Source organism: Phoca vitulina, unplaced genomic scaffold, assembly GCF_004348235.1.
Source record: "Phoca vitulina isolate PV1807 unplaced genomic scaffold, GSC_HSeal_1.0 scaffold24, whole genome shotgun sequence".
NCBI classification, from domain to species: Eukaryota; Metazoa; Chordata; class Mammalia; order Carnivora; family Phocidae; genus Phoca; species Phoca vitulina.
The window spans coordinates 13,985,981-14,057,675 of NW_022589727.1; the positions used below are offsets into that span (position 1 = coordinate 13,985,981).

General features: G+C 37.1%; 1 pseudogene; it reads left to right on the forward strand.

Moving 5' to 3' along the window:
- Positions 1 to 41,200: 41,200 nt before the first annotated feature.
- Positions 41,201 to 41,320, forward strand: LOC116642866 (annotated as a pseudogene).
- The last annotated feature ends 30,375 nt before the right edge of the window (positions 41,321 to 71,695 follow it).

Here is a 71,695-nt window from a genome sequence, read left to right on the forward strand (position 1 = left end):
AACAGTTGGCACAGATTCAGAAGTGATACTGGATTTGAGAGAACAAGAACAATGAGGACTGGAATACTCAGAAAGAACACTCTGCTAGGAGATCTCTTTGCTCAGATAAAAAGCATGAAGCCAATGGTTTGTGACTTGGACAACTGTTCACTGGGAACCCAAATGAGTCAGTTAGCTTACTTTGCTACAACAACTAGCAGCTCATGAAAAACTTTCAGCTGTTACTGACCTTGATTAGAATTGAGGCTGGAGCCAAGGAAAGGGAAGTGGGGTTTCTACTTTCCAATTCCCTACCCCACTCATTCTCTCTAGAGGCTGGTTGTGGGCAAAGATCTGTTTAACCACTGAGTACAGGACATAAATGCACCCTTTCAGGTACATGATAGTGATAACCATAAATAAGAGCAAACACCCTATACCTGCAAGTAAATAGTGCTGCACAGATGGTACGAGGGAACCTTTCTATAGGTCTTGAGCCAGACCCCATCACTCTTTGTTTCATATAATGACCCTGTGCAGTAACTGTGGACCATCACATTGCACAGATGGAAGACAGAGTTAGAGGGCTATTGAACATGTGAATTTTCCCAGTGTGTCACAATTACAGAAACATCTGTGCTAAATATTTTCAAGCTGATCCACTATAAAAATTGGCAATGTTCAATAGCACTCAATGTCTTCCCTTTCCCTAGTGGGAAAGCAGTCTAATGATTGCATTTGGGACTACAGCATAAGGCATGTACCTATGCGGATTGCTTGCTGTTTAAAGGGGCCTCATTTGCATTATGCAGTTTGTAACTTACTTTCTTTATTCCTCCTCCTTTCTTTTTTGCTTACAAATATAAACTGAAAAGGCAATCAAACCATTTACTGCACTTGTCATTGAAATGCTTCCCAGGGCTCAGTTAATGGAATGGCCTGGGCAGGAGCAAGGAAAAAGAGAGCAATAAGGTCTCTTGACAGTAATTGCAGACTGTGTTGCTTGTTAATTCTGATTATATTGAAATGGATGATTGGCTGTGTCAGCACTTGCTCACAAACATGCGACTCCATCCTAGGAATTTACTAATCAAAGCAAAGTTCCCAGCCTTTTTTATTTATATGAATTTTACCTTCAAGAAGCTTGCACTCTTGGGCAGTGTTTATATAAAAAAAAATAAATGCTGATGTTTATAAAAATTGCCTGGGATTCTTGCAGAATGAAGATTCTAATTCAATAAGTCTGGATGGGACACAGATTCTGCGTTTCTAACCAGCTCCCAGGTGGTGCTCAGCCTGTTGGTTTAAAGATCACAACTGTGCAGGGCAAGGTTCTAGGCTCAGAGAATGCAAGATGAAATAATAGATGAAATAATTTCACTGGCTAGAAATTTCAAGTGTTCCTAGTAAATACTTTAAACAAAAAAGCAGAAGCAAAACTACTTAAGAGATCCCTATCCTGCTATACTGTCCACTTTCAATGTGTTGCAGTTTTACATTTACTCACCAAACACCATTTCACAAGCATGTATTATGCACGCACTGAATGTTAGCCTTCTTTTCTGAAACTCAAAGTCAGTTGAAGGCAGGCATGTAAGCAAATCATTGCTGTGCATTTCCGAAGGGCAATAAAAAAAGATAGCATGGGATGACTTTGGGAATCAGAACTGGCTGCTTCACTTACAGAGTATGTGACTCTGTGCTCGTTAATTAATTACTCCAAGGATAAGTTTCTCCATTAATAAAATGAACATACTAACTTTTTTCTTAGAGTCATTGTGTTGAAAATACATAGCATGGTACTTACCACATCATAGTTATGTGCTAAAAATTAGTTTGCTTCTGTATTTTTGATATATGAAAACAAAGCAAGAAGACTAGCACTAGTGTAAAGATGGCAGCTGCTATAAAACTAAATAAGATGACTTCATCTCTAAGGAGCTTACAATTTAATAGAAGAGATAAAAAGAAGAGCACAGATGACTATTAAACTGTTATGCAAGGCAGAATGTTATAAATTCTTTAAGATAAATTTTAAGAAAGTACTAGAAATAAAGTGAGTTGACTTCTGTGGAATTTGAGTTGAGACATAAAGGATAGGTAGGCTTAGAGCAGGCTATGGGAGAAGAGCATTTCACTCAGAGAGGATGGCAAACAACAACAAAAACTGGAAGATCCTTGTGGAAAATGTTGGGCTTAGCTGGAGGGTAGGTTACATTAAATAGAAGTAGTAGGAGATCAGAATCAGATCATAGAGAATATGGGATAGAGCTTGAGAGTTGGAAATTTATTCCATGGGCTGGGTAAACTGGTAAAACTCATTTAGAATGGAGTAGACTTAATACATGTTAAATTTGGCAGCACTGTGTGTAAGAGTTCGAAGGAGAGAATCTGGGAAGAGAGTTAATAATGGCACTGGTCTGTGTTGGAGATGGTAAAAGGCCAATTACAATAGATTGAAAAGGAAAACAACAGGTATAAGGGAGAGAGGTCAACTGGGCAGGATTTGGGGACTGATTGGAAAGTAAAACATTGGGTGAGACTTCAGTTTTCTAGATGGGGTGACTAGGAGTACAGTTATGTGATTTCAAAAATATAATTAAGTTAAGCGAATGGATGGATCATGGATGACAGCAATGAAAGGCCCAGTGTAGCTGTAGAACTAGAGTTTGAGAGATATTTACGTAGATGAATAAACTGAAGTTCAAACCAGATCAAAGGAAAACCTAGGACATTAACTTAGCAAACTCATGTGGGTAAGTATGGAAATAGGTCTTTTAGGTAAAGGAAAAAGCATTAGTGATGCGACAGGACTCAAGGAAAACAAACCCAGGTAGGAGAATATTAGGAAAGCATAGGGCAAGTGAAAGCAGGTGAACAGAGGTTTGAAGAGTTAGTGATGAGTAGAGGCTATGGTAGATCTGGAATTAGGACAACTATTTAGTCGAGAGGATGACCAGGGGCCAAGTTTTAAAGCTGCATTTGTATAGCATGGAGCTGTTACCTAGAAAGCATATTCAAGGTGGTTTTGATAGCTGTTAAAAGTTTCAAGGGTCTACCCCTGTGTCCCAAGCCACCCTTTGCACTGCACTCTGCTTAGGAGAGAGGACGTTATGAAACATTTTTGTTTTATTTTGAGTAGCATAATTTACCTGGATATTTACATTCCTGAACTTACCTTAGGTTTAGATTTATTTACCTTAGATATTTATGCCTCTAAATAGAAAAAAAAAATACCATAGAGAAAATACACTATGTTTAGTTATCTCTCCTTGGTCAATTCTCTCTCTTTCTCTTGTCATTAGGATAGCATACTATTTGTAGAGAAGAAAACTGCACAATAGCAAACTATGAAATTCTATCCTCGCACTGTGACTGAATCCTGATTTTAATATAAAAACAAATTTTTAGAATAGTTATGTTGTGCTACATTGAATAATCTCATACCAATTACTCAAGAAAGATCTGCATAGAAGAACAGTAGTCAGTTAAAAAGCAGCTCCTATGCATGTCATATACAAGCTAGCTACTTTCAAACCTAATCTCATTTAATATTGCAACAGCTGAGAGAAGTAAGTGTTCTCATCCCCATTTTACAGTGGAGAAAGCAAAGTATCACAAAGCTCGAGTAGCATAGTTATTAAGTTAAAGAGCCAGGACAAAAATAAAATCTGTCTAATGCCACAGCCCAAATCTTTTCACCATACTGTAATGTGGGGGAAGACAGATCTCCTTTCCCCATTTTAGATTCTTTGACTGGGCCTCTGTAAATTGGACTGATGAAAGACAGATTAACAAGAGAAAAGCATATGCATGTATTTATCTTCATAAGGAAATAAAGATCTGAAGAAATGATTAAACCTGAGTGTTTTTAATAGTCGATTTTCTGAAGAGTAGAAAGTTGTGGGAAAATGTAATCGGTATAAGCTAAAGGTAGTAAACTGGGGGAAACTTAGCAAAGGCTTTTGTTTTTCAAATTCCTCTAGGTTTTTCTCTGCTTCAGAGATAAAGATGCTCCTTTCCTCTGGGTTTAGGTGGGACACCTCACACATGAGGGTCTTTTGGCCTATTCCAGGGGAGAAAGAAGTAGTCAAAGAGTCTATTTTGCCCCTACCATTTTCCTTCAGCTCTAGAATACTCAATATGCTAAGATGCCATATTATGGGGTAGCGTATCCCCCAAACCATAAGTGGCATAGACCTTTCATTTTACAGCAACCAATATAGAATTCTGTGCCCATCAATAGATGGCTCTGGAAGGGGGCAATTTCAGTTACTGAAACAGGTCTGTATCATACATAGACCAGAATGCAAATGGACAGTGTAGCATCATAATTTTGATGCAAATTCAAAACACTTCTATTTGAAAATAAAGATGATAATGAGAAGCACCTAATGCAGAGCAATTTAATGTCAAATTTTCAGCTAGATCCCTAGAGGCATAAGAACTACAAGGTAGGCAAAAATATCCCTGTTCTAGAATAATTACAACCATTAAAATGAAATATTACACCCACAATTAGAAAGAACCTCACAAAGGTTTACCTCCTTTTTCTGTTAAAGGCTTTCCAATAAGGAGAGAATACTTTAAGCCAATGGACCATATTAGAACAATGCTAATTTCATTCATTTTACTTTGGGTTTAAAATATCCATACTCGCTATGTGATTTTATATATATATTAAGAAGTAGATACACAGGTTATATGCCAATAATAACTCAATAAAGCTATAAAGTAAATAAATTAAAAAATAAGTAGAATGTGTTTAAATATAGCATTCTCAGTTTTGGTCTAATCTTGAGAAATTGTATATAAAATCATTTTTAAACTATGAACTCCTATCAGATAATTTAGGATGACTATTTTAGTGTTCTCCCTGTCATGTCCCCATTATTATTACCCCTGCAAATGGCAGAAGTTGAAAATGAGTATAAAGAAATGATTCCATAAACATCAGGAATTAATGAAAGTGAAAAGATGAGCAGTTGAAATCAGAAAGAAAAGTTTAGAATTTAAGATCTTGAAGGAAAATTATAGTTTTGTACTTTTTTTGTAGTGGTGGTGTCAAAGAAAACCAAACCTGGATGGGAGTTAAAACAATAAAAACATTTTATTCAGGAACTATTGAAATAAGGGAAAAGAGACCTCTGTATAGAACTGGACTCAATTCCAAGTATAGAAAATTAGAGTGGGGATTTATAACCCAGGAGCAGGCTGGGGGCTTGGTGGATGGAAAGTTACTAGGAGACATCAACAGGAGGGAAAATTCTTGCTAACCCTACCTAACAGGATTCTCCCTGTAGGCAGGCCAGGGTGATCAGAAGTCACCTGGGGGATGACAGGGGAGGTGAGGAATTTTATTAGATATCAAGGATGATCAGGTATCAAGGGTGAGAGATTATCTTTAACTGACTTAGAGGGATTTTTGCTAAAACTGGGTGATGCAAATATCGACACAGAAGTCCAAGGTCTAAGCCTAGTGAAGAAAAGGGCTCAGAGAAGCCTGAATAAAGCCAGGTCAAGGACAGAGTCTGTGTCCAAGTAGAGAATATTGAAATTGAGCAGCCCAAGGAAACCTGCCACTTGCTAATAGAAAAAGTCAACAAGGTGGATAATGTAAACAGATGACAAGGAACAGGTTAGAAAAGAACAGTGAACACAAACTCAGTTGGATGGATAGACTTACTTTGTTTAAGCGGTAAATAAAAGATAGCATTAAGGGGGTGCCTGGGTGGCTCAGTAGGCTAAGTGTCCAACTCCTGATCTCAGCTCAGTTCTTGATCTCAAGGTTGTGAATTCAGGCCCCACGTTGGGCTCTGCACTGGGCATGGAGCCTACTTAAATTAAAATAAATAAATAAATTTTAAAAAAAGAGTACTAAGAATTGAATTTGAGAGTATAACTGATTAACAAAAGAGCAGGTATGTAATATTCTCAAAACCATCTTATTGGAAAGCAATAAGAACCATGGTAAAATTCAGATGTTAGACTCTGACAGATCTGCCATCTAATCACTGGCACACCATTTACTTAGTGAATTTGAATGCCACAAACATTGAGCCTCTATCTTCTCATTTAGAAATTTCTAGGAGAAATGTACCTAGCATAGTACCTGTAGCATAGTGCCTGTCACAGTGAGCTCAGTAAAGGCCAGTTTGTTTCCTCTCCTACCACCCCAACATGTTTTTTGCTTATTGTAAGTTTATTCTCATGCATATTTTTATTTTTTCCAGTTTATTCCACCACTTTGTTTTGTGGGTAATTATACATTAATACATTCCATATTACAAAAATATATAACATTTAGCTTACCTTTAGATTTTCTGGAACTAATTTGAGAAGTGAATTACAATTTTAAAAATTATGCCAAGTGCATTTTCCATTTCATTTCCTATCTGTCAAGTACATTGCTAGGATATAGGATGGACTTTATCACCTCAAATCTCACATACCCATACCTCCCTATATTTTTCCACCATAAGCCTCCAAAGAATTTTATGCCCTCTTTAGCAAATATTCACGTGAATATTATTTTTTAAAAAAACATATATTTCCTAAAATTCCACTATGTAAGAAGAACTGTGATTGACATGGCTCAAAAATCAAATCTAAATAAGAATGAGCCTTTGCCACCAGGTACATCTTTGAATTGCTTAACTGTGTAAGGGAGAAAGAGAAGTCTTATTTTCTCCACCTGCGTAAGAATTCTTATCAAGAGCAGCTCAATCAACGGATGCGGAAAAAACAACTTCCTTTATACCTCTTCTAACTTGATTATATGCTGTTTTCCCAGAGTAGCCTGCTTTGGAATTCTACTTTGAAAGTCCAAGTATTCTTACTCCTATCTAGAATTAAAGATAATTCTGATTTGAGAAAACAGTTACTTTTTTATACTCCCTGAGGGTCAGGCAAAAATATTATATCGAAGAGATTGGACTCTGCCACACACGTTAGTAATTCCAAATGTTAAGTATCTTAAGGAGGGTCTGAGTTCTAGATTTAGGCCAAATCTGGGCTATCAAAGGTCATACCTTAGAGAGATAGCTAATGTCCTATTCTCTTCCTCAGGAGAAATTGGAAAGCAGGTGCCCTCCTGAATTCAAAAGGTGATTAATAATCGACATACTGCTTCAAGTGTGGTGTAGCAGTTTTAGTTTTATTGACAAGTCAATTTCTCAATCCACTTAACATTCCTTGCTCTTCTCTGAACTTTTGCCTAATTGTCAACCTCTTTGAGGGCATTGAGGGAATGGAATGGAATATAATATCTTTAATGAAAATCTCACTAGGACTAAACGAAAGGGGCCTTTAACCTCCTTACCTAATAGTTCACTGTTTCTCTTGGAAGCCATAGCCTAGTCCAAGTGAATGACTGTTTCATCTAATATATCATCATTCCAAAAAGAGTATTTGTGATATTGTGATTTATAATAAGAAATATATATTTGGTCTTTGACCTCGTTTTTGAGCTAAGAGCTCCTAAAACTCTTGGAATTTTCTAAGTGATGAGAGTGATAAATGTGTCCTTTGTAATACTGTATGGGAGGAAAAATAATTTTCCCTCTACTCTTCTAGGTTCTTGACTGAGAACCCCCCTGTAATAAAAGACAGATTAACAGAAGAAAAACAAACAGAAGTTTAATAACACGTATACCTTCTGTACACATGAGAGATACCCAGGAAAACTGTGTAACTCCCTGAAATGGCCCAAGCCATCAGCTTAAATATCTCTAGCTAAAAACAAAAGATGTTGGGGTAAGGAGGCAGTTATGGGAAGTTATGAGGCAAAGCATAGTAAACAAGGGTATTGTTTTTATGCAGATTTAAGTCCATGCCTTCTCTATTGATAAATTTCTAGAGTCATTTTCGTCTTTCTGGTACAGAGAGGGAGACACTCTTACAAATGAAAATTCTTGTTATAAATATAAGTGTCTCTTACAAAAGAGTAACTTCTACTCAATTTTCAGAGCTTCTCCTGTGTCTGCAATCTTAAAAATAATCAGCCTAAAATAATCCCTATGCCAAAAAGACATATTTTGGGGTGATATATTAAACTCCCCTTCATTATCTTAATGAGATGACTTTTGGACCACACCTAAGAATGGGGACTGGTTGCCAGAAAGACCAATCATTTGATTAGAGGGTTGGAGCTTTCAGTCGCCACTCCTCTAACCTCTGGGGACGTCAAAGGGGCTGGAAGATGAATCACTTGCAAATGGCCAATGATTTAATCAATCATGTCTTAAGTAATAAAGCCTCCATAAAAACCTAAATGGAGAGAATTCAAGAGCTTCCAGGTTGGTGAACACCTGGAGATTTGTGGGAAGTGCGAACTCAGGGAGAACTGAAGCTTTGCCCCCTTTCCCCATACTGTGACCTATGTATCTGTTCATCTGGCTGTTGACTCATATCCTTTAAAATCCTTTGTAAAAAAAAAAATCAAATAAAAAAATATAATCTTTTGTAATAAGCTGGTAAACTAGTGAGTAAACTGGTTTCCTGAGTTCTGTGTGTCACCCAAATTAATTGAACCTATGAAGGTGACCATGATAACCTCTGATTTATAGTCCATTAGTGAGAAGTACAAGTGACCACGTGGAGTGGCATCTGAAGTGGAGGGCAGTATTGTAGCAGAGTCCTTACCCTGTGGAATCTGATGCTATCTCTACGGAGGGAGTGTTAAAATTGAATTGAATTGTAGGACACCCAACTGGTGACAGAGTATTGCTTGCTGGTGTGTGGAAATCTTCCCCCACAACATTGGACTTGGGGTCAGAATCTTAGAGGTGAATTAGTTAAATTCTTGGATGTATATGAATTTATGAGGTTAAGAGACATAGTTATGCGTAAATTCTAGATCAATGTGCCTAAATATCCATAATCTTTATGCATACACAAATGTCCAGGAAAGGAAAAGAAAGATAATTAATTTATTTCCAAACCAGTTCACCAATCCCCAGTGAACAGTCCTCTTCCAATACCTGTCTCTAAGTTTTTCCTCTTCTACCAATTCTAACAACTGCCAACTTGTCAAACGATGCAGCTTTTGCTTCCCCATGGCAACAGATCCCTGCCCTGAGTGACAAGATTTCCATATTGACAACTGGAAAATGTCCCAAAAAAACTCCAAAAAGCACCTGGAGTTTAATTTCACATCTTAACATCCAGAAGGAGTCTTTTTTATTATTTCTCACATGTTAAAGTGAGGTTATTTATATACCTCACAACTGATGGTATGATGACAGCCAAGCTAAGCAGAGAGTATTTGAAAGATTCAATAAACTTAGCTTCCCTGGAAATGGTATACTAATGTCTTTCAAAAGATTTGAATGATCTGCCTAAAATAAAAATAGCAAGGAATTTCAAGACATCTTTTCATTTAAAATAATGATACCATAACAGCATCTAGTCACCCTTACAACGAAAAAGGTGAGGTTGGAATAATTTGCCATAAAAGATCTCAAGTTTTCCATGTCAAAGTGTAAGTAAATGCAAGAGAACAAGTGAAAAATATGTATTTCTGCTGCAGAATAGGTATCTTTTAACAAAAGATGGAGAACCATATTTCTTTCTCCCTAATGGCAACTTTTTATCACTAAAAATAGTGTGCTGAGAACTGACAAAGTGGAGTGTTTTTGAATAAGCCTGAATTATAGATAGTGACCTGAATAGGAGCAATGAACATGATTCAGAACCATGGAGCAGTTGGCAGTCCCTGCCAGGAACGTAGTAATCCTTCAGTTGCCTAACTGGTGTGTGTGCGTGCACGCATGTGTGTAAGTGCAAAATTTCATTTGAGGGATATGATTTCTCTTGCTTTAGCATACAATTTAGAGTCAAATTTTCTATCTAGTGAGTGACAAAAATTTCTCTTTAGACTCTGCATTAGATTTTTCTAAAAATAGAAATAACAACACTGCAATAGATTTTCATAAAACTAGAAATTACTCTTCTTTTTTCTTATAATTCCCGTGTATGACATATCTTCTTTCTCTTCCATTTTGTTTTTTTTAAATTTTTTATTGTTATGTTAATCACCATACATTACATCATTAGTTTTTGTCTTCCATTTTGTTTTGAAAAAGAAATTTATACAAGCTTTTACCACATAATGACTCGTACCTGCGTTTCTTATTTACAGTGGCAAAGGCTTTATGACCGTGATTGTGTTTTGTTCTCAGCTTGACAGAGCAAAGGTTAAACTAAATGCTTTCGGATTATTTGACACTGGCTGAAGGGCTCACTGAAAAGGTCAGCAAAATATATGGCCTTTCACCTCTTCCCAAAATTAATGTTTGCACCCTCCCTCCCTTTCTGTTGTCTAAACTGGGAATGCCCATCACGGACATTTGCTGGCCTGAACAGTCGATGAACTGTGGAGCTACCTCACTCCCTGCTCTCAGTGCTCAGAGGCAAGACAGATGCTAGAGATCCCCAAACAAAGAGTGAAGGGCAGTGCATCAAAGGTGCATATCATATGTAGTCCTTCTTGTTGTGCCAAAGAGAAATCAAGATTTCAGTGGTCTTTTTTTTCTCAGTTATTGTGAAACATTAGTGGGTTGTGATTTTTCTTTTAATCAATTTTAAAAATTTTAATAGAATTTTCTCATGGTGGCAGATGGTCAATTTCATCTTACGCTCTCTTATTAATGACAGGGAATGATGGTCTTGCCATGGTCTATAGTTGGTCTTTAGATGTTTCCCCTTTCTATGTTATATGCCATAATTGAATTTAATCACTCATATATCACAGCCATAGTAAAAGAAAACTTTCTTTCCCTTGTCAATTTCTTATGGAAGTTAGTTTTTTTTTTTTTCTTCAGGGATTCAAGACTGCTGTTTGTTCCTTGAAACAAAACTATCCACTGGATACTCTGTAACTTTACCCCAGGGATTTTCAACCCAAGGTGATTTTGCCCCCTTAAGGGACATTTGGCAATATCAGGAGACATGTTTGATTGTTACAAGTGGGGGGGGGGGATTGCTACTGCCATCTACCTTGTCTGATGTCAGGGATGCTATTAAATATCTTTCAATGCACAGGAGATCTCTACACTGCAAGGAAGTATCCAGCCTTAAATGTCAATAGTGATGAAGTTTAAGAAATCTTGCTTTAGGGGTGCTTGGGTGGCTCATTCGGCTAAGGCTAAGCATCTGCCTTTGGCTCAGGTCATGATCCCAGGGTCCTGGGATTGAGCCTTGCATCAGGCTCCCTGCTCACAGGGAGCCTGCTTCTCCCTCTCCTCCCTGCTCATGCTCTCGCTCTCTCAAATAACTAAAAGCTTAAAAAAAAAAAAAAAGAAATCTTGCTTTAGACTAACCGATCTATGGTACCTGGAAAAACTCTTGCATATTCCTTCTTGTGTCCTTCTTCATGATGTCATTCCAGCCCTAAAACTGGGGAGTATTACAGTGTCATCCCCAATCCCCCTCCCTCCTCTGAATCCTGCTCACCTCTCCAAGCACAACACACACAACATCCCCTGCTGAAAATGGATAAGGCTCTTAGTCTGCCTAGAGTGCTCCACTGAACTACATTTTTAACTAGATATAAATTCAGCAGAAGCCAATTATATGGTTTTTCTTTTCTTTTTTTGTGGAGATCCTTGCAAATAGTAATTGTTTAATCATTAACCTGGATTGAGGAAAACTGAACTTCTATGCTGTAAAAAGAGGAGTTTCTTTTCTTTTTTTTTTTTTAAGAATTTATTTATTTATTTGACAGAGAGAGACACAGTGAGAGAGGGAACACAAGCAGGGGGAGTGGGAGAGGGAGAAGCAGGCTTCCCGCCGAGCAGGGAGCCGGATGCGGGGCTCGATCCCAGGACCCTGGGATCATGACCTGAGCCGAAGGCAGGCACTTAACTACTGAGCCACCCAGGTGCCCCAAGGAGTTTATTTTCTTAACAGCTGAATAATTCTGCATTTAATGGTCTTATTGGGAGGATGGGTATTAAAAGAGAAACAGCTTTACCAAAAAAGAAGGGAGGAAGATATATTTTCTTTTTTTTTTTTTTAAAGATTTTATTTGTTTATTTGACAGAGAGAGACAGCGAGAGAGGGAACACAAGCAGGGGGAGTGGGAGAGGGAGAAGCAGGCTTCCTGCCGAGCAGGGAGCCCAATGCTGGGCTCGATCCCAAGACCCTAGGATCATGACCTGAGCCCAAGGCAGATGCTTAACGACTGAGCCACCCAGGCGCCCCAATATTTTCTTTATCCAATTCCATGCCTCTTGAATAAAATTTTAGCATATTCCTTACTAGTTTACAGAGTTTCTTCATTGGCATAAAGGCAGATATGCTTCAATTTCTTTGCTGATGAGATTGTTCGTGAAATCCAAGAATGTTAGCAACAAAATGCCTAAAAGATCTAGTCCAGTTCCATTAGTTGAAGATACTGAAGCCCAGAATAATTATTATAGCAGATTTAAACAATGTTTTTTATGTGCCAATAATTGTTCTACGAAGTAATTATCATTATAATATCTCTTTAATAGATCAAGAAACAGACCTGGAGAGGTTAAATAACTTGTCAGAGATCATACTGTTCATCAGCCATAGTCTGCACTTCCAGGTTAGGCCATGGAGCTCTGGTGGTTATGCTTTGAACCTGCATACTCCACTGCTACTCCCTTCATTTTTTTCCCATGATCAAATGGCAATCTGGAAGGAGAACAAGAATAAAAATTCAGATTTTCTCTCTCTAGACCTAGTGTTCATACCACTCTCTAATATTGTCTCTATTTTCACAAAAACAGAAAAGTCTTATAAGATCAAATTTTTATTTGCATAATAAAACACATGTATGTTTATTGGATTAACCCCTAATACAGTTGATCACCAAAGTACCTTATAAAGGACAGCTAATAACTGCAAAATAAATTAAACAATTTTTTTCTAATTCTGTTTTTTAAATGTCCTGTATCTTAAGAATTATTTATTTGGCATATACAAAGTTCAGGAAGACAAACACATATTTAGAATGTGAAATTTCTAGATTAAAATTGAAAAATATAGCCATTGTTTATGAATGTGAAGTAGGTCAATGTCTTACAGACAATATATTCAGAATACTGACTAGAAATGTTTTTATTTGTACTTATTGAATAATACAATTCAAAAACTCTTTGATTTGTAAAATTTCACTATTGGCAAACTCTTTGGAATCCTTTTCTTAGGCATTTCTTTAAGTTGTTTCTTAGACTACTCAATCCTACAGCATTCTTGTGAAAAAAACATATTTCTAAAATCAAAAAAATTAGCAAATCCTTGTGGACATGAGAATAATATGAAGTTTTGAGGGTCCTACCGTATGACTTGGCCTAACCCACCATTTACCAACTTAACTCGGCTAAATTTTTTTCTCTTACATAGGGAATTATTAATGTACCTACTACACATGCTTTCAGTTAACACAATTTTGAAAATACTAATGTAGTGTAAAACATGAATAGAAGAGGCAGATCAGGGAATAAGAGGCAAGTCATGTAAGAACAATGTGGGAGACTGATTCAGTTTATCCTTCCACTTAATAAAGGAAGCCCCACTGCACAGCATCTGACAGGAAGCCTTCACTTCAATGTTATGAGGGACAGCCAAATTACTAGTACATGAGGTAACCCATCACATGACAAACCCCTTAGACCATCATTGGACAACCTCCATAATCTGACCAAATCCAAATTTATCCATTCACATCATTCAGGTCCTTGTTCTCCTAACCCTTGCTTATGCCAGATGTGAGATACCCTTTATCTATGAAACCATATCTATCAGATTTACTAGATCTCTGTCTTAGTGATCTATCACATATTTTGGTATTAGATTGGATTTTCCAAATTATTCCACTCTAATTATTTTATATACTAATTCTCTTTCCTCCCAAGTCTCACATATAATTCCCCTGCAAGTTTATAAACAATGTTGGAACAGGGTTAAAGAAATATGTCTATCACTCCAGCTCAATGTTAAGCACAAAACAAATAATTAACATACACTGTCGAAGCAAATTATGTAGATATACTTTGAAATAGACTATGTTATTTTAATAAGGAGAACTTTAGGTGTATTTCTTTCTAATAATATCACAAGATTTTCTTAATTCCTTGTTTAAAAAGAATCTTATAAACAGGAATGTAGAAAATTGTAGTTATCACAGAAATTTAACTGGAAGGAGCCAAGGTAACTTAAAATAGCAAATACATTTCCCCAATCATCTTTAAACTACCAAAAGGAAATTAAGACAGGAGATTGATTTACATTTATTCTTGCTTGTTTGCTTACGAAAATGTCGTAAAATTATTTTCATATACTATCTGCTCTCCCTGTCACCACTTAGTCCCATATCAATGTATCATATTCCTTTCTAATTATTCTTATTTTGGTTAAGATTTGGATAGAATTTGGCTGAAATTCTTTTATTCAATTTCATTTTGGTATGTTGATTTTCACCTTTTTATTTAAGTGACAAGGCAGCCAAGACTTTTGAGTAATTGGATCAGTTTTGAAAGGACAGGAAAATTCTTCTGGTCCTAGCTGCCCCAAATCTTTTACAAACTTTAGAAAATAAAGGTTTACGTAGAACAAACATTTCTGGGAAAAAGTTGCAGGAAAAAGTGTCTGTTGCTTATACCTCAGAGATGCATTTAATGCATTGGTTTAATAAAAGGACCAGAACAAAGTCTTATCTGGGTTTGAACCTCTGCCACTATGTCGGGTAAATTATTTAATTTCTCTGATCCTCAAGAAGGCTACACTCGTAGGGGCTATTAAAATTAGATTCTTTTCCCCCCAGGGTGGCTAGTCCCTCAGGAAACAGGGTTCTGAAAAAATAGGGCAAGAAAGGAAAATTTATATTATTTTTAGTAAACACTTGCATAATCATATGTCAGGCAATGCCCTAATCACTTTACAAATGTCACCTCAGGTGATCTTTACAGAAATCCTGTGACCTATGTACGTTATAATCCACATTTTGCAGGTGAGGAAATGAGCACAGATAGGTCAATGGTAGGGCCTGGGATCCAGCTTAGGCAGCCTTACTTCAGAGGACTTTTGCTTTCCCATAGCCAAAGAAATTTTAAAAACATTGGTTTAAACAGTTAAATATGTTTCTCTAGAACAAGAAGATGCAAAGTTTTTAATATGCTAATATGCACTGGTGAATCTCCAAGAAATGTGTATGGTAATCAGGGTTTCCTAGACAGTTTGACTGCAGAATTGGGAAAAAAAAAAATTCTTTCAAGAAATCTCTCGTAGGAATTGTATTCCTTGGGAAAATCTCTGGGGGAAAGGAAAGGAAAATAGTTTAAATCATATAGATTTGGCTTCCATAAAAGGGCTTCATTAACAGATTAGAAAAGAAAATATCTATGAATGACTTAATTTTAAAGATGCTCAATACCAGCTTTGCAAATTATCCTGAGAGAAATGAAAAGTTTTAAGGTGAATAAATCAGATTTAAAAAAAAAGTTTTAAAATACGAATAGGAGAAGCATTTCTTTTGGCTTTGATGAATGCAACTTTAAACATCTGTCTACTTGAACTTATTTAAGATTCCAGGGCACATTTTCCAATTCTGAGCACTGTTATCCACTCCAAATAAATGTTCCCCTCCCACCTAACTCCCTTTAGAATGTCAACTGAAAGAGATATTTCCACTTTCTGTTGTAAACCATTATGGTTATTGCTCCTATTAGGCAATTGATCCATTAACTTTCAAAAGTGATGCATTCCGATACTGGATAAAATATTTGCTTTTATATAATCTCATTAAGAGATCTCTGGAGACTTCTGAATGATATAATCTGCATGAGTACTGATTTAGTAATTGCAAGTGTTATGAAGGCTTAGCTGGGAAAATAATAGACAACACACCATTATAATCGCAAGCATATTCATAATCCTTTAGTATTTACAAAGTGCCTTCTCAAATTTGATCCTCGATCTTTGTGAAATAAGAGAAGTATCAATGTCTTCATTTGTCAATGAGAAATTTAAGTTCCAGAAAATAAGGAAATTATCAAAATTCACACAAACAGAAGTTAGTAAAAACAGGATTTGTTTTTTCTTCTAAATCTCCTACACTTAATGCTGTCTCACGATTTATGTAAAAAATTTGAATTATGATTTAGAATGATATCCTTTTCATTTTAAGAGAGGGCTATTTCTAAATATATACATAACACAAAATATCAAGACAAAAATGAATAAGGAAGTTTCACATATCCTATTTCTTTGTTTGTTTTTAAATACATAGATTGGAATGAGTAGATGATTTTCTAATTTGCTGTTCAAATTGAGCTTTGGGTTCAAGCACTTCTGACAGGGTCCGTACCTTTCTTTGAGTAAAATACATGTTTCTCCCTTGGATCCATGCATCTGAATCCTAATATAGTGCAGAAAGGAAAAAAGGAATAAAAGATGGAAGGAAGGAAGGAAGGAAGGAAGGAAGGAAGGAAGGAAGGAAGGAAGGAAGGAAGGAAGGAAGGAAGGAAGGAAGGAAAATGTAGCAATGCAGAGACCTATTCTTGTCCTAAAATAGGAAATGCATTAACTGTGTCCCACTTTCTTCCTCCCAGCCTGCCACCCCATCCTTCAACCCCCACTCATGCACTATGTAAACCTTCCTCATGTGAGTTTTGTTCCTGTCTATGCGAGAATCAGTTTTACTATGCTACTGTTGTGCTCATTCCCTTGGCATATGTCACATTTAGTGCAAAAGAAATCATTTCTGTGCCAAAGATATTTGTAGCTATTAGTAAAATGGACTGCACATCAAGGAATTTATAGGAAAGGGCACTTAATTAAGGATTTGAGACTATACAATCCATAGTTCTTGAACATGCTCTTGGCAGGTGCTTGATTTGGTTGCCATGGTAGGCCATATGATAGTTCCTCATTAAGTAAATGTATTTTTCACAAGCTACTTAGTTACTTTTTAGTAAAGAGAATGGCAAGGAGTGCCTTCAATTTTTATTTTCTAGATCAACCATCCTATGTCTCTTATCACGAGTGTCAACATAAAATAAAAATATCTAATGATGTCCAATATGACAGGTAGTGTGAACTACTCAAGTGATAATAAATTAATGGAATCCAAAATAGAAACTAGTGTGAGAAGTAGTAGGTAGGGATCTTGTTTCCATTTTAAATGTTGATTTCTTGAGGTTACATTGCTTCATATATAAAACATGATCTTTCTCTCCTTATACTGAGGTTAGTCTTTTTTTTTAAAGAATTTATTTATTTTAGAGAGAGATAGAGAACACGAGCAGGGGGAAGGGCAGAGGGAGAGAGAGAATCTCAAGCAGACTCCAACCTGAACACAGAGCCTGATGTAGGGCTCAACTTTACGACCCTGAGATCATGATCCTGATATCATGACCTTGAGATTGCGAGCTGAGCAGAAATCAAGAGTCAAACGCTTAACTGACTGAGCCCCACAGGTGCCCCTATACTGAGATTACTCTTTTTTTCTTAAGATTTTATTTATTTCAGAGAGGGTGAGAGTGAGAGCGATCACAGAGGGAGAGGGAGAGGGAGAAGCAGACTCTCCACTGAGCAGAGGGACCAGTGTGGATGGGGCTGGATCCCAGGACCCCAAGATCATGACCCCAGCTAAAAGCAGATGCTCAACTGACTGAGCCACTCAGGCGCCCCCTGAGATTATTCTTTTACTAAAACATTTGGGTGGCTCAGAGGGCAAGCCCTCGCACCTAACTACCTGAGTGTATACCTTGGTGTCCTCACTTGTATAAATCATAAACTTGAGGCAAGTTACTTAAGTTTTATTAGCTTAAGTTTTCCTATTTCTTAAATTGTGATAATGGAGTAATGCCTGCTTTTTAATAACGTGTGAAAAGGCAAATGAGCAATGCATGCAAGAAGCCATGGTGATTAGTATATAATGATTAATAAAAGTTAGTTTTTATTAATGTATGTCCAGCTAAGTTTAATACATTAATATAAGTACTACACAGGTGGACTTATGAAACAGTAATTATTAATATAACTTAATTATCAGTGAATCTTGGTTTCCCATTTCCTTCAAGCACATCTTCCTACAGTGTAAATAGTTTTCATTAAGAAAAGAAACAGTGCTAGCCTAAACTGGGAAATATTTCTAAAATATAGCACATTATTCATCAGACCATTACTTACAGACAGTAAAGAGAAGAGATATTATGTTTAGGAAAATATAACTCTTTTTAACATCTCAAAATATATACTGATCAAAGAAGCTAAAAAAAATAAAGCAATTATTGAAAAGCGTAATAAATTATCTGATTGGGAAGTAGAGAAAGGTTTAGTGATATAAATATAGGAGCACTACACCCAGGGTGGGGTGCCTGAGCTAGGGGAAAATTTAGGGAAAACTTTATAAAGAAAGTAAAATTTAAGTTGTGACCTACTGGAGATATAGGAAAGAACTAGATAAAGAGAGCATGGTGGAGGATGAAATTTATGGGTAGAGGCAAGGTTGATATTTCAGGAAAAAAGTAACATATGTGGATACTTAGAGGTAAGAGTACATGGAATTTTTTGAGAACTCAATGAATTTCAATCTTACTAGAGTATAGAGATGGATGCGGGGCAGTATGAGAGGTGAAGTGAAAAAAGAACTGACTACAAAAGAAGTACCCTTGTTTAAGAGTTTGGACACTATCCTGATGTCAATGATCTAATTTGCATTTTACAAAGAAGCAACACTGAAGATGGATGAATAGACAGGAATGAGTTACAAAACAAAGTTAGCAAGATCAGTTAGGAGGTGGGAGCAATAACCCAGAAAAGAGATGATGATGGGATGAAGGAGTAATGGGTAGATGATGGTAGGATGAGAGAAATAGATTTGATTGCTATTTAGAAGGATGGAAGTCACCCAGGATAGGGAAAGGCCTAGTGAAAAGAGGAAGATTACCAGTGACATGCTATTTTGCTTTTTAAAATGAACGCAGAGAGAGTAATGAAAGTGTCAGTGGTTGAACACAGAGAGAAATGAGAGTATCATGAGACTCAAATACATGTGGAATTTTACACATGTGTTGAGGATCATGGTATGAATGAGAGAGTATGAACAAAGAGGACACCAAATATATCTTTCCAATTCTGGGGAAAGGAAGGGATAAAACAATGGGTCTGCTTCATATGGGTAGGTTTAAAATTAGTTCTCATGAGCTCATGATTTGCTCTGAGCACCCAGTCTCCCATACTACCGAAGCAAAATGGATAGACTCATTCTTTTTTTTTTTTTTTTTAAAGATTTTATTTATTTATTCATGAGAGACAGAGAGAGAGAGAAGCAGAGGCAGAGGGAGAAGCAGGCTCCCCGCAGAGCAGGGAGCCCGATGCGGGACTCGATCCCAGGACCCTGGGATCATGACCTGAGCCGAAGGCAGACGCTTAACCGACTGAGCCACCCAGGTGTCCCTGGATAGACTCATTCTTACAAACTTTCTCACTCCTCATTATTTAAGGCTGGAGACACAGGAAGTGAAAGTACTGAATGCAAGTTTGTTGCAAATGGGACTCCATAGGGCCTGGTGAGACAGGAGAGAAGATCAACTCCTTGCCTTGCTGTTTGCTAGCTGTCAATTTTGGACATTCTTGGACATTGCATTTAACATTGACCTCAATAAGACTTCATGGCATTTAACATCGACCTCAATACAACCCAAGATTCATTCCCTCTCAAGATCCCCAGCATCTCATTCTGGTTATATTTTTGCCTCATCTTAGGTCCCATTGTACTATCCCTCCAAATTCCATTCTTCTTGTGCCTCTGAGTAACTGAAGTTCTTATTTCATGCAACAGTCTTCTAACTTATTTCCTTGTCTTTGTGAGTTCAGGGTAGATTATGTATGTAAGAAAGACTTCACAGAGTTTTATGTTTATTTTAAATTTAATTTTCTGAAGTTACAAATTCAAAACCTTTATCAAGTACTTAAGTTCAATTAGCAAATTCTAGTCAACTTATAAATTTAGAAGAAGAGTCATCTTTAAAGGGACTTTGAATATGACTTCAAACATTTTAAACAGAATTTATAAATAAAATGTATTTTAGATTTTTTGAAGCATTTTGATTTTCTGAGAAAAAACTTTATCAAGTATTAGGGACTTTTATAAATCCAAGCAGTTAACTTATACATACGGTACAATTTAAGTTTGTATAAATGTTTATAATGTATGGTACATTAACTTAGCAGGATTTTAACTTACATCACCATTCTGAATCAATTACTCAATAGAATTTTACTTTATTTTTTTAAGATTTTGTTTATTTATTTGACAGAGAGACACAGCGACAGAGGGAACACAAACAAGGGCAGAGGGAGAGGGAGAAGCAGGCCTCCCACCGAGCAGGGAGCCCGACGTGGGGCTCGATCCCAGGACGTTGGGATCATGACCCGAGCCAAAGCAGATGCTTAACGACTGAAGCCACCTAGGTGCCCCCAATAGAATTTTAAATTAGATTTACAGGGCTGTCACTCAAACATGCCAAATTCTATTCAATTTCACATACACAAAAAATGATGTGTAGATTTCATCCCAAGATAAAAATATCTTAATTTAATTTTCTTTAAATATCTTTGTACTTTATTCTGATTACCCCCAGAGTTGAACAATGCATACACACTAAGAAATATATGCATATGGCATAAGTGACGTATGGTCAGAAATTTTTGCTGGTCATGATATCTGGACTTCAGATATTTGGTTCAATTCTCACTGTTTGAAACTAAATCAAATATCATCCCAGATACTTTTGAGTATTATCATTTTACTGAGTGAATTCTTGTTGGTAACCCTGATCAGATGGACAACTCTATTTGGAGTTGTTATATTAATAGTTACATAATACTATGAGGGATATGATCCTGTGATCACATAGCACTGACTCTTTGTTACCAACATATAATCATCTGACTCTTCTTCCTACTCATGGAATTCTGTAGCTCCCACCATGGGTGACAACTGAGATTGGATTTTATAATTATTTATCTCTTGATATATACACAATTCTTTTAAACAAATACTAAAGATATTCATCTTAATAAAATAGTAAAATAAAGTATCTCTATGACCATGCTAAAGATTATGGAACTCAATGGAATCCTGATTTTGTTCAATCCTTTATATTTTCAGAACCATACAACTATTATGGATATTAGCATTTAACTCACCCACTCCTATAGCCAAAGCTATGGTTAATAAGTCTGTAACTTATAGATCTTTTAGTCCAGAACTCATTTCTAAGATCTTGGTCCTATATGGAACTACATAGTCGATATTTCCACTTGGATGCTTTTCAGTACCTCAAATAAAATTTTTCCAAAATTGAACTCATTACCCTTGTCTATATCTTGCCACTTCCAGGGTTCCCAATTCAATAAATGTCACTTCACTATTCACAAATTGCTCAAGACAGAAATCTAATAGTAATGCATGACATATCCTTCTTTCTCTAATTATGCATAATCAATCACTTGTCAATGCTGTCTCCTTAGTGTATCTTAAATCTCCAATTTTCTCCCTCTTCCTACCTAATCTGATTTCTCAGTCTCAACTATTTCTACCTGCAGCTAATACCTCTCACAGTATAAAATACTTTTTTTAAAAGGTGAATCTGATCACTATAGCCCCTGAGCTGGATTGCAAAAATCTTTCCCTACCATTGAAAGTTGAAATCCATTTTTTCATCCTTTGAATTTGAGTTGGTTATATGACTTACTCTGGCCAATGGGACATTAGCAAACACACCAACAGCAGAATCTTGAAAAGTTCTTATACATTGGAGCCTGCTTCTCATAGCTTTTGTAACACTTTCATCTCCATGTGAGAAAGTTCAGTTTAGTCTGCTGGAAGGTGAGGGGACATTTGAATAAAGACAAGCCATCCCAGGACAGACCCTGTACACCAACTAGCCTCCAGCTCTTATAGCAACCAACCGAAGATGCATGAGTAAGACCAGCTGAGAGCAGAGCAGGGGAGGGGGATAAAAACTGCCCTACTGAGACCAGTTCAAATTGCCAACCCATAGAGTTGTGAACAAATTAAATGATTGCTGTTTTAACCCACTAAGCTGTGGGATGGTTTTTTTCTCATTAAAAGCTTAATGATACAAGTTCCTTGATTAAAACTTATAAGTGTTTCCCATTTACCCTTTAAAATACATTGCAGACTCAAGGAAGAAGAGGAAAGAGAGTGCAGAAATGAAAAAAGTACTCAAAGAAATAATGGCTGAAAAATCCCCAAATTTGGCAACAGACATGATCCTAAAGAAACCTAAAGATTCAAGAGCTGAACAAAACCCAAATAGGATAAAACCCAAAGAATTCTATATCAAGGAATATCATAGTCAAACTTCTGAAACTAAAGATAAAGAAAAAAATCTTGATAGCCGTGAAAAAGAAATAACATATGACCTATAGAGGGAACATTTTTGAATGAGAGAGGACTTCTCATCAGGAAACATAGATGTCAAAGGGAAGTGACCTGACACATTTCAAGTCCTGAAAGAGAATTATCAATCCATAATACTATATCCAGGGAAAATATTCTCAAGGAATGAAAAGAACAATCAAAACATTCTCAGATGAAGATAAATTAAAAGACTCTTTCACCAGCAGACCTATCCTAAAAGAATGGATAAAGTAAGCTCTCTTAAACACAAAAGGAACATAAGTGAAGGAATTTTGGAACATCAAAGGAAAGAAAAAACAACTTGGTAAGCAAAATATGGGTAAATACAAAAGATTCTTCTCTCTAGTTTTCTAAATTATATTCAAAGAGTGATACAAAAATACAATGCTTATTGATATGGTTCTAAAAGTATATAGAGGAAATATTTAATACAATTACAAATTTGGGAGGGTAAGGAGACATAGATGGAGATGAGGTTTCTATACTTTATCTGACAGGTAGAATCACGACATCCTTGGACTTGTGTATCTATAATGTAATAGGTAGAGCAACCACTAAGAAAGCAATACAAAGAGATACATTCAAAAACATTTTAGATAAATCAAAATGGTATTCTAAAATATGTTCATGTAAACCACAGAAAGCAGAAAAGTTAAAACAAAGAAACCAAAAGCAGAGAGAAAGCAACAAAATTAAATTGCAGATTTCGGTCCTAAGACAACAATCACTACATGAAATGTAAATGCCTAATTTCACCAAAAAGAAGACAAGGATCAGCAGAGTAGATTAAAAATCATGACCCAGCTATATGCTATCTAACAGAAACTCACTTCAAATATAAGGATAGAAGCAGGTTGAAAATAAAAGGGGAAAAAAGACATATTAAAACGTTAATGAAAAGAAAGCAAGAGGAGCTATATAATTTTCAGATAAGTTAGATTTCAGAACAAAGAAAATTATCTGAGACAGAAAGGGACATTATATAATGGTAGAAGAGTTGATTCAATAAGATATAGCAATCCTATATGCCTATATGTGTATGCACCAAAAAACAAAGCAGCAAAATATGAGAACTAAAGAAGAAATAAACAAATCCACAAGTATAGTTGGAGACTTTAACACACCTTTTTAAACAAGTGATAGAACAATTAGAAAATTACCAAGGGTATAGACGAGACTCAATAACACTGTCAACCAACAGGATCTAACTGACACTTATAGACCACTCCTGTCAACAATGGAATACATATTCTTTTCAAGAACTCAGAAAACATACCAAGATATACTATATACTGTGCCATAAAACAAACCTCATCAAATTTAAAAGATTTGAAATCATACAGTGTGTTCTCTGACCAAAATGGAATCAAACTAGAACTCAATAACAAAAAGATAACAATAATCCCCAAACATTTGGAGACTAAACAAAACCCTTATAAGTAATCCATGGGTCAAAGAGAAGATCTCAAGGGACATAAAAAGTGCATTTAGCTGAATGAAGATGAAAATACATGTCAAAATTTATTGATGCAGCTAAAGCAGTGTGGAGAGGGACATCAATAGCACTAAAATGCATAGTTAGAAAAAAGGGGAAGTTTCAAATCAATAATCCAAGTCCCCACTTCAAGAACCTGAAAAAAAAAAAAAAAGCAAAATAAATTCAAAGCATGCAGAAAGGAAATAAAAGCAGATACACATGAAATTGAAAATTGAAGGAAAATAGTGAATATCAGTAAGATTAAACTATTTCTTTGGAAAGAGCATTAAAATTGACAAACTTCTAGGAGGATTGACAAGGAATAAAAGAATGAAGACACAAACTGCCAACATTAGAAATGATACAGGAGAGCTAGAAGTACAGGCCCTGTAGATATCAAAATAATAATAATAATAATAAAGTAACACTGGAAGCAACTCTGGACACATAAATTAGAAAACTTAGATGAAATTCTTTGCAAAGCACAAAACAACCATAACTCACCAAATGTTGAATATTTTATTTGATTGGCCTATAACTATAAAGGAAATTTAATTCATAATTTAAAAATCTCTAGGTCAGTGTGGTTTCACTTGAGAATTCTACAAAATATTGAGAGAATTAACACTAATTTTACACAGTCTCTTTCAGAAAATAGAAGAGGAAGGAACACTCCCCAATTCATTGTATGAAGCTACTATTACTCTGATACCACGATTAGTAAAAGACGGTACAAAAAGAAGAAGAAGAAGAAGAAGACTACAGACTAATAGCATTCATGAATACAGATGCAAAGATCCTTACTAAAATATTAGCATACATGATTCAGTGATATATGAAAAAGATTATATTCCATAACCAAGCAGAGTTTATGACAGGGATGCAAGCCTTTTTCAATATTTAAAAATTAATTACTGTAATCCTCCATATTGAAAAGCTAAAGAAGGAAGATCACATCATATTAATCAGTGCAGAAAAAGCATTTGACAAAATCCAATGCCTATTCCAAATAAAATCTCTCAGAAAAAAATAGGAATAAAGGGTAACATCCTAAACTCAATAAAGGGCATCTATAAAATATCTATAGATGAGTGTACACTGGGGCACCTGGGTGGCTCAGTCAGTTAAGCATCTGCCTTCAGCTCAGGTTATGATCTCAGGGTTCTGGGATCGAGCCCTACATCTGGCTCCCTGCTCAGCAGGGAACCTGTTTCTCCTTCTCCCTCTGCCACTCCCCATGATTGTGCTCTCTCTCTCATAAATAAAATCTTTTTTAAAAAAAAGATGACAGTACAGTTAAAGGTAAAAGATGGATGCTTTCCCTTTAAAATCAGGAACAGTGGGAGAATGTCAGGAACAGTGGGAGAATGTCACATTAACCACTCCTATTCAACATAGTGCTGGAACAACAGGGCAAGAAAGGTATTTCTATCAGTAATGAATAATAAACACAAAATGAAAAAGCTGCTTTGCCATTTAAAATCATTGGGGGAAAAAAGGAAAGAAAGGAATTCTTAGGTATAAATCTAATAAACATGTATAGGATTTGAAAACTACACAATGCTAATGAATGAAACCAAAGATAACCCATATAAATGGAGAGACGCAACATGTTCATTGTTTGGAAAATTCTACATAGTACAGATGCCAATTGTCCCTAAATTTATACACAGGTTTAATGCAATCCAATCAAAATCCTAGCAAAGGTGTTATAAACAGATTATTTTTAAATTTATATGAAAAAGCAAATGTAAAGCTAACATTTTTTGAAAGGGAAGAGTAAAGGAACAGTCTATTTCATTTCAAGATTTACTGTATGGCTATAGCAATCAAGACAGTGTGTTATTGGTATAGGGATAGACACACAGTCAATGGAACACGATTCAGAACATAGAAAGCAACTCACTTAAGTATTGCTAACTGATTTTTGCAAGGATATAAAATTAATTCAATGGAGGAGAGATTTTTCAACAAATGGTACTGGAATAATTGGACCTCTATAGCCAGAAAAAAATAAACCTTGACTAAGTCTCTTATGTCATATAAAAATTTACTCAGTGTGGATCATGAACTCAAATGGAAAATATAAAATTATAAAACTTTCAGAAAACATCACTGAAAAAAATCTTCAGCATCTAGGGCTACACAAAGAGTTCTTAGACTTGTCACAAAAAAACATGATCCATAAAAGGAAAAGTTAATGTTAGACTTAAGTCAAAATTTATTTTGTTTTGCTCTGTCAAAGACACTTTTAAGAGAATAAAAAGCCAAGATATGGACTGGGAGAAAAAATTGCAAACCACATGTATCTAGAATGCACAAAAACCTCTCAAGACACACATTAAAATAATCTAATTAGAAAACATACAAAATACATGAAAGGATATTTCATATATAAAGAACATACAAACAGCAAAGAAGCATATGAAAAAATGTTCAACATCATTAGCCACTTTGAAGATGCAAATTACACCTTTTCAGCCTTTGAATTGATTTGCGAAGTCATTAATTTCATTGTTTTATTCCTCTACTCAAAAATGTATCTTTGTCTACAGATAATGGTCAGACTCTGAGCCTTCCCGCACCATAAAAAACTTCTTTCAGCAGCCCAAGAGACAACCCTGTTCCTCCTATGGGTTTCTATATAGTGTGTTCTTCTTACTATGCTCCCGAAAGAAGTTTTGATTTAAATGTTTTTTGCACAAAGTGTTTTTTTTTCCTTTCTGAAATGATCATAAACCTTCAGTCTATTTATGCAAATCCTCCAATCCTTTAAGGCAGAACAAATCCCACCTCATCCACAAGACCAGTTTCCATTGACCTATTCCTCAGAGAATTCTGTTCCATCATAGTGTAAGTTGTCATTAAGTGGTTGCTATCTCTGCTCTCCTGGTTTGCCAGGTGTCTCTCTCTTCATGATGACCATGTGGAGAGTATGGTCAACTGTGCAGAGATCTCACATCTGAGGATAATGACACTAAGTATAACGGGATCCTTATTCCTGGATCAGGGCTTCCCTAGTCTGTGCCCAAGTTTCAAGTAAGGAAGAGCTGTTTTTGCAGCCTTTACTATTCAAAGATATAGTGCTCATTAGTGGGGTAGCGGTTGGAGAGATTTGGAGAATTGCCTCTGTAGAATCTTAAACTCAAATAATTTGTCTTTTCCTCCTCCTTTATGCAGTGGTACAGGTAGAAGAATATTCAATATATCACCCTGTAGAGACTTGTCACACCAAGATCATCTCCATTGTAGTTTGGGGACAGTTTCTGAGAAAAGAGCACAGTCCCAGTTTATAATCTGGAATTTGTTATATATATGACCTACAGGGACTTCCAATGACACCAAAGCTTGGAAGAGGTAACAGAGAACACTCACAGGGAGGCATGGTGTATTCGTTATCCATTGCTGTTTAACAAATTACCCAAAACTTGGCCCATATAAAACAAACATTTATTCTCATAGTTTCTGTTGTCTAGATACCGGGGCATCGCCTAGATAGATATCTCTGGCTCTAGATCTTTCATGAAGAGGCAGCTTGACTCTACTGAAGATTTGTGGCCTCTACTGGGCTTTGGTCCAATTCCAAACTTACTCATGTGGGTTCTGTTCATCATAACACGTTGGACTGAGGGAAATCCCTGCAAGTCCTGCACTTTCCGCTGCCTATTACCTTGAATCCTTTTATATGTGCATTTCTACTGGACTGCCAACCAACATGCTGCCTGACTTCCCCTAGAGTAAGCAGTTCAAGAAAAGGAGAGAGAGAGAGAGAATACCCTCCCCTTAGAAACTGCCAAACTCCTGTTCATGTATGGGAGTCCTAGGTGAGGTGGTTCTAACTCCAAGATTTCTAATAAGCTCACAGAAGACAGTGGGCAGCAACAGGCAGTTGAACCAGCTTCCTGCTCATGCAAAAAACACTTTAGGAAGGCACAAAGAATGTGGTGCTTTCATAGAGAATTCCCTGTGGTGGAGGAGGGCTACTGAGGTTGCACAACTTGAGAACTATCAAATGTTCTACAAGATAGTCTGCATTACTTCTTATCAGCAACAGAGGCAATACAGGGTGATATGAAGACACCAGATGCCAGAAGTTGCAGAAAATGACAATGAATAAACCATGCAACTTCATATTCCCTCAACCTCAGAAGCAGATGTCCCTGCTTCCCTGTTTTCCTTGTTTTCAGACAAAGAGCAAGCATAGACAATTGGGGAGAAAGCTCTGGAAGAAAACTTTGAATTGTGAGCAATGACTGAGAGGATGATACTTGAATTTGATTGCATATTTCCTAAGAGAATCCGATATTTTATTGCCCTGGGTAGAATAAAAGCTACTGGTTTGGATTGAATTTGCCAGGTTTGTCTAAAAATAATTTCCCCTTTGCTGAGCAGGAAAGGGGGCATGAAAATATTTTCTGTTATTAAAAAAAAAAAGACAAAGTGAGTTTTTTATCTTTCAAATTAGCTGGAGTGACTATTCAGTCATAGTACGTCATTTGGGCACTTAATTCACTGCTCGTGGCTTAACTTCATGACTTAACCTGTATATATTTTAATCCCCATGTTAAATTTATATAAATCAAGCATCCAAAATAATTTTACATGCACTCTCTCTCCTCTCTATGGCATGATATAGACCTACATATTACGGTCTCATAAAGGTTATGGTCAGAATAGAGTAAAAGTGTATTTATTTTTAAAATTATGTAAATTAATTGACCCTCCCTCCATTCTCTTTACTTGGGATGGCTTCATCTCTCCTTGATAGTAGTAAGGGCCACAGGGATCAGTTCAGGCAAAAAGGTGTCACATTTTCTGGTAACTTATGCCAAGTCACAAAAGCTACTGGATAATTATGTTCTACTATTTTTAGTCTAGAAATGATTTATTAGTCATCTATTGCTGTATAACAAATACTCCCAAATTTAGAAGCTTAAAGCAGTATTTATTGTTTTATGTAAATAAATATTTATTATTGCACAGTGTCTGTGGGTCAGAGGTCAGGATGTGACTTAGCTGAGTACCTCTGCCTCAAGATTTCTCATGAAGGGACAGTTAAGCTGTCCGCCAGAGCTATGGGCTGTGAAGACTCATTTGGAGGTGGGGGGATTTGCTTCCAGTTTTGCTCATGTGGTTATTGAAAGGTCTCAATCCTTACCACAGGGCTGCCTCACAACATGGCAGCTAGATATCCCCAGGTTAAGTGACCCAAGAGAGTGATACAGAGATAGAGAGAGAGATAGAGAGAGAGAGACAGAGGCAGAGACAGAGAGAAACATGGAGAGCTCTAGAAAGCATTCCCGGGACAGAAACCATAGCATTTTTCTAACCAAATCTCAGAAGTGGTATCTGTCACAAAAATTCTGCCGTATCCTATTCATTAGAAGCTAATAAATCCATCCCACATCCAAGGGGAAGAAATTACACAAAGGCACGAATATCAGGAAGCAGGGATGATTGGGAGCCATCTTAGAGGTTGCTTACCACAAATTTCCTCTGGGAAGTGATGCCCACAGTGCAACAAGTTAGAAAAAATTAACTGATAAATACTTGGTTTCACTCTGGGCACAAACACGTAACAAGGAGAAAGAACCAGCTAATACCACAACTGAGTAGCTCTTAGTGATTTCCTATATGATCTCACACTTTGTATTCAACTCAAATCCCTTCTGTCTTCCTGTCTAAGGATGAACTTCTGATATCATACACTGTGTCCCTACATGTTCATATTAGCCTGTGGTTTTCCTCATTATAATTGCCTTAATAAAAACAACAAGAATGGCAAACACATAATTCTGTGTGCCATGTGCCATCCTAAGCACTTCATATTTTCAGTTACTGCTTACCAGAGCACCATGAGAGAGGCCATGTATTGTTACACATATTTTATGAAGGAGGAAAAGGGAGGCACAGTGATGGTAAGGCTCTTTTTCAAAATCATAGAATTAGTAAGTTTGGGAGATTGTTTTGGGACCCAGGAAGACTCCTCTAAACCACTGCATTTTTCTCATGACAGAAGGGCACTCTGTATCTGAGGAAACTATGCAGTTTGATGTCAGCCATGCCCTCCGTTCTGGTTGATTCAATTTAAACAGTGTTCTTGGCTCACCTTGATTCTTTGGCCACAAGGATGAAATCATTCAACAACCTTCTCATCATTTCTCCTGTATCCTAACACTTCTTTCTAGGCTGGTCATCTGGGTGTCTGGCATCCACTTCCCATTGGTCCATATTGCCCCAAATTTCCTTACCCCCAGTCCACGTAGTTCAGTGGGATTTGTTCTTCCCACCTTCAAGAATAAGGGAGTTCACATTATCCGGGAGAACCAGCCTCATATTCCACCAGGGACACAGTGATTTATATGGAGATGTGACACAAGCCATTTGACACCATTTCAGGAATTTGTGGTAATCATTAAGGAAGAAATGCTTTTTCCACCTAAGAAGTCGGTATAAGGAGGAGTCTAGAGCTGCCCCCTCTGTGTATATCGACGCTGCCTAAGGATGAAGCCAAAAAGATGAAAGCATAACTAGGAGATAAACAGAGTGTCCTTCAGTGTCCTGTAATATTTTAGCATCAGATACAGGGCTCAATGGGAAGTCTTAGTCCTAAAGTCATTACATTTCCATTATTCTTAAGCTTTTTGGATTAATTTCTATCCCCAATGATCACAAAGCCCTACCTAATAAATTTCCTGGAGATGTTTTTCTAAATCCAATAAGTCATTAGATTCCATTTCTAATCACATCACATAGAGAATATTTCCAACCATCTGTAATCACATCACTCAAACCTATGGCCTGTCTAACTAAATATGTACTAATGACGTAACTTGACAAGCATTCTTCCTCCAGACCATTTTTTTCTCCCCAATACTCCCACTGGTCTCCCATCTATTATGTGTGCCTTTCTAAATGTCTTCTATTACTTTAAAAAGTCCATCTCCCCATTTCTCAAATCTTCCCTCTTGATCACCACCCTGGCAAAACAAATAAATGAATAAAGTAACAAAATCAATCCAGGCTGGTTTCTTTGTTCTCATCCCAAAGCATGAGCTCCACACAGAGTGACAGTAACTCCAAGTAAGTTTTTTGAAGAAATGTATTAACTCCACTTACTGGAACTGATTACTTCTCTGTCTGAGATAGTATGGAAGCAATTGAAGAAAATATTCTCACACCGAGGACGTTCCCAAGCTTAAAATTCAGGCTCAGTGAATGAGTGCTCTGAGATCTTGATCCAATTGCTCTTGTTGCCACGCCTGATGATGAAGGTCCCTCTGTGCCTGTTACATTCCAGCTTCAACCAGCGAAGTTCTTGCCTGCAGGCAAGAAGTAACTTCCAGGAGAATCATGTTTCTGGGTGTCTAGTGAGCCATGTGGAAGTCATGGGGTTTTAAGCTGAGCACAGGAGAGAAACGGCGAGTAGATGTCCAGAATTCATTATCCTGTTTCGCTGTTTATGGCTGCCTCGGACCCTGTCTTCCTCGTGTATTACCACACGCGCTAACCCCAGCTACATGCTCACAGCAACTGGGTATTTCCCTTTGTAATTTTGTTTTCGATGCTTTGTGTATTCATATTTTATGATCTGAAACATTTCTTGCAGTTGTCTGCGTCTATCTCCGAACTGCACTTTTGAATAGAAGGTAATTTGTTTTCATTTGTCTTTAATTAAGTAAATATTTCTGGCTCACTTTATGCTCCGTTGATCTTTTTTTTTAATCCCAATAAACCATTAGAGATTTCTACTGCCTGAGTTAACATGGCAGAAAACATGTATTCTTTCTCTATACATGTAGCTTTGGTCCTTATATTGGAGAAGCTCATAAGAAAATACCGTTTATACACTCAACGCTCACATTAAACCTACCGAGATACACTGTGTAGGAAGGGAAGTGGCACGTGCACTGGGTCTTGCTATATCACTGGCCAGCATGTGAGTTAGTTCTCGTGAATTCGCACCCTAACATCTGTTTAGTACCTTCCGTGCATCCTTCTTTAACAAAGATAAGCTGCAAATCCACAAGCCACTGCTTCAAGGGATAGACAGAACGTAGCTACTGGATATTGGAAAATATTTTTAGGGAATTGAAAAATTACTGCTTGGGATTGAAAGCAGTGTTTCATACTTCTCCAATTATATTCAATGATTGAAGATATTCTTTTCCTTCTACTTTAAAAAAAAAGTTTTAGATTTATTTATTTATTTGAGAGAGAGAGAGAAAGAGAGAGCACACAGAGGGAAAGGAAGAAGCAGACTCCCTGCTGAACAGGGAGCCGGATGTGGGGCTCGATCCCAGGAGCTTGGGATCATGACCTGAGCTGAAGGCAGATGCTTAACAGACTGAGCCATCCAGGCGCCCCTTTTACTTCTATTTTTATGAGTTTTTTTTTTTTTTTTCTGTTTTTGTCCTTATTAAAACTTACTGATACTTCGGTATAATAGAAATAGTTTGAATTCTTCGATAAAGAACCCCAGATCTAGATTTGACCCTTAACTACCATGACTTAGCTGTGACCTGTATCACATTTCTCAAAACTGAGCCTCAGTTCACTCAACTGTAAATGATTATAATATTTATAGCTGTTTGAACATGAGAAATAAATACAGCAAGTAGCAGGTGCCCAGTAAGTGGTAGCTATTGTGTTCCTGATCTTTTAAAATGAATAGACCAATTTGGTTACCAAATAAAAATACCTACTATCTAAGTAATTTTTCTATAATTTAAAAATGAAATATATGTAAAAGGATTTCAAAATTCATACTACCGATCTGATATGCAGAGAACATGAAACTACTTTATTTTGATTATAACTAATGTGATCCTGCTAAGCTATTTTACCACATGTCTGAATTCATCCAGACACTAGGCAAAACATTCTTGGGTGGACTTTACTCTTAAACATTTGCTCTTTTGTGAAACTCACGTCCTCTCTTCTGTAGTTTGCAACCCTTCTGAAATTTTTTCTCCTAATCTGCCTTATGTTTCTCAGTTCCCTTTGCTGATTCTCCCTTGTCCACTCAACCATTAAAGGCTGTTTCCTCAAGACTTGGTTCTCAGCCTATTTTCTTCTCACAGTACACTTTCTTTCAATTTCATATATTCACTTAGCATTGATTATCATTCATTTGCTGACTAACCCCAGTTCATATCCTCCAGCCCATTCTTCTTGTCTTGACCCCAGACCTTTATGTCTCTGGTCAAAACTTAACCTGCTATTTCCTAGACACCACAAATAAAGTATGCCCAATAATGTAACACATGATCTTTTCCCCAAAACATCTCCTCTCCTCCAGTTTTCCCGATTCAGTAAATTGTTACACCATGTAGTCAATAGCTCTTGTCAGAAAACCAGGAATCCTTTTTGACCTGTCCTCCTCTTGCAAGACTTACATTCAATCAAATGCCAAGTTAACTTCTCTCCGATTCTGCTGCCATTATCATTGTCAAATCTATCATATTCTCTAACATAGATTATTATAAAGGTTTACCAGTCTCCTCGGTTATTTTCAAGGAATGTTTTTGTTAAGTTTTGGAAAATGAAAGAGGTGTGTGTTTGTGTAGGGAAGAAGAAAGCAACAAAAACAAATAACTCTGTTTTGTTTTGATTTTCAAAATAAACATGGGTACAATAGAGACATGGCTCCTGGACTCTGTTACATGTAGAGCCAAGGTTTCTGCATCAGATTGCAGCCTGTGGGGAAAAGAATGAAGCTTCTTTTATCATCCTTCTGGCCAGTGAGCTGGTTCTCTCTAAAGTAGCAAAGTGTGTGTCATTATAAATCATGACAGTAATTCGTCTTTTAGCTCCATTGGTTTTGGAATGTGGGAAATTCTTGGCAGGTTTTGGCAATAGGGTATCTATCAAAGTTAATTTTCATGGCATTAGGGTTTTTCATTTGTTATCCATCTCAGGAGGGAATTGGGAGAGGCTAAATCACAAACCACTGGCCAGATGCCATCCTCACCCCAAAATAGACATCTCCAGTTTTACCAACACGTTATTTTCATGGTCCTTATGAAATCTGTAAGAAAAGAAGAGAAGAATCACTCTATAATAGCAGATGATTGGCTCACTGAATCGTTCTTTGTATAGACTGGCTCTTAAAGTGAATTGACTAATTTGGTGTTTTAAGTCTGTTTATTTAATAATAATATCTGATGCCTAAGTAGCATGTCCCATATGCTAGGCATTCTTCTGAACACTTTCGCATACTAACTCATTTAACACTAACTCATTTAATCCTGACACAAGCCCTGTGAGGTAAGTGGTATTATGAGCCTCATTCTACAGATGGAAAATTGAGGCACCAAATGGTTTAGTGCCCGTTACCATGGGCAAACAATGAGTATGTGGCAGAAGTGGGAATCAGAACGGGGCTATCTGGCCTTAGAGCCCAAGATCTAACACGTAGAGCTGTACAGTTAATACTACTCCATTTTATATATCTTTCACAGGCATTTGGATTTCGGCTTAAGTACATACTTCCTAAAACAGGACTGTTTCTAGTAAAAAAATAGACTTGATGTGTAACTATTATCAGGCAGAATATGTGCTGTCTTCACACAGATTGTCCAATGCAGAGCTTATCAGAGATACTCAGCACTATTTTTCAACATGCTTTAGAGGTAGACAGAATGCAATATATATACATATATATCCTTGTATCTATACCTATATTTCTATATATATATATATTTTTTACTTTAAGGCATGTAAATATTGAATCTTAGAATTAAAAAAAAATCACTATATTTAAAGAATCGTCATCTTTCCTGGTCTTTAAAATTCTAGCCTTAGAAAGGAGGCATTATTGAATCAATGACACAAGCTGATGAATAAAAGAGGTATCTTTTGGTCAAGCTGAGGGTTGATAACTGAGTCGGAAATATTAGCAGGGCTTTGTGTCCTACTCAAAATATAAGTAAATCACTCACTGGCATCTCTAGTGTTCTCAATTCTGGTAACTTTTAAAAAAACTCAAATGAAAAATAGATTAAAATAAACAAATACAACTATTTTGCTTTTGGTTTTCCGAATTCTTATATACTCAAACTTTTAGGAACCTCATTCTCAAGCTACAGAAGCTTGTTATTTTTTAACCACAGTTCACATTACCCACAGGTCCCCAAACCTTTTATGAATGCAGTAAATTAAATAAGTAAATTAAACAGAGATCACAGGTTTTTCTCATGCATATTGAGGTCAGGGCTTGGAAATCATTTCACACTGACCACTTCCGTAACTTTTTCTAATGTTATCTATGAAGGTGAATAATTGTGAATATCTGGACTAATCATCATTGTTTATATAGGGAATGAAAATGGAGTAACATAATAGATTTGTCATCTGCTTACTGGCTTGAATTGATGATTAAGTGAGTAATACAGTCATAGGTTACTCATCTGGGAGCATGGTTATGTGAACACTCCCAGCCAGTCTGAAGGGAAAAGAATAGATATTCAGCATGGCCAGCCTCTTTCTCCTGCAATAAATGTGGAGAGACTAGCTTACTACAATATAAAAAGTGAGATTCCAGTGACTTGCCTGTAAGACTGGGAGTGAGAAGGCAGCAAATTCATTTAATTGCAGAGATCCAAAGATGGTTTTTTTTTTTTTTTTTTTTTTTAAAGATTTTATTTATTTATTTGACAGAGAGAGACATAGCGAGAGCAGGAACACAAGCAGGGGGAGTGGGAGAGGGAGAAGCAGGCTCTCCGCAGAGCAGGGAGCCCAATGTGGGACTCGATCCCAGGACCCTGGGATCATGACCTGAGCCGAAGGCAGACGCTTAACGACTGAGCCACCCAGGCGTCCCAAAGATGGTTTTCATGTAAAACTTGAAATGACAGCAAGACAGACAGCATTCATGTATTTCACATGCAATTATAGGGACTCTAGGGGACCAGATGAATAATAATAGAGGAAATGAAAAAAACAGAGAAGATAGAAAAGGAAAGTTTCTGTTTCTTTCCTTTGAATGTCTTAATACAATGGTTGTGTGAAGCTAAATAATGTTTAAAAATGCTATAATAAAGCAAATGTATTTGAAATCATTTTATAAAGATTAACATATTACCCTAGCAGAACTGATCAGTATGAAATGATTTCCAGGCCCTGACTGCAATATGCATGAGGAAAACCTGCGATCTCCATGTAAGTAACTATTTGATTTATCTCATTTATAAGAGATTTGGTGACTTGAGGACAATGTGAATGTGGTAAAAAACCAAACAAGCCTTCTGGAGCTTGAGAATGACTCACCTGGAAGTTTGAATATATAAGAATTCAGGAAATTGAAAACAAAACCACAACAAGACAGCACTTAGAAGCTATGCCATCTTCCCCACATTTTACATTAGTAATTGCATATTGCTTCACAGTGTTAAAGGAGTGGGGAAAAGGAAAGACCTTGCTAACCTCCACATCAGTGCACTGTAATATACTTATTATAAGGTGTACCCTGCCATATACATATTTTGGCTTTCGTACGTCACTTCTTACCCAACAATCATCTCGAGGAATGGTCATTAATCTCCTAAAAATAGGTAAGGAACAGGTTCTCTAAATTTTATTCCAGGATACCTATAAGAGGTCACTCGCATTGGCTGTATCTCAAAGAGCTCACCTTAGAAGCTTGGTGGGTGAGGGATAAGAAGTATTGGATCATGGGGTATGGCAGAAGCACACTGTATAGGAAAAAAAGCAATAGTCCATAACATACAAAAGTTCTGGTTTCTAGTTCCAGTTCAGTTCTTCCATTAACCACATGACCACTTGAAAACTTAACTTAAAAAAATCTTTTTAAAAACCTGTCATCATGTATATAAATGGCAAGTTAAACATAATTTTAATATTCATTGGCATTAAGTAAAGCTATAGAGTACAGCATTATATCTATGTAGGTGTATGAAACTACCAGTATAGGATAGTCATTAATTGGTTATTCCTCGACAAAGTTCTAGAAAACCAGAAAAGAGTCAAATAACTAAAGTTATAATTAAGGTTACCCAGTATCCTTTTCAAGATTGAAGTTCTAAGTGGTGCATGATAATAATTCAGAAATATGTTGGCCCTGCTTTGGAAGTCAGGTGAGAAAGGAATGACTACAGGAAAACAGTGTTTCATAGGGGTTAAAAGCAAGGATATTGTAATCTGATAGACATAGATTCAGGTCCCTGCTCCATAGTTCCTAACTTGAGAACTTGAGCAAATTAATTAATCTCTCTGTGCTCCAGTTTTCTCATCCGTACCATGTGAATAAAACATAGCATCCCCTGCCAGGTGGAAACAATTAAAAGAGTCTCTGGTACATCGTAACCATCAGTCATTATTTGTATTAGTTGTATTTAATATTCTTGGGCATCTGCCAGTTTTAGTCTCACCTTCCCCCCACCCCACCATACATCAATAATCCTCATTTCTTGTTTAGAATTAGAGTTTCCACACTGTACCACTTTAGGAGATCCAGTCCCATTTTCTCCTGCGTGATTGATGGCTCTGTGCGACCCATGGCTCTATAAATTAGTATGTAAATATTTGCTCGGGGAATTCAGAAAAGTGGCTACCTAATTAAATAATTTTCATGCTAATGAGACTGAAAGGAACTTGATCTTATTCTCTCCATACATAGCAGTACTACAATTGACCTGATAGATATATTTGAGACTCTGTTTTGTTGCCCCCTTAAAGTCTGAAAGTTTGCAAAAGTATTATTATCCTATAATGGTAAATGTTTAATTTTTGTCTAGTGCTCAGCATACCCTAGACTCTTTAATCCTAGATAACTGGTATCCACAGAAATTTTCTCCTACTATGCTCATGCCTGTCACATGTTTTGATGCATGGTATTGTTAATTGAAGAGTCCCTTCCATTCCCATGTGGATCTTTTTCATCCTTTATAGTTTAGCTTTTTCATGAGCCACTTCTTAATCAGTTATTTATCATGTTTATATGTTTTATATGTTGATTTATCCCTTCTCTGATCATTTACTTGCTGTTAGCAAATATTCTGTTGATATTCTCAAATAGTTTTATGTGAGTGGAGCTGTCCAGTTCCCAGTTTTGGGGGGAGTCAAAGACAAAATCCATTTCAGGAAGACCACCAAAAAGCACAATTTGCAATAAGTTATTCTAAAATTCACTTATGTGTCAAGTCTCTGATGTCAGAAACAAAGCATGGTCTCAGTCAGCTCACAGCATTTGTGTAACACTATGCCATCAGTTTGTTTAGAAACTAAGAATTCCTATTGTTCTATTGCTCAAGGTTAATACTTCTCAGAATCCTGGTTCTTGATCACTGAGTTCTTATAACTAGGTAATCCAGGGTGGAAATCTTGAACTATAACAAAGCAATCTTTATTTTTTCTTTTCTTTTTTTTTTTATTGTTATGTTAGTCACCATACAGTACATCATTAGTTTTTGATGTAGTGTTCCATGATTCATTGTTTGGATATAATACCCAGTGCTCCATGCAATACGTGCCCTCCTTAATACCCATCACTGGGCTCACACATCCCCTCACCCCCCTCCTCTCTAAAATCCTCAGTTTGTTTCTCAGAGTCCATAGTCTCTCATGGTTCATCTCCCCCTCTATATCCCACCCCCCTTCATTTTTCCCTTTTTTCTCCTAATGTCCTCCATGCTATTCTTTATGTTCCACAAATAAGTGAAACCATATGATAAGTGACTTTCTCTGCTTGACTTATTTCCCTTAGCATAATCTCCAGTCCCATTCATGTTGATGCAAAAGTTGGGTATTCATCCTTTCTGAAGGCTGAGTAATATTCCATTGTATATATGGACTACATGGTCTTTATCCATTTGTCTGTTGAAAAGCATCTCGGCTCTTTCCACAGTTTGTCTATTGTGGACATTGCTGCTATGAACATTGGGGTGCATATGGCCCTTCTTTTCACTACACCTGTATCTTTGGGGCAAATACCTAGTAGTGCAATTGCTGGGTCATAGGGTAGCTCTATTTTTAATTTTTTGAGGAACTCCCACACTGTTTTCCAAAGTGGCTGTATCAACTTGCATTCCCACCAACAGTGTTAGAGGGTTCTCCTTTCTCCACAACCTCTCTAACATTTGTTCTTTCTTGCCTTGTCAGTTTTCGCCATTCTAACTGGTGTAAGGTGATATCTCAATGTGTTTTTGATTTGAATTTCCTTGATGGCTAATGATGATGAACATTTTTTCATATGTCTGTTAGCCATTTGTATGTCTTCTTTGGAGAAGTGTCTGTTCATGTCTTCTGCCCATTTTTTGACTTTATTATTTGTTTTTTGGGTGTTGAGTTTGAGAAGTTCTTTATAGATCTTGGATATCAGACCTAACAAAGCAATCCTTAATTAGTAAAGCAGGAGCATTCAAAAACAAGTGAAGTGGAACTGAATATTATCTAGCATCAGAATGAGTGAGAAAATTACCCACTGATTGCTTAAAAATCTGTACCACAGAAACCCTCAAAATTAACTTCTTCTTCTTAATTAGATAATATTTTCAGATAGACTGTATTATATATCTCTATATCTTCACCATGATGAGTAAATCTTAGCACCAGAGGCAACCACTAGTATTAGCTTTCCTTCCTCTGACTCAGCAAAACAATGCAACAGCCCCAGGCAGTCTCTGCTTTGAGCAAAGACCAGGATCTCTGAGTGAATCTCATCAGGTCTGCCTATGGCTCTTCCTGTTTCAGAGACCTAGGAACCAAAAGGATGAGCTGCTTGACCACCCACTGCAGTTTGCACTTGTGTGCGCGCGCGCACGCACACACACACACACACACACACACAGAATATTCAATAGTGGAACAGACAGGTGATAATACTCAGTAAATAGAATGTAATCAATAAAATTTCCAGTATAATTGGATATTTAATATCTGATTCCTGCCATCCCTTCCATGTGTGAGCACTCATGTCCCTTTCTATAGATTTAATTGTGGATAACTTGAGCCTAAAAGGCTTCCTTAGGAGAACCTCTGTTCCCTAAGCCACTGTTTCTCCAGCCACCTGAAAGCCTTTCCTGGATGCCATGTGACTCACTTATGAATTTAGCTAAGGCTGCAGGGGCAAAATCTTGATTTTGTCCTTGCCTGAGGCTGTCACTCAATAGGCCCTCAGTTTTATCTTGTACTGCCTTGATGGGAATCAATGGCATCATTCAACCCTGCAAGTCCCTGGATTTCTTAATTGTCAAAATGCTCTTTTCTTCCTTTCTGTAAACAGGCCAATCTTTGTTTGTTTTCTGAGATCACCTCTTTGTTGTATTACCTTTTTTTAAAACCATTCAATAGAAACTAATTCACTTTAAGAGCAGTCTCTTTTTCTACTTTTTTTTTTTTTTTTAAACTCAAGTAAGAAGCTCATTAGGGACATTATCTACCTTTTACTTTATCTTGGGCAATATTTTTTCAAAATGATTTCCCACAGTGTAACATGAATAACCATTTTTATAGCTTCATATAATAATTTTTTTTCACTGTCGAAGCCCCGTTTCCAAAGCAAGGGCCCCATGGTGTGGATTTATTGTTGTTGCACTATCCCATTTCTGCTGTTGATTTCTGGATTTCTCAGCAGAGTAGGTGGGTTAGGATGCAGTTATAAACGTCTTGCACACATCTGCTGGGATGGCCAACAGGCCCTGGGGATGTGCTATGGCTCGTCCTCTTTAGTTTAGGTTGCTGCAACCTTGGACCTCAGCAGAAGTAGGATTGGGGGTCTGGCATTCCTCACCAGAAGCCAGTCTGACTGCCTGGGGCCCTTTTGGTTCCTGTAAGGCTGTAGATCTATAGCCCGGAGGCCACAGTTCAATCCTCCATTCTGGCCTCAGAAAGTCCCTCCGCCGCACCTGGCGGCACCTCTGGGTGAGGGACTGCCACACAGTGACTCTGAGCAGAGGGTGGGGCAAGTCATCCACCTGCTAAACTCCTTATGGAGGAATCTGAGGCTAGGGTCTCTGGCACCCGGAGCAGGACGTGTTTCCTATACCATGACTTTCTTGCTGGGCCCAGAGAGATCCCAAGATCCCTCCCTTTCCTAGGAATCTGGGAAGAATGGTTATGGCTTCAGAAGCTTTGTCCTGATTGGCCATTCTCTGAGCCACCCGTGACGCTCAGCATCTCAGCCTGTCCTCTTCTTTCCCGGCCCCTTTATCAGGACCCGAGCTTACTCTCCTGACACACCCAAAGTCACATAACCCACCCTGTGGGTTCCACTTGCACCTTGGAAAAAGGCCTTTATTATTATGGCAAAATTTTTTTAAACTGAGATCAAATTAACACATACTATTGTGTTAGTTTTAAGCTTTGCGCAGTGGCAGTATCGTAGCCAATGAGGTTTATCTGAGGCGCGATTATGGCTAATTGAAAACTATTGTGTTAGTTTTAGGTGTACAGTATAATGATTAGATATGAAATTATCACCACAGTAAGTCTAATTAATAACCATCACGACACGTAGTTAGAAATGTTTTTCTTGTGGGGCGCCTGGGTGGCTCAGTCGTTAAGCGTCTGCCTTCGGCTCAGGTCATGATCCCAGGGTCCTGGGATCGAGCCCCGCATCGGGCTCCCTGCTCAGCGGGAAGCCTGCTTCTCCCTCTCCCACTCCCCCCGCTTGTGTTCCCTCTCTCGCTGTGTCTCTCTCTGTCAAATAAAATATTAAAAAAAAAAAAAAGAAATGTTTTTCTCATAATGAGAACTTTTAAGATCTACTCTCTGATCAACTTTCAGATATGCTGTACAATACTAGCCATAGTCACCATGCTCTACATTACATCTCCAGGATTCATTTATTTTATATCTGGAAGTTTGTACTTTTCGACTACCTTCACCCATCACTGCCCCCTCTTGCCAACCACCAATCTGTTTTCTGGATTTATGAGTTTGGGATTTTGTTGTTGATGTTGTTCTTTTGTTTATTCATTCTTAGACTCTACATGTAAGAGAAATTGTACAGTATTTGTCTTCCTCTGTCTTATTTCACTTAGCATAATGCTCTTAAGGTCCATCCATGTTGTCACAAATGGCAAGATTTCCCTCATTTTTATAAGTTCCAACAATATGATTTACAATAAAAAATACATTTATTTCTCATGCACCTTGGGTTGGCTGAGACTCTGATTGATGTTTTCTTCACTCCAAGACATTGACAATGATCCATTTCACGAACTCATGGTCCATTGGCTCAAATAAGTAGAATGGTGATGCCTGAGTTCAACACAGTAGGGAGACCTGACCTTCTAGAGAGAAGAGCAATGGGACAGGGAGCATTAACTATGGTAGACTGTGCAACCAATTACCACACCTATTACATCTAACGAGACCAGATCCATTGAGTGGCTCAGGATTCACTCACTGTATCTCAAAGATCCCATCTTAAAGAGACATTTTAAGATGTGAGAAATATTTTGAGATGTGATCAGGAATATCTTAATAGAAATGCCAGACACACTTCTGCTGTAAAAGTCTTAAAAAAAAAAAAAAATGTTTTCTGTGGATCCTAGTGGCTTTCATAATAAAATTGCCTAGTAGATGCATGTGAGTTACAGTCCTGCTCTCTGTATCATGCTCTGCCATTTCTATCATGATGATTTCCATTCTGTTAGATTTGCCATGAAGGAGCCTGTCTTTCCGGCAATAGCAACCTCTGTGAGTTACATGCAGCAGAGTTCTGTAGCCACAGAAGCAAGAAAGCCTACCAACATTTTGCCTTTGCATAAAAAGACATTTTGAAATATCATCTTTGTATCGGTCAGTTCCCCACAAATAAGTGTCTCTTCCTTCTGAAATTCTTTTTATAAAGCACACGACATGCCCTTAATCTACCTTTCCTATCAGTGCACAACACATCACAAATTAGAACATTTTAGAAATTTATATGAAATGAGGATAACATATATGCTTTCTCTGACTTGGAAAATGAGATGTCAAAGCTTTATTTTGGTATTTTTTTTTCCTTTTCTCTCTCTCTCTCAAAAAAATTATCTCAAAATGAACGCACTGATGCACTGGCATTAGTCAGCACCTCACCAGGCCTCCTTGTGCCTGACGTCACGCTAGTTCTTCAGAAGATCTCGGAATATTAATATTTAGAGGACTCAATTAAACAAATTTACAGCTACTGTACCAAACTCGTTTATGTGTTAGACTTCTAAATATTAATTTGACCAACAAGATTCTCGCTCTTTGCTTTTCAGTGTATGATTACCTCTTGCTCTTTCCAACCTTGTACTTCAACTTTTCTCCCATTAAATTATAGCTGATTTTCTGTGTCATAAGATCTGATGCTTTTAATCTTCGGTCCTTTTATTTCCCACTACCTTCTGGCCTCCACCGTGATTTGCACAAGAAACCTTCAAATATCTGAAGAGAGGAATGCCACTTGATTTTAGAAAGCAGACATTAATGAGCCAGGGCAGTTACCAAGGCTCTGGAAGGAAGTGTGATTCACAGGGCATGATACCTTTCCAAAGATAAAGTTGCAAGATTGAATTTTAAATCCTCAAATTTATAGTAAGATGGGAATTGTTTTTGCTATATTTCTGCATCCCCAAACACAATAGATGGGAGATGAGGTGGATACGATTTGAAAGTAGAGACCTACCTGGGGAGCTTTCAGACATAATAGAGCACAGTGCTTGCCAGAGACATGGCTCTTCCCCACACAGAAAAAAAAATGGGACCTCATTAAGTGATTTTCATCATCAATGGAATCAAGTGTGGAGGTAAAACTGCAGAACCATCGTTATCTGCCTGACCAAAATGTCCCTGTTCTCGGAATCTCATGCATGCACTAAACTATATTTAACATGCTCTGAAACATAGTGATACATGGAAAAACAAATGAACTTGTGTCAAAATCCTGAACCAGCAGCATGTACTCATGTATTTTAATGACTACTTCCCAGTGGAATTTATCGACTCCCAAGTTTATTTTTGAGCATACAAGCATAGATGTATTAGAATGCAAAAATGATTTCTCGCATGTATTTGAAGTTTTTGCCTCTAATACAGACACAATAACAGCCCAATGATAACTGCAAATTACCTGCTGATTGATGTTTAATGTCATTGTGCCTTGTCAAAGTTCAGGATAAACCCTGCAGATCATTAAAACTCATGAGCTTTCATTCATGATTAGGAAAACATTTAACCATTGAAACTATCTTTACAGAATTCAGATATTAGAAAATGAACAATGTTGCTCTAGTAAAGCATTTTAAAGGATAAAATTGCAACTTTAAAAGCCCATTGGAATGTTTGAGTTGCATGCTGTGTCAGTTAGGATAGATGAGGGCATGCAGCAGCCAAACCCAATTCTCAGTGTCTTCACACAACAAGGGGTTATTTATCACTCATGATACATGTTCATCGTGGGTTGACTAGGGATCTCTCTGCACAGTTTGCCCCTAGTGGAGGACCCAGGCATTTGGAAGAACCACTATTTGAAATTTTGCTGGGTCCTTAGAAGAAAGAAAAAAATAAATTTGGATGGTTTCACATTAGCAATTAAATGGTCTGGCATGACGCATTGGCCAGATCCAGGCACATGGGTACATCACTCACAAGAAAGCCAGGAGCAGGATGGAGAAAAATTCTAAGGAAATACTCCCCTGGTTACAAGGAGGAGAAAGTTGCAGTTTAGGGCACCTGGGTGGCTCAGTCATTAAGCGTCTGCCTTCGGCTCAGGTCATGATCCCAGGGTCCTGGGATCGAGCCCCATATCGGGGCTCCCTATTTGCCGGGAAGCCTGCTTCTCCCTCTCCCACTCACCCTGCTTGTGTTCCCTCTCTCTGTCTCTATCAAAATAAATAAAATATTAAAAAAAAAAGAAAAATTTGCAGTTTGTTTTAACCACCTGATTAAATGCAACAATGAAAAGCACTGGAGTGCCTGTTTGGCTAGTCAGTTGAGCATCAGACTCTGATTTTGGCTCAGGTCATGATCTCAGGGTCATGAGATTGAGCCCTGCATCAGGCTCCACGCTCAGCGGGCAGTCTGCTTCCCTCTCCCTCCCTCTCCCACTGCTTCTTCCTCTGCTCACATGCTCTCTCTCACTAAAATAAATAAATAAATCTTAAAAAAAAAATTAAAAACTTTATACAATTTGAAAAGCTATCCTCACCTCTCCATGCATCCCTGCATGGCCTTTTCCCTTCAGTGGCTAAGTCGCACCTGATAATGGGAGAAACTTGGGACAGCATATCCGTTCTTTCAAATGTTTAGGACAACTGGTCTTTTTTTTTTTTTTAAAGATTTTATTTATTTATTTGAGAGAGAGAATGAGATAGAGAGAGCATGAGAGGGGGGAGGGTCAGAGGGAGAAGCAGACTCCCTGCTGAGCAGGGAGCCTGATGCGGGACTCGATCCTAGGACTCCAGGATCATGACCTGAGCCGAAGGCAGTCGCTTAACCAACTGAGCCACCCAGGTGCCCCATGGACAACTGGTCTTTATGACAAGTTCTAAGCTGAGCTTTAGACATTCCCAAATATTCGGAAGACCTTGACACAGATTAGAGAATAGAAATGAACTCTTCTAAGGTGAGACATCAGAATTAAATCCCTTAAATAATTTAACAAGTTAATATCTTTCAGGACGACACTGGGACCCCCCCTTTGTGCAATCACCTTGTTCTGCTGAAGAATCCTGTAGCTATGCAGTGTATCTGCCTTGGAGATCCTTAAAAGTCAGGGAGGCTTTCAATCTTCCTGTCACTGCCTCATTGAAACTCACAGCTGCTCTCTGTTTCACTGTGTTACGCAGTTTACCGAAGTTACTCTTCTCTCCCCCGTCCTCTCTCTTCTGACATCCAAAGGTTCAAATGTGGGTTAATGTAGAAATATGTGGAGTATGATGACACATACAATATTTCAATATTTAGAAAACAGTAAGTATGATGATATAAAATTGAACATGAACAATGTCACTCAGAAATATATGATAAGCTTATAAACATGAGAGACTTATATAAACTAAAGAATGAGTAGGAAAAATGAATATCAGAGCATGCTCAAGTCAAAATAGATATTTTTATTTTAAAAGGCTTTAAAATTCATTGTTAATGACTGTTAATTATTTCAAGCATGGAAACTTAGCACAGAAATTTGAGCTTGAGCCATACTCAAACTAAATGTATCCTTTGATCTGTGTTTGGATCTTTTGAATGAATCAATTGATATATCTCTAAGCAGATTCTGAGATACTATGTGAAAATGAGAGTCTGTAAATTTAGATGGCTGGAAGAACAATGATTTGTGTATTTTCCTTTCTGAATACTTTCATGTATAAAATTAGCTACATATTAGTAGTAACTCATCTTTAAGTTTGCCAATTTGTTTCTTTATTTTTTTATTATTTATTTATTTATTTAATTGACAGAGAGAGAGAGAGACAGCTTGAGAAGGAACACAAGCAGGGGGAGTGGGACAGGGAGAAGCAGGCTTCTGGCCAAGCAGGGAGCCCGATGTGGGGCTCGATCCCAGGACCCTGGGATCATGACCTGAGCCGAAGGCAGTCGCTTAACCAACTGAGCCACCCAGGCGCCCCTGCCAATTTGTTTTTAATGTTTGGGACATTTTTCCAAAGACATCCAAATGGCCAACAGACACATGAAAAAGTGCTCAACATCGCTCGGCATCAGGGAAATCCAAATCAAAACCTCTATGAGATATCACCTCACACCAGTCAGAATGGCTAAAATTAACAAGCCAGGAAAGGACAGATGTTGGCAAGGATGCGGAGAAAGGGAAACCCTCTTACACTGTTGGTGGGAATGCACTGGTGCAGCCACTCTGCAAAACAGTATGGAGGTTCCTCAAAAAGTTGAAAACAGAGCTACCATAAGACCCAGCAATTGCACTACTGAGTATTTACCCCAAAGATACAAATGTAGGGATCCGAAAGGGCATGTGCACCCCAATGTTTATAGCAGCAATGTCCACAATAGCCAAACTGGAAAGAGCCAAGATGTCCATCGACAGATGAATAGATAAAGAAGAAGTGGTATATATATATACAATGGAATATTATGCAGCCATCAAAAGGAATGAAATCTTGCCATTTGCAACAACGTGGATAGAACTAGAGAGTGTTATGCTGAGCGAAATAAGTTAATCAGAGAAAGACATGTATCATATGACCTCACTGATATGAGGAATTCTTAATCTCAGGAAACAAACTGAGGGTTGCTGGAGTGGTGGGGGGTGGGAGGGATGGGGTGGCTGGGTGATAGACATTGGGGAGGGTATGTGCTATGGTGAGCGCTGTGAAGTGTGCAAGACTGTTGAATCACAGATCTGTACCTCTGAAACAAATAATACATTATATGTTATAAAAAAAAAAAAGAAGAAGAAGAAGATAGCAGGAGGGGAAGAATGAATGGGGGGAAATCGGAAGGGGAGATGAACCATTAGAGACGATGGACTCTGAAAAACAAACTGAGGGTTCTAGAGGGGAGGGCGGTGGGAGGATGGGTTAGCCTGGTGATGGGTATTAAAGAGGGCACGTTCTGCATGGAAAAAATAAATAAATAAAAAATAAAATTATTTAAAAAAAAGAAGAAAAAAGAAATAATCAGGGAAAGAATAAACATTTTCTACCCACAATGAGAAGTCCAAAAAAGTAATAAAATATCTGCAAATGTTAAATTTCTCCACACTTACCAAGAACTTACAATAAAATCTTTAAAAATATAATATATTTTTTCAAATCTTTAAAAATTTCATGTTATTTTCCAACTGGAGAAGACCACCCCTTCTCCTGCTGGCTGTTAGGAGCTAGCTCCGCAGGAGGTATTATGTTGAGTGGACAGGCTTGGCAGAGGCAATTCTTTTTGTCTAAAGCTGCAAATTAATGGACTATCCAGAAGTAAGAATAAAATGAAGTTCAAGGCCAATATGCCAGATAAGATAATGCAAAGAGTTCACCAAAAAATGGGGAGGGATCAGAAGTAGGTGTCTACTAAAGAAACAAGAGCCAAGAAAGTGGAAAGTCAGGATGATGAGAAATGCAAACAAAAAGTAGAGGAAGTTACCTCTCTGCTGGTTTAAATGAGCTCACACGAGCAGGACACAGTGGTGGAGGAGTGGAAGGATGAATGCAACCAAGATAGCATAGTGTATGCTTCCTTACATCCCCTCTGTTCACTGGGAATTGGCACCTCAATAATCTATAGAACCAAGGACATTGATATTTATCTTAAGTAATGTATGTACGTGTGTGATTGCCCTTCAATGTAGCCACCTCCATTGCAGGGGCAGCATCCTGCTGACACAGCGCTATGCTTGGGTCTCCACCAACTCTACCTTGGTTTGTGGATTCCACTACACTTCTTCGAGGATACACAGGACAGAGCAATTCTATATTCAGCTGTGGAGAATAGTGATGCTAGCTTTTCTTTACACTCCAGCACAAAAAGATGCTTTATTTAGTAATGTGGCAGCTTGCATAGGGCAGAGAGAAAGGCTAAAGCCTCCTGAATTGGGGTTAAAAAAGTGAGAATTTTTTTCCTCTCACAACTAAGTTTTATTAATTCTCTGACAGGACTACTTACTCCCTATGCATATTATGTTACATTATTTCACACTAAAATTACTGCAACATTATCAGTTCAAGCAGGATTGAGAATATGAAATATTAATAAGGTTACCACTCATCTAATTTTCAAAGGAATGGCCTATATATAGAGGAGGAACATAGTCCCAGAATAGCTTTGGGCTTCTGAGCAGTGGAGAAGGACTCACACAGCAGTGATATAATGGCTCAGATTATAAAATAAAGTGACCGCATAGGATTCTAATGGGAGGTAAAAAGATTTTTTTTGCCTCTAAAATATATGTGTTCAGAACAAATCAGAAGTCAGGAAAGAGGAAGGTAACATACTTGGTGTGTGATTGATTTCTAAGGCCAACATGTGTACTAGAATACGGATTAGTTGTGTTGTCCTAGGACCTTGACTCAAGTTCTGATTCTGCCACCCAATAATGTATTAACTTTGTAATAAAATTGAGCTTCAGTTTTTTCATCAATGAAGTGGAATGAGAATACAAATGTCCACCTCACAGGGGTGTTGCCATGAATAAGTAAGATTAAATGTATGATAAGCAGTTCAGAAACTTGAAGGATGTATAAATTCTATTATTATTCATAGAGGTACTATTGTATTTGTATAAAGTCTGATTTTTTTAAAGATTTATTTATTTATTTGAGAGAGAGAGAGAATGTGTGTGAGCTGGGGGAGGGGCAGAGGGAGAGAGAGAGAGAATCTCAAGCAGACTCCATGCTGGGCACAGAGCCCAATGTAGGGCTCGATCTCACGACCCTGAGATCATCACCTGAGCTGAAATTAAGAGTCCGTTGCTCAACTGACTGAGAAACCCAGGTGCCCCTAAAGTTTGATATTTTTAAGAGGTTAATGCCACTATTCATTCAAACATTTATTCAGCAACTATTTTTTTTTTTTTTAGTTCTTACCACACCACATCCATAGTTTTACATTCTTAACTCTTATTTTGATGTTATAGAATAGGACTTTAGTAATGTATATAAAATGTCATTTATTAAAAAAATATAGAGTGCAGGTTCTGAAATCTGACAGACCTGGGTTTAAATTCTGAATGTGTTCCATATAACTTGTGGAGAACCTAGGTAAACTGTCCATATATAGTGTATCTCATTTTCATTACTTGTAAAAAGATAGTACTAAAGGTAACCACTTCATTTGACCATCATGAGTATTAAATGAAAGATCATGTAAAGTTCTTAGAAGTGTTTAACACATAAACGCTGTCCAATACATTCTTGTTGTGATTTTTTTAAAATAATAATTACTGCTGGGGCGCCTGGGTGGCTCAGTCGTTAAGCGCCTGCCTTCAGCTCAGGTCATGATCTCAGGGTCCTGGGATCGAGCCCCACATCGGGCTCCCTGCTCCGCGGGAGGCCTGCTTCTCCCTCTCCCACTCCCCCTGCTTGTGTTCCCTCTCTCGCTGTGTCTCTCTCTGTCAAATAAATAAATAAAAAAAATCTTTAAAAAAAAAAAAAAATAAAAAAAAATAAAATAATAATTACTGCTAAGTTGTTTTATTTTTTTAAGTTGTGTTTTAAACACAAATTATATCTACGAGATATTTGTACAGACATGGTCCCTGACTTAGAATCATTCAACTTATGATTTTTTTTTTTTTTTTTACTTTATGATGGTGTGAAAGTGATATGCACTCAGTAGAAACCATACTTCAAATTTTGAATTCTGTTCTTTTGCTGGGCCAGTGGTACCCGGTACCATATCCTGTGATACCACAGCTCCCGGTCAGCCCTGCGAACACGAGGGCAAACGATGATACACTTACAACCATTCTGGACCCACACAGCCATTCTGTTTTTGCACTTTCAGTACAGTTTTCAATAAATTACATATGATAGTCAACATTTTATTATAAAATATGCTTTGTGTTATACTATTTCGCCCAACTTCTGGCTAATGTAAGTGTTCTGAGAACATTTAAGGTGGGTTAGGCTAAGTTATGATGTTAGGTAAATTAGGTATATTAAATGCATTTTTGACTTATGATATTTACAGTTTAGGATAACCCCATCAAAAGATGAGGAAGATCTGTATATGAAACATGTTGTGAGTCTATACAAGTTGCAGTTTACTAGAAGAACTTAATTTTAACTTCACTATACTTAATATAATTTTTCTGAGAAATTTAAGATTATATTTTGTCCATTTCATCATAATTATACTTATAGCACAGTTTTTCTCTAGAAGCAGTCCAATATTACTTACATTTTACCTTACATGCAGTCATTCTGTGAGAAAAATAATAAAGGAAATAATGAGATTTCTAATTTTTATATTTCTTTTATTCTACTTATTTAAAATTAATCATTATGCTTCATTTTTCTCCTAACAGCATTTCCCATCCCATCTTCACCTCACTGGGATGTTCACATAAAGCAAGGTATTGTTGTGTCTGAGTCTCCGCTTCCTTGCAATGAACACATAGGAAAAAGTCCCATATTTGAATAATGGAAAGAACACAGGCTTTGAAGTCTGGCCAACCCTAAGTCAGATCATTTCTAGAGCTGTGACCTTAAGCTACCAATGTAATGCTTGGATTCACAGGTGTGAGAAGTTCAAAATATGACCACCGTCCTCATGTCTGATGGTTCCTGGTGATAACATATGAGTGAGGAGGACAGCCAGCCCCCAGGGAGCTGACACAGAAGCCTCCTCGTCACTGTGTCCAGGAGGATCCTGTCTTGACCACCCCTTTGGGAGGTAACTGAGTCCATGTGGAGAAGACTGAACAAGAACATGAGTATGACTTGAGACTAACAGTTTGTAGGTTATTAACTATTTAGGACACCGCTGGGGTCAGGACCCCACATATACAGAATGATGCTTCCATTATCGGTAAAATCAGTTTTTGGTCACTTAAAGAGAGTAATAAGTCACATATTTGCATAGGCAGCTGACTTCCTTTAAATATATTTGTTTGATTAATATTAAGGCAAATTTACATTCCTGAATGCATTTTATTTGAATAAGGGGAAGAGGAGGTTATAAAAATTCTAGATGCTGATATAAAACCTGATTCACAATTAAGAATTTGTCATAGATAATCCACATGTATAAGATTTATAAGGATAATTGATTACTTTAATAATTCAGTGATATTTCATTATTCATACAACCATTAAGAATTGAGGTCAACATACCTGAATCTCTCAAAAGATAAAAAATAATCAAAAACCCAAATGTCACTTAAAAATCATGATTATTTTTAATGCAAATATGTTACACATTTCTAACCTTTTTTTAAAGAAGAATGCTATGTAGAATTTTAATATTTTTAGTGATTCCTTGTCAACGTTTTGAACACAGCTCTTTTTCTCTTTGTAGCACATTTCCATACTTATTTCTTAGTTTTTAATGCTTTTTCTTTTGAGGATCTGTTATTTCCTCTGTCATTGTGTCTGTTTCTAAAAACTTCTTCTCCACCTTTAGGAGAGGTCCTTTCTATGCTGAAAAATGTTACAAAAATTTCGTAAAAATTTAATATGACTAAACTTAAAAAGACTCAATAAGGTACTTAATGAAGACCTGAGAAGTAATATGCTTCATCTTAAGCACAGATATTTCAAAAACCTGGTTAGGAGAACAGAGATTTGAATATATATATATATTCCTATATCTTTCCTTCAAGTGTTCAGGTTCTTGGAAGATTCCGTGCACTTTTACTGAACTCAGCAATTTTATATCTAAAGTTCTGTCACATCTTTTATTTTATCCTCGAAGGTGTGCCGTTATGATCTAAAAGCAATTAATACTATTTTAAAAGCAGGAATCAGAACTAGGGAATAGAGAGCTTAAACAACTTAATGAAGTTTATTGAGTTAATTATTAGGAAGCCTGAACTGACACTTTTAAGGCCGTATTTGTCCTTAAAAGTAGAGTTCCCCAAATTAGTTTGCACCTGATTTTATGTTTCTCCCACATTCTTTATGGATTTTTTATAGATTCTTTGCTATAGCACCTACTATTGGATAGATCCCACGAATCTGGCCTTAGTTCCCTGGACTGAATCAAAACATCTTCCCTAATTCTGTGATCTATTAACCCCCACTGCTGTTCTCTTTTTACTTAATTTTTAATTCTCTCATTTATTTGAGCATCCCTTCTTAGACTCTCATTATATCCAAGGCCTAATGCTTTGGCTGGAATGGAAGAGAGTCTAACTTTTCCAACTGTTTTGCTAGTGCTATGTCACTTTCCTAGACAAATGTCTGCTGCTGTTTCATATGTAATAGTAAAGGTCAAATAAATATAAGAAAGTGAATCAAAAATGAAAACCTGGTCAGATGCTTGGGAAATAGGCAAAGTTTGAAGTGAGTTTAGATTCTATCCATGCTTAAGCAGGGAATGGAAGCAGCACGATACAGACGTCCAGGAGTTACTCCCTTGCTGACACAAGACTTTTGGTGTACTCCACATTTTGGGTTCACTTTGTTGAGGCAAAGTTGTATAAAGACTTGCAAAATCCTAAGCAGAGATTTGAAAACTACTCCGTTTATCTGGCTTGCCACTGTTACCTCAAACAAACAATTTTTGAATAGGCAGAAATTCCAAAGCAAGGCCTGGGTTGGGCATAGGGCAAACTAGAATCCTAAAATAGTAAAACCAAAAACAAACTCAACTAATATCGAGCCAAAGTGTAATGTGTGGCTTTCATTTTCATACATTGTCTTCTTAGGCGGTGGGAGATATATTTGCTAAATCTGTGCTTGTCTTGGCTGGGATTGTATAAACCACATTAGAAAAATAAGTTTTCCATTAAATGCACAAACATTCTTCCCACACAGGCATGCACACACGAGAGTATGTGTGTGTACACACATTGATAAAAACAGAAATACTTTTTTTCAGATTTTTACCCCTCGTAGGCATGTTTTATGTAAATAGTCAAGGGAAAATGTGTGTTTGATTGAGTTCTTCAGAAAAAGTTTTAGTTTAGCTTTGTTTGCTAAAGGTCTTAAGTGAAGGTCCCACAGTGCTGCTCCAAACTGCAGAATATGTTTGCTTTGCTCCTTCCCTAACCCACTTCCCACCCTCAATTTCATAGAAAAGCTTTTTCCACAAGAGGATCCAATTTATGCAGAGCCAAGTAGGAAACAGGCCCCTTGCCATCGCTCCTTTGCCAGTATGTTAATAAACAATCTGTAAAACTAATCTGCCTTCAAATTATTCTGACAGTTTGGAGGCTTACAACAACCTGTCAATTAAACAGCTTCCTCTTCTCATTCCTGGGGAAGCTCTGAAAGAGGAGATGAAGGGATTCTACCTCGTCATAACTTGAGATATTTTTGTACCTACAATCTTAGCCATCTTCATAAAATACGGAAGTTACCATGATACTGAAAATAGCTGAAATATACAAATCTATAAATTAAAAAGAGAAAATTGATTTGCAAACATGGAAGCATCAGAGGCTAGAAGTAACAAAAGATACAGCTGGAACCCATATTTAGACACTCATATTAGTATCTTGTATGATGACACTGAAAATTTTATTTCATTTTATTTTTTGACACTGAAAATTTTATTTATTTATTTATTTATTTTTAAAGATTTTATTTATTTATTTGACAGAGAGAGACACAGCGAGAGAGGGAACACAAGCAGGGGGAGTGGGAGAGGGAGAAGCAGGCTTCCCGCTGAGCAGGGAGCCCGATGCGGGGCTCGATCCCAGGACTCTGGGATCATGAACTGAGCCGAAGGCAGACGCTTAACGACTGAGCCACCCAGGCGCCCCGACACTGAAAATTTTAAAGCTCAGTAAAGTGAAGAAGAGATATTAGAAGAAAAATCTTAAATAAGAATAGAATATAAAAGTTGACATTAGTATGTATCAGTTTCTAATTTCCATCTAATGTAATCTTTGCTAAAGCTTTTTTTTTTTTAAATATGAAAACATAAATAAGTAACCTGGAGCTAATGAAGTTGATTAATATTACATATTAATCTAAAAACGTAGGTCTGAATATATTTTTTTTCCCTCATACAAAGGAAGATTGTCTAGCTAACATTTTGGAAAGAAAAGCAAAGGTTTAATTTTATCAAGTGGATTTATTTTGCAAAGAAAATGTGTTTTGAATTCGAATTTCCACAAAGTCATAATTTAGTAGTGGTAAATGGCGGCTGTATCTTTAGACTCCAGATGACTATCTCCACAGTGGGGTGTACGCTCACAGAAATGCGTGCAAACTGTTCCTTTGGGGTATGGGAAGTAAGTGCTAGAAATTCCATTTCGACTTTTTTTCCTGAACACGAGGAAAGAATGAAGCTTCATTCTAATTTAATTAATGCACTGACCTTGATGTTCCTAAGTGACACGTCAGAGTCCTTTATGACCTCCATGCTCAAGTTTCGCAGAGGGAAGAAGGGGATGGGAGGAGCGTGGAAGGCGTTGGCAGCACCCAGTCCCTCAGCCTCTCCCCTCCAGTGCCCGGTGGCACACTGCAGATTACATGGGGCTTCGTAATTCTACCAACCTAAATCATGGTATCTTTACAACACGGTGAGAAGATAAGGAGTGATTATGTAAAGTTACATAAGGCAATTATTTCACGTTTAGTGGTGGCCAATAGCATCTGCAGGGGAAGAAAATGGTTTCCTTCCCCCACCTACGGTCCCTGGCTGGGTCTGAAAGTTAAACTGACAGTAACAGGAGAAAAGAGTATACATTCTATCGAACTTTCACATGTTACATGGAAGCTTCACAAGAGAAGGAAGACTCAAAGGCGTGACCAGAGCAGAAAGCTTTTATACGTTTTAAACAAAGAAACAATACATTTGTAAAGAATTGACAAGACAAAGGGTTTGGGTGAGGAGTCGTAAATGGTGAAGAGGTAAGTAGGAAGATAAAAGTTAGTTTAACAAGGTTTGGTTGTGCAGAGTTCTTGGCCCCTAGTACTCCATCTCTGGTGATAACAAATGTTTTCCTTCCTCCTGGTATAGGGAGGGGACCTTTCACATGAGAGTTTTGTGACCTGTTTGAGGGATGAAGGGCAGAGGAGTCGGAGGGGTGGTCAGAGTGACCTTACTGTTTCTGCTTTTTTTTTTTTTTTTAATTCCAACAGCTTAAGATACTTAATATATGCCAAGGTGCCATATTTTGGGGTAGCATGTCCTGAACCCCATCATATTATACCTAGAAGATATTTAGAGAAAAATTAACACAATTTGTCCATTCAAGGTAAAAGCAATGTTTTAAAATGACAAAAAAAGTAAGGTTTTTTCCAAAACTAACCATGCTGTGAAGAGAGCACTTTGAAAACAATTGTTTGGAGAAGTTTGCCTAGTTAGGTTATTAATTTCCAAAATTTACCTAAGGATGTCATCATTTATGTGTCAGTATGAAACCACTAAAGAACAGATTTTTAAAGTGAGGAGTTTCAGAAGGGTTTAAACCCATTTGATCAAAATATAACCATTTAATCGGTTCTAAGTTGTTTGAACAAATAGTCGGTGGACATTAGGGAAGATAGAAATTAACAAGCTGAATTTCAAGAAAATCCTTTCCATAATTGCTCACATAGATGAAATTTAAAAATAAATATTATGATTTGATAACTGTCACTGGTGATTTCTTTTTGTATTTGGATCTTTATGTCAGTGTAAGGTTATCATTTTCAGCTATGAGAGTGATGAAAACAAACTAAGTTAACTTAGAGCCAGAAATTTTGCTCAGCTGTATCACAAAGTATTATAGCAATATTTTCCAGAAAAAGAAAAAAGTAAATAATATTGCTAGCACTAAAAGTCATTATTATTAGGTATCAATTCATAGTGCTTTAAAAATGAAAACATTTAGGACAGAAATGAATAAAATATAATGTTGAATATCTCTCAATTCGTCTTTATCTCATATTTTAATATCTCTATTTTGGTATGTGTTTTACATAATAGTAGAACACATCCACATCTATAACATATCTGATTAGTAGAATACACCTATGACTTTTAAATAAATATGTATGCATATATTGTGGGATCAAAACATTTTAACAATGGAATGCTGTATTTTTTGTAAGATTTTATTTTTAAGTAATCTCCACACCCAACATGGGGCTCAAACTCACAAACCCCAGATCAAGAGTCACATACTCTACAGACCCTGCCAGCCAGGTACCCCCCTGGAATGCTGTGTTAGAAGTGTTTGGTTATCATTCCTTTCAGAATTCAGCACATCTAGAATTGAGAATTGATTATGCTACAAAATAGAAAATATTATTCTCAAATATTAGAAAATAATATTAAACCACTACAAATAGATTTTTATGAGCTATGTATCTGCAATACAGGAAAAGAAATGCTAAATTCTGAGAGATTTTTTTTTCCCTTGTATCATGTAAATCTCTTACATACCATTCATTTATTTACTCATTCAACAGACATTTATAGTATGCCTACTATAAGGAAGACACTGTTCCAGGATCTGAGGCTACAGGAAGGAATAAGATAGAGCCCCTATTCTTACAGAGCTTGTATTCCAGAGGTAGGGGATCCAGATTCAAAAGTATGATCAAGGGCGCCTGGGTGGCTCAGTTGGTTAAGCGACTGCCTTCGGCTCAGGTCATGATCCTGGAGTCCCTGGATCGAGTCCCGCATTGGGCTCCCTGCTCGGCAGGGAGTCTGCTTCTCCCTCTGACCCTCCCCCCTCTCATGTGCTTGCTCTCTCATTCTCTCTCTCTCAAATAAATAAATAAATAAATCTTTAAAAAAAAAAAAAAGTATGATCAAAAATGTTCAGTAAATACAAGGCTGATATTCTGCTGGGTTGGGCCAGGATGGCTATACGGACTGAAAATACTGAAAGATTTCTATACTACACATTCAAGCAGTTCCTTAAGTGCATCCCCCTTGCACTGGTCTCTCTCAGCCTTCCCGGGGAATCTCCAGGTTTCTTTTTGATCTAGGCACTAAAGGAAGAATGTCTGGCCCAGTAGGAGCCCCTCGAACATCCACTCTGATTGATGGTATAGGCATTCCTGTGCTATCCCTGATAGTTAAATATTTTGACTTTTACCTGGGGGTAAAGAATTTACCCTGGGGTGATACTCTGTTAAAGAGAACAGAATAAGGGGTAAAGAATCCAGCAGTGAAGGGATGCTTTGTGGCAGGGTGGGGTTAGGAAAGACTTTGGTTGGGGTAACATTTGAGCAAGGAGCTGAAGGAAGAGAGACAAAGAATGAGCCACATATGTATGTGAGTGAAGACAGGGGACAGATGGCAAACTCAAAGGTTAGAGCTTTGAAGTTGAATGCTGGACTGTGTTCAAGTAGGGCTATTTGTCAGAATTAGAAATTTTAAGAGCCACTCCAATTTTATTAAAACAATCAGAAATGTGGGTTCAAGTATTGAATGCATTACAAATGTTCCCACTTTCCCGTCAAGATTAATCTGAATGGTGCTTGCATACCGAACTTTCAAAATCAATCCTGAGTGGACCTAGTATTAATTTTTTTAGTTTCTAGAACCTGCCTCAAATTCAGAAGCCCAAAGCTCTCTTTTACAAGACTTGATGTTTTCCTATTGCATCACTTGCATAGTTTCTTTCCTGGGAAAATATAGAACTGTTTAAAATGACCCAATCGTGTGCACTTCATTCAATAAACACATATTGAGTACTAAACGTTGCGAGCTGGAAATATCAAAGATCCGTGCTTTCTAGGAGTTAACAGTTTATTTGGGAGACGGTCATGTAAATGGATAAAAATAGAGTAAAAATTGGCAAATCCAAAATGCACATTTAGAAGGCTGAGTAATGCTGATGTTCCTCCCTATTTTTTCACACAATTAAAGAACTTTTGTCACTTTTCACTATTTTCAACACAACGTAAATCTGAGGATTAATGCAACACACTAATGTTTTATTTTATTATATTGAACCCCAAGTCAAATAATGCATAGTTAATTTTTTTAAAAGGGGAGAGATCTATGGTGGTTTGAAATCCCTTAACTTTGTAACTTTAATTTGATTTAATATGTTTTGTTCAACTTCAGAAGACACATACAATGAAATTAAAATGTGTATAGACTCATCTCTAGCATGGTAGTCTGAAACGAAGCAAACTGTTTAATAAGCTAACTGATTTTTACCTAACTGCCATTGACACTATTCTCAGGTTGGCTAGTCTTCATTTTCTCCCTCTCCTTTTCTTTCTTCTTCTTTTTTTAATGTCCCTGTCTTCTAATGTAATAGGATCCATTTGCCACCTACACTATAAGGTAGAATAAGAAGGTGGTTTGAACACATTTTACCGCATCCATCATAGTCTTGAATATTTGCAAAGTGACTTTATTTTCATGCCAGTCCTTTTTTCCCCTCCAGTTGAGATACGATTGCATATGTTTTACTATTTCCTTGGCATCTTTTGTACTTTACTTTTATCAAAAGCCTGTTGACTCCCAGAGCGTCAACTCTGGCTTTCAGAAGAGAGAGAAAGCACAGTTCATCTGGGATAAAGGAACCATTGCTTCATAATATTCCACCATAATACTGTCCTCCCTGTTAGAAAACTCACTATTTTGGAAGTCTTTGATTAGAGGGAGAAGAAAGAAAAAGAAATATAAATTTTCTACTAGAAATAAATTTGAGCTGACCCTGTGAGGTTAGCACATTCTTTTACTTCTATATCCACACTAATTCCAAGTCTATTGTCTCAGTAAATTTCCTCCAAAGCAAAATACCCTGGAACTGTAATTATAAAAGTGTGGTCTGGGATCAGCAGCATCAATAGCATCTGGTAACTGTTAAAACTGCAAACACCTCAGACCTACTAAATCAGACACTCTGGGATGGGGCCAGAAATCTGAGTTTTAACAAAGCCTTCCAGAAGATTCGAAGCCACACCAAAATTTGAGAACCACAGAGCTGACGGATAGTAAGTAAGCATGTGTGTGTGATGTCTGCCATCCTGATGACTGTTTATCTAATGTTATGCCACCTCATCTTTTAAGCAGTAAATACATTAAGTTATATTCCAGGTAACAGAACTATTACTATCCCTTACAAACGTTATCTTCAATCCTTTAGACTTATCACACAGGGTCATCAAAGCGAATTATAATTAAAGGGGCCTAATATTCTTAACATTTTTCACAAAACTAAATGTAATTTATTATGTTGCATAATGGCCAGTGAATCAAACCTATATCCTAATGTGTAATTTTAGAATTTAGTTTAAAAATATTTCTTAATCTAATTTATTGGTATGCTTTCATTGACCATAACATAAAAAAATATATGTTTCTATTTACTGTGGTTTCCAGGAAATTAAAAATTAAATCAAATGTTCATTGAAAAATAAAAAGGAGAATTTTAAACTAATTCTATATTATAATTAGTTTTTTTCTTACGAAGTCTTTATTTAAATCCCAGTTAATTAGGGTGCCTGGGTGGCTCAGTTGGTTAAGCGACTGCCTTCAGCTCAGGTCATGATCCTGGAGTCCCGGGATCGAGTCCTGCATCGGGCTCCCTGCTCGGCAGGGAGTCTGCTTCTCCCTCTGACCCTCCCCCCTCTCATGTGCTCTCTCTCATTCTCTCTCTCAAATAAATAAATAAAATCTTTAAAAAAATAAAAAAATAAAAAATAAATAAATCCCAGTTAATTAACATACAGTGTAATATTAGTTTCAGGTACACATTTGAACGATTCATCACTTACTATTTTATAATCAGTTATTAAATAATCTTAAAAATATATGTGAATTCAAATTTTTTGTAAAAATAGTAAACACAGTATAGAGAAAGGTTGTATTATATATGTATATGTATATTTACTTATACATGCTTATATATGTATATGTATATTTACTTGTATATATTTATATGTACTAATATAGAGAGAGATGCATATATATTACTGCTTTGAAAAAAATAAAAGACCAGAAACTTCAGACCAAGATGATTTTATTGTTTTGCCAATCAGAAGAAAGAAAAGCTGTAAGATATGGGTGAAAATTAAATGTTATACAAGAAAGTGTTTGAAGAGAAAATAAAATATGGCATAATTTTAATATATAAGAGAGTCTTATTGAACATCCTCCTTTCATTGGTCCATTTACTTATACATTTGGAAAGCAACTGTAAGACTGTAAACATGAAAGGTGTAATTCTTATTTCTCATGGCCTGTGCCAGGTAGGTGCCAGTAGATATTCAACAGCCTCACAACTTCTCTGCTGGGAGGACCAAACAGATAGCCCGCAAGAGCTGAATTTCTCCTAAAAGGGTTTTGCATTACGGGCTCTCTTCTGATTTGGTGGCGCCTCACGTGATGGGTGAGAGCTCTTCTCTAGGACAGTAATGCTGTCCTCTGATAAAACCGACAACAGCCCTTTGAGGAGAGCCCAGTGCCCCTGTACTGTCTTCCTAGAGCAGAGGCCAGGGTGCCTAGGAATTTAGGTGATGAAAGCTAGTGTCTGAAAGTAGTTTTAACAAACAGAAGAAATTACAGAGAAGGATTTTCTGCGCAGGGACAATCTTCATCTCAAATACTCCTCCCTTTCTCCAGACTCAGGTTTACTCTAAGGCTTTGTATCCAAACGTAGGATACCAATAGAGCAAGCAAACGTAACGATTTTGCCCGTATGATATTTAGGAGCAAAATACAAAGCGAGGTGTTATCTTTTCACAGGAGAAAGTCATAGTAATAGGGGACTTGTTAAAATTATTCTATAATATAAAAAAGACAAGGTATTTAAAAAGCAGACAAAGAACATGGTTTTTAAAAATAAATTAAACAAGAAACGAAAGTAAAATTAGATGGAATCTGGTTTTCGCTCTAAGGAAGTAGGTATACATGATTTCCATGAAAAAGAGATTAGAATGCTTTGATAATAAATTTTAAAAATGGCTGAAAAAGTTCAAGAAAGAAATGGGAAAATGTCTAAGCAGAACTTTATAAATTATATTAGAGATAGCATTGAAAGAATAGACCACGATTAAAAAAAACCCCAAATCGTCACATAGGAAACATGTTTAAGAAGCTTTTCCAAGATGTGGGAATAAAGGGTCACAAAAATGACAGACCTGAGAGCATGTGATAATGAAGTGACAAAAGAGATCCAACACCCAGATGGTCTATACGTCTGAAGAAAATACAGGACGGGAACAAATTAATAGTCAAAAGAGAACAGAATAAAAATGTCCTGGGCAGGTAAGTTAGCTGAGAATGCAAGTCAAGGGAGCACGAAATGTACCAGACAAAATCAGGCAAAAGACAAGACTATAAGATCTGGGCGCTGATAAAAGCACTATCAGGCTTCCTTCAAGGATGATTTAGTCACAGGTCGGACCATGTGGCATTGTGATAATAAATATCAACTGTTGGAGTGAATAAACTAATGGAATTAGAAACATCTTCATAACAGATTAAGTGCCAAAGATAGTTAACAAAACAGAATGTACCACACAAAGCTGCTTTTGCAAATTATGGGCATAAGAGAAAGTTATACAATGGGAACATGAGTGGTGATTTTCTATGGTAATGAGTAATGAGAGTAGTCTCCCTATTTTGTTCTTGTCCATGTTTATTAAATTTTTTAAAGATTTATTTATTTGAGAGAGAGAGAGCTGGTGGGGGAGGGGCAGAGGGAGAGATTCTCAAACAGTCTCCCCACTAAGCAGGGAGCCTGACATGGGACTTGATCTCGCAACCCATGAGATCACGAACTGAGCCCAAACCAAGAGTTGAACACGCTCCAGGTCCCCCAATGTTTATTAAATGTTTAACAAAATACACATTGCCTTTGTAATAAGAAAACAAGAGTGTATCTTAAAATAAATTGTCAATCTGCATAGTGTGCAAAATTACCTCATGTAGGGAAGAACTCTTTCAATCCAGGTGGGGTGATAAAGACTTGAAGGGAAGCAAAATAAGTTAGAAATATTTGGGGGTTGGAAATACAGCTTTGTAGCCATTACTGAGAGGAAAAGCTCTTATGTGGTTGTGTCAGTGTCCTTTGGACTCATGTCTGTGATTTTTTTCTTCTTTTCAATTTGTTGTTGTTATTGTCTGTATCTCATTTAATAAAGGAAAAGTGAGGAGGAGTATTAGTTAAATAAAAGAAAATCCAATTAAGTATAAAGACTTATTTACAGAAACCTTTCATTTGTTGAAAAAAATTACTTGGCCTATAAAATAATATGCTTCATGTGTATGTAAATATAGATTAGTATTAACCAAACGTGCACTATTCAACATAAACCAACAAAGGTAAATACCAGTTATGAGATCTATTAGGCACTTGTTTTGAAAGTTTAATGAGATCTCTTTGCATGATTTTTTACTTGGAGGGTAGAAATTTATATTAAAAAAAAAAAAAAAACTACAAATACCATCCCCAAACATGCAGACCATCTAATGTGGTATTTTTTCTTAGTATTTGTCTTTTAGATGCAAGGGACATTCAGAAGCTAATTTACCAAGCTAACACAGCATAGAAAACTTTAAAGGTGGGATGTAAAAAGAGATGTTTGCAGATTCAGAAGCGGTGGATAAGACGAATGGTCACTGTGACCCGCGGGTACACGATTCCAAAAATCTTTCTGTTTGGTAGTCTGATCTGCACCATCATAACTGGATAAAGTCAACGTTGAGATAAATTCAGTACCTATTTTAAGCCCACAAAACCAAGAGAGATTCTAGGGAACAAAGGATCAAATTAAATTTCAGAATTTGAAGTCTTCCAATGTGATGAAGACATAGAATAAAAAGCATAAGCTCCTCATTTGCTTATTTCTTGGAGCAAGTTCAGTTATTAAAGGTGAGTGACACATTGGGCAGTACCTGAAAGAGTTGTTTAATTTGGAAATACAATGAAATTTTTAGCAGGGATCCGGGGGATTTAACTTTATTCCAGTATTAAACATTTATTTTTTAAAATCCGGTGCTTTCTCATTGAGAGTCCAAGACATTCATCTGAAAAAGTCCTTCCTCATTCATTCTGAGAGCCTGCAAAAGCTCTCACTTTCTTTTTTAGTGTTTCTTGTCCCCCTTTACCCATTAAATTGTCACTGAGAACTAATTTGGTATATGAGGAGAAATACTTTTCTCACTCAGAAGTTATGGACTCAGTTATACTTTACATAATTTATCCATCACTTTGGAATGAGCAGACATTCTAGGTTTTAAATGAAATAGAGTCTAGTTATTCAACATGCATATTTCAAATTTAGCTGTGAGACTGAAAATAGAATTAACTCCAGGTGTCATCTTTAAATCGTTGAATACTTTTTATTTTCTCAACAAATATTTGATAAACCACCTGGTAATACATGACATCACATTTGATCCAGTCTTCAATATTTTTGAATTTTGCCAGATTTTCTATACGTATCCAAAAAAATTATTAAAACACATAGAGAGAATACAACCCTTTGTATTATGTTACTATAAAAAAAAAACATTAACATTGAACATGAAAGGAAAAATTCTATTTCTCAAGCAATTATTCCATATTCTTTGATTTTCTTAGTCTTTGCAACAGAGTTGAATCATCTCTTGCAGGTATATTAGCTGGTAAAGAAGGAAGAAGGCAAACCAATGAGAATCTGTTACCACTGATATATTTATACCCACCAGTGACTACATCATTAGTAAATAAGTGTCAACCTCAGAAGTCCTCAGGTATCCATGCATGCATTTATGTAATTATATAAAACCTCCAACCTCTTCTTTCTTTGTTCTTTCGACTGATGTTGGCATTAGGAACAACTCAGACTTTAGTCATCCAGGGTTTCAAGTTTGGATACATCACATCAAGCAATATAGGAAACAAAGTGGGTAAAGTTGCTGTTCACTTCTAACTTCAAACACAATTAGGCAGATTAAGAATCCACAACATTTAAAATGTCTCATAATTTAGAAAAATATGAATTCTTATTTATCTATGCTTCAAGACATTAGAAACAAAGCAGTTGGGAGGCCGGAAGCAAATTTTGAAAAGTAAAATGAATAAACAGCGTATGACTATATCCAGAGACATTCACAGGATAAAGTAAGATAAGGCCCATAGAAATATGATACAAATATGCAGTATCGTTTTTATGTTATCATACTTGTTCAAGAACTATATGACAATTCTTCGTCTTGTGTCTGGACTATATCTAGTAGTAGTAATATCTGAAAATGCGCAGAACTTCCGAAACTTTGCTGGAATTGGGAATCTGAAATATGAGTCAGCTACAAGCTGTCATAATTAATGGCTAAGTGAATAATAAAGACTAGTGACATACATATCTCTTCAAGACTAAGTGTGCTCACATAGGTCATAGCGTAGCTCTAGCAGGTGTGGCCTCTGATCTCTGTTAAGTGGAAACACATTTAACCCTGCCCGTAAGTTCAAACAAGCCTGTTTTGATAAAATAATTTAAAATAGCAGTAAGACAGTTATTTGTTTGCTACCAACAATATGCCAGGCAGTGTTTTATGTCAAGGAAGCTGCATTGAACAAGAAAGAAGGTAGCTGCCCTTAGAGAGATTAGATTTTACCGGAGAGAAGCAGATGATAAAACAAAAGAGGTAATACAGTTGGACAATTTTAAATAGCGAATAGTGCTCTGAAGAAAGCAAATGAGAAAAATGATGAGGAGGCATTTGAGGAAGGGGAAACTTTATCTGAGGTTGTTAGATGTGGTTTTTGAATAGAAACGGAGAATCAACCGCTTTCTTTTCTGCTGTGCACCCTCTATTTTAAAAATATTCCTAACCCATGGAAAAGGACCCTCATTGTTAAAAAAAAAAAATCTCAGTAGAATTTTCTGCCAAAACTGTATTCATGTTTGAGAGTGGTAGGTGAATAAAATGAAATGATAGATGATAATACTAGCCTAGTTCCTTGTTAAGCCCTCTGTACGTTCCTTTATACCCATTCTGTCTAAACTTTTAGCAGAATCACATGAAATAGTTCTTGTCATCATTGTTTCTCAGAGGAGAAAACAGACTGAGATTGGTGCAGTGACCTGCCTCAGGGTCACAAGGCAAAACTCGGGTATGACCCTGGTGTCTGAGTCCTAAGCTTGAATTCCTACTGGTGTTTCACAGGAATCATTCTCTCCCACATGAATCATTATCCACAATGCTTTGGAGAATGGGTCTGTATTTTTTTTAAGGTAACACTGTTGTTACCCTATCCTGGCCCTTCTCCTGGGCCAGTGAACACCCCCCCCCCTTGTTTGCTCTGAGTGATGACAGCTAACTTCACACCACTATACCCCTTCTCCAGAGACTTGCTGGGTAGACTGAGATGTCTTGCTGGGAAAGGTCTGGGGTTTTTCATGTTCTCCATTTTCCCAGGAGGCCCACAGCTTATAATGGAATGATATAGGGCACAGAAGGCCAAACGTCTTGCCTCAAGAGAGGACACAGGTGGGGTGTCCCTCAGAGAGCTGCTAAGGCAAGACCTCCGCTGATCACATTTGCTAGTCTGTTTCTCTGCCTCCTATTCTGCTTTTGCACTTTCTCCTGAGATCTCCCCTCAGTTAATCATTGCAAAATAACTTCGGTCTCAGGATCTGGTTCTAGCGAACCTGAAATAAGTCATTTATTCAACAAATATTTATTGAACACCTACTTTGTGTCAGGTTTTAAGCTAAACTCCGGGGATTCAGAAATCAGTATACTATGGTTCTTTCTTTCTGAGATTGGGTTTGGGGAAGGGACAGTTTGTAGACAGCTAATGAAATATGAAAAAGACCATAATAGAGGCTCTCAACTAAAAAAATGTTACAGAACTAAAGGGAAGTACATATCTAGCTCTGCTTAGAGTGCAGAGAAAGGTGAGAGATAATGAAAGACTTTGCCAAGAAGATCATGAATGATAAATAGGAATTCATCAAGTTGATAAGTGTGGGATGGATTTAAAGGGAAGAGGGACAAGTGACAAGGCAAGACCAAGAGAATCTCAAGTCATTTTGTATAACTAAATAGAGGTTTTTAAATGAAACAGTCATGGCTATTTGGCAATCCATTTTAAAAGACAGATATGTTAAAGTATTTGGATTATATAAAATAAAAATTTTTAAAGGTGCAAAGGAAAATGCAGAAAGTATAAAGCTTGTGAGTACCAGATTTGCTATTTGTGTGAATTTAATTGCTAACTTAAGACATAACAGTATTTCATAAAATGTAATTGATTAATAAAGTAGACTTACATTTCCTAACTTCATATTAGGACCACAATTGTGTCAGTCAGAGGCCTCCTAATTTTCCTATTTATCGTTGAGTATGCATTTTTCAGAAAGTTCTGTTTGAAGGTTGAGCCTGCTATTTCTTTAATATCTGTGTAGTAGTTTGCCACTGTGGATCTATAGCAAGATGCCTTTATGAATTTAGCACAAAATCATGTAGTTGCTAACTAGGCACAAATTATCTGTCATGTTCAGTTATTTTTACAGTCCAGTGTGTATCCTTTGACCATATGAATCAAGCAATGATTTGATTTGCTCATTATGAAGGCTAAAAATAACCTGTCTGACCTACAGTGAACTATTTACTTTAGCCATTAAATTACAACCATTGTCTCATTGCTGTTTTTCATTTTGTATATGAAGCAAGGTCAGCAGCAGGAAAAATTGTGAAGTATGCAATATCCTCATTCTCCCTACTTCTGGTAGTCTTTAACCAAGCAGCTAGCTGTTCTGAAATTTTTCATTTCCTTCTACTTTCATCCAAATACCATGCCCAGTCTTCATGAGCAGCAGAAGAAAACCTGTCACATTGACATGGTTGACATGGTTGACATGGTCGACAGGGCTGGTAAGCCTGGAGGTTGTCCTTCCAGGAGTAAGTGGGATGGTTATGGACAGTGAATCTCAGAGTGCCCTGAGATAATAAGTTTATGCACGCTGTTTCATGTTCAAGACCACAAAAGAAATTCCACATTTACTGAAGGGAAAGCTATGGAGGCTGCTTGTTTCATTTAGTTGACAACATTTTTCAAAATACAAAATCCACGGGGTACCTGGGTGGCTTAGTCAGTTAAGCATCTGCCTTTGGCTCAGGTGATGATCCCAGAGTCCTGGGATTGAGTCCTGCATTGGGCTCCCAGCTCAGCAGGGAGTCTGCTTCTCCCTCTGCCCCTGCCCCTCCACCCTGCTCGTGCTCTCTCTCTCTCGCTTGCTCTCTCTCTATCTCAAAAAAATAAATAAAATCTTCAAAAAAATATATACAGAATCCACACAACAAAAGGCAAAAAAACAGGGGTGGTAAAAAAGATTAAGAAAAACTTGTGGAACGGAAAGATCATTAACCTAGTAGCCTGAAGATGGGTGTCTTATCCCAGCTAGGTCACTTGTCAGATCTGTAACATTACGTAAGTCCACAATGTCCCCAAACTTCGTTTTTTCCCCTCCTCATCAGTAACAGGAAGACAAGTACTACCCATCTAACCTGATCCTTGAGTTGTTACAAGGATTATATGAACTCAAATCCATTTATTTTGTATACTGGAAAGTTCATTGAAAGTGTTATGACCCAACCGAGGTTGGAACTTTGGCTGTGGTTCTCACTTAAAGAAGACCTTTCCTGACTCCTGACTACGGTAGAGCTCTGTGCTGTCATGTCTACACCATGCCTATCACGTCTTTGGTGATTGCATAGCCCATCAAAGTCACAGGTCAGCCCTGGTAGATGTTTATGAAGAGCAGTGTTGAAGTTGTTTAAAAAAACCCTTGCCTGTGTGTACAATTTTTATATTAACATTTTTTATACCAAAATTTTTATATTAAAAATTTCAATGAGACCATACATCCAAATTTTATTTCATCCAGCATTTATTTAAAGTGGCAGTGCTGTAAAAACCACATAAGCATCCCCATCATTTCTGGCAAAATGGGGAGTAAATTTGAATATTCTATTGTTTTGTCTACTTTATCAGTATACCCAGAGGAAGAATGGTAAATCAAGCCTATCTATATATTATTCTTAAAACAGAAAGTAAAGATTTTTTCCCAGCTTAATTCCAAGCATACGTGTCTGAATCATCCTCACACAGTTATTCTCTAGGAGTGTCAGATATTAGAAGATTTTAACACATCTCTCCTTCCCTCGAGTCTGTTTTATGTGATTTCAGATATCCTCCTGACTCTTTTTGTTGTTTTGACAAGAGGAATAAAATGCACTTTATGACCAAATCCATGTATGTTTTGGACTGCTTCACTCAGAGATGCTTGGAGGAACTTAATCAAGAGAGCTTTTATAGAGTTTAATACAGAAAATAAAGCCAAGAAAGTAAGCACTGAAAATAAATTACCTTAAAAATGGAGTAAATCCTTTTTATCTGTCTGTCTACATTTAATTTCTCTCATTTTCACATGAAAGAGGATGCTGCTTTGGAGAAAAGGATTGTATCTCAAGGTTTAACATATTTATTCTGATTTCCCAGGCACTGGGGTAATGTCATCGCTATGATCATTATGGTCTTTTATTGTTCACCACCCAAACCATGACTTTTGCCTCAGCTATTTTTAAATGTTTACTGTGGAATTGTTCATGTTTTCAGTAAATCGTCAATATTTCTGAATGATCCCATCTAAATTGTGTGCACAAATTAGAATATGCGGACAGAAAGAGTCAGTTGGAGTGTCCTAGATTCACAAATAGATGGCCAACAATCGCTCTACTCTGAGAACTGAATGTAAGAAGCCATGATGGTGATAGAGTTCTAAAGCAATAAGCTAGAGAAGAAACTAGCCACAGCCTTTGTTTTTTGGAAATAATTCCAACAGTTTTCAGACCTGCTTCTTTCTCAATATTTTACTTTTATTCTTCTTACCTACGAGAGAACTACAGCTATTATTAAAAGTTCTGAAAATCCAGAGCAACTTTTTATCTCTGTCTTTCCTTCAGAAGAGAAGGACTCTTTTGTAGGACCATCATCAAATTGGGGCTCAGACGATCCAGTATATCTCCACCTTGCGTTTGAAAAGAGAGCATAGTCACAGTGTATAGCATTTCATATGGTTTTACCCTCTGTAGTACTTTAAACTTCAATTTCATTGATTGCTCCTTTTATCTCCATACCAGTGCGGGGTCTGTGGATTTGGGTCCATTTTCTTTCTTTCTTTTTTTTTTTCCCCTATTAACAATTCCACGCCTAGCTGCTGCCCAAACTCCTCAACATTTAGCAGAGGAGGCAGCATTTGGATGAGAAGTACTTCCTAGGCTTTGAGGCATGCTGTTATTAAATTTTGAGCTGCCTAAAATGGCAAATGGAAACAAGCTCTTCTCTGAAACCAGCCCCATCAGGGAATGGTTCGGCGCCATCGCTGTAATTTACACTCCTGTCTTTACAAATCCCTTCTATATCATTTTTTTGTTTAGTTTAGAGGTCTAATGTGAGTTCTGTTGAATTAGACCTGAATCTCTGGGCCCTGGTGTTCTGCTCACATCTACCCTAAGCACAGCACACCAAGTGTCAGTAGAGTCCTATAAAGATTAATGGGGCACCTGAAAAGCAACAAGGCCTTTGAGTGATTTCAGGGTTTTCAGACTCTAGAAATCAATTTCCCTGAAAATGTGCTTGCTAATTTAACTGACAGTATTTGACACTCCTCTTGCATACTACGAGCTGTAAGTAAGTATGAGAATCAACACTTTATTTTGACCAAGGGTATAAATTAATATACAAAGGCAGAGATGTATGTTCCAATGTATGTGTATGTATATGAATCAATGTGGAAACTAGTCATAAGTTTTCTCAAACCCAACTGTGCCTTTCTCTACAAATGTTTAAAGTATAATCAACCTTTATAGGAATGGAAGCATTCAAATTAGACAAAATTAAAGGAAGTTTACTGCTTTTCATAGCTCCTCAGCATATAGTGTGAATGATGATCCACTATAACCTTAATATTTTGAACCCTATTAGATTATGGAAACAAAACAACTTTGGAAGCCCAATAAAAAGGATTATATTACAATTTCATAACACATTGGTAAAGGCCTAATGTATATTAAAAATTCAAAGTAGGAGAGTAAAATCACAAAATTGAGTGTCTTGTGGAAATTTTTTGAAGTATTTAAGTGGTATGTATATAAATAGTCTTAAATGTTCTCAGTAATTTTGCAATTATTTAAAAATAACTATTGTCATTCCATCTGCCCAGAATGAAAATACTGTGATTTGAAGTAAAGTTCTTCAAAAGGTCTTTGGAAAAATCTGTATTTAACAGAATTTTAGGTTGACTTCATCTTAGCACCTGGGTTTCGTAACTGCCTCTTCTAATATTCGTGAAAACTTTGTGAGAAGACAGTCTGAAATGAAAAAGCTGAGAAAAACAAAGAAAGTAAGGTAAAGCTTTTGAAGCCTTGTGGCCTTGTGCGCCATTGCCAACTCTTAATAAGTATACTTTTTGAAGTCTCATTGATTCTTGATTTGAGTTCCCAGGTTTAGTAATAAAATATGACATGATTTCTCACTCTGGTGCAGGGCAATTTACTGCAAAAGAAAATGCAAAGTCCTGCCTAGGGCAGGGCTCTGACCTATTCAGAGAATTCATGATTTCTATTATAACTCAGAACTCCCCATTTTCAATTTCGTGATGACATGAAACTAACAGAATGTGATTTAAGTGTCTCCCAGTCGTGAGGAGGTAATGCAGTTGACTGCTGAAGCAAGTCTGTGGAAGTGAAGGATGCGACTCTGCAGCACCCGGTCTGTCTCTCTGTCTCTCTCTCTCTCTTACACATTATACATAGACTCCCAGGGCAGTTTTCTCCTCGATCCCCTTATCAGCACGGCTGCTATGTTCAATTACGCCGCACATATCACAGTGGTCCGCAGGCCAATGCGTAAAGCTCTCCCAAGCAGCAAATCTAGCAAAGTTCTTCGGCTTTTCTGCTTCTTCTAAGGTTCATGTGACTCGACTCTACTTGATACAAAGTGAATGGAAATATTTTAAAGGGGGGAAAGAAGAAAAGCGTTTCAGAACAGCTAGACTTAGGAACTGTTGCAGCAGTAGAAAAAAGCGCCAAAGGCCGCAGAGACATAAACCAGAGAGATAGGGAACTGAAGGAGAAATTGGGATGTTCACAGCCACACATCTGTGAGATTTAGGAAGGTAGCTTTCACTGTTGTGATAGACAAAAAAGTAGCCGTTGCTTTGGTGCTAACAACTCCGCTTTGCTGGGTCTTCCCAGTTTTATCCTCTTCGCTGGCTGACGTGAGCAGGGGACTTACGGTTGTCAACGTCTAGTGCGTTGGGGTCCCTGGGTAAGGGTCGCGAAAT